Source organism: Salvia splendens, chromosome 21, assembly GCF_004379255.2.
Source record: "Salvia splendens isolate huo1 chromosome 21, SspV2, whole genome shotgun sequence".
Classification (NCBI taxonomy): domain Eukaryota; kingdom Viridiplantae; phylum Streptophyta; class Magnoliopsida; order Lamiales; family Lamiaceae; genus Salvia; species Salvia splendens.
This window is the reverse complement of record NC_056052.1, coordinates 2,361,416-2,432,771: the sequence shown is the minus strand read 5'-3', so window position 1 is coordinate 2,432,771 and position 71,356 is coordinate 2,361,416. Positions and strand designations below refer to the sequence as shown.

Below are 71,356 nucleotides of genomic sequence, written 5' to 3'. Positions count from 1 at the left end.
CCCTAGACGTAACGACCCTCAGCTCATCCCTAACGGTCTTCTGCCAATCACCAGCACCGCTACCACCCGCACCACTACCACTACCACTTGCCATAATAAAAGAAATGTAGAGAGAGAGAAACTCGTTAAAATAAGTAGTGCGAATGAAATGAAGTTTAACGAGCCGTATATATAGAGTTCGTAAAAAACAAAAATAAAAACATAAAAAAATTGCATTGGACATCCGTCAGCATGACACAATGGCGGACGTCCTCCCGCCGTCGCGACGGACGTCCCAGAAACACCACGGATCTCCCGTGTCCGCCTCCCTCACGCGTAATGGCGGACGTCTGCGACGGACGTCGGGCACGTCCGTCCGACGCCCGAAGGGATATCCGCCGTTGGTAATGCTCTAAGGCCATCCACAAGACCATCCACAATAGCGCCCAGCCGACCGCCCAGCCGAGCGCCGGTGCTGGGCGGTTCGCTGGGCGGTCTATTGCAGTCGCCCAGCGGACGAATGGAGAGAGAAACCGCGCAGCGCTGGGCGGTTTCGTGGCGCTGGGCGGTGCGCTGGGAGATCCGCTCGGCGCTATTGCAGCGCCCGGATCGCCCAGCGCACCGCCTAGTGCGAAATTTAAATTTTTTTTTCTGAAACACTATATATACGCGCTTTGCTCGTCATTTTCATTCGCACCACTTGTTTTAACGAGTACTCTCTCTATCTTAATTTCTGTACAAGATCAACAACGAGAAATGGATCTCAACAACGAGCCTAGTTCCGGGAGTAGCGGGTCAAAAACTCCGTCGATCCCCGTGGGAAGTGGATGGGGTCAGATGCCCGGGTACTACAACATGTACCCGTGGCAGCAGATGTTTTCCGGGATGCCAACGGGGGGAGTCCGCCGGGGGGGTTTCCGGCGATACCGGGGTGGGCACCCGGGATGCAGATGATGCCCGGGGGGGTACCGCCGACACAGGGGACTCCGGGGGTCGTACCGGCTACACAGTGGACTTCTGGGGGGTCCCCGGCGACGACGGGGGATGTCTATCGCCCCAGTTTTGATTTTTCGACTGGTTCTTCGCACACATCGACCCAAACGCCCTTGGGGTTTGATAGTTTCTCCTTAGATGACTTGGTGTTTGATACTATCGGAGCTCCGGAAACTCTCGTTCAAGGGGGGGCAGAGCGGGGGCGTGGTGCCCCAAAGAAGAAGGGCAAGAAGAAGGTCGGCGAGTCGTCTCAGCCGGGTGAGGAAGAGGTACGGAGGAGGTGGACGGACGAGGAGAACGTCGCGCTCTGCAAGGCGTGGGTGAGTGTTTGCGACGATCCTCTCGTTTCGAACGAGCAGAGGATCGTCAACATGTGGGGCAAGATAGCAGCAGCCTACAAGAGATTTTGCCCGGAGGGGAGGCCACGCAACGGGGAGGATTGCCGGAAGGCCTGGAACCGAATCAGGGCTGCGGTCTCCTGATTTTCGGGTTTGTACACCAACGCACTCCGCATGATGAGCAGTGGCCAAATGGAGGAGGACTGCAGGAGAATATCGGAGAAAGCCTTCCCACTGAAGGGGGTATACAAGGACTTCACCTACTGGAACTGCTATCTTGTGCTGAACGAGTCCGAGAAGTTCCGAGTAGGTGTCGACTCTGGCTGGCCGAAGAAGCAACGACTGAACTACACCGGTGATTTCAGCGGCAGCAGCGGTGGTTCCCACGACCTCCCCGAGACGACGCATGAGTTCCCCACGCCGCGTTCGGTCGGTGGCCGACCTCGCCCGATTGGGCGCAAGCGCGCTCAGCGGTAGGCGAGGGGGAACGCCGGGGCTTCCCAGGAGGTCCAGTCGGCATCCCCCCTTGGCCAATCCACCGAGGATCTCAAATTCTTCGCTCGCGCCCAAACGCGAGCTCAGTTGATCAAGACGATGGCCGAATGGCTGGTGGCGACGGATCCCGTGGAGAAGACCGTGCTTCAAACCTTGCTCATGAACCTGCAGGACGAGTTGGAGGCGGCACGGAAGGAGACCGGCGGCGGCGGCGGTGGTGGCGACAGCGACGGAGGCGGCGACGACGGAGACGAGGAGTGAATTGGCATTCCTTTTTATTATTGTATTTTTTTAAAATTAATGTATTTTTTAAATTATTGTACTTTTTTAAATTTTAATAGTATTATTAAATTTTTCCCGTATATGTCTCGTAAATTAAATTTCGTATATTGTGTGATTGTTAATTATTTCATTTTGTATATATTTGTTAATAGTGATGTGGATATTATGTGGCTAGGCTATGGCTGAGCTATTGCTGAACTATTTGTTTGTTTTGATGATGTGGTAGGGGGATTTTTAGTGCTGATGATGTGGTAGTGGCTAGGCTATGGCTGGGCTATTGCTGGGCTATTCCTATTGTGGATGGCCCAATATGAATAGCCCAGCAATAGCCTAGCCATAGCCTAGCCACAAACTCTTCCTGCCACATCATCAATACTAAAATTCCTCCTGCCACATCATAAATAGCCCAACCATAGCCTAGCCACTTCATAAATAGCCCAGCCACATCACTAAAATGAAATAATTAACAATCACACAATATACGGAATTTAATTTACGAGACATATACGAGAAACATTTATAACACTATTAAAAATTTTTAAAAGTACAATAATTAAAAAAAAAGTACAATAATTCACTCCTCGTCTCCGTCGTCGTCTCCTCCGTCGCTGTCGCCACCATTGCCTCCGCTTCCATCGCCACCGTCGCCACGGTGAATAGTCACTTCATAACTACTAGTTACAATTTTTTTCACAAAACCTTCATTGCATCTGACTCCATCCACTTCCCACGGGGACCGGGGGAGTTTGAGCTTGAGACCCGCTACTCCCTGAAGTAGGCTCGTTGTTGAGATCCATTTACCGTTGTTGATCTTGTACAGAAATTTAGATAGAGAGAGTACTCGTTAAAACAAGTGGTGCGAATGAAAATGGCGTGCAAGTCGTGTATATATAGTGTTTCAGAAAAAAAAATTTAAAAATTCGCGCTAGGCGGTGCGCTAGGCGATCCGAACGCTGCAATAGCGCCGAGCGGATCGCCCAGCGCACCTCCTAGTTCCACGGAACCGCCGAGCGCTAGGCGGTTTTTTATTCCGGAAATCGCTGGGCGGTTACAATAGACCGCCTAGCACACCGCCTAGCGCCGACGCTCGGCTAGGCAGTGCGCTAGGCGCTATTGTGGATGGCCTAAAAGCTAAAACCATTGAATTGTGAAATTAATTTATAGTAAGATAACAATTTTAAATAATTAAATGAATTAGTCATAGTTTGGGGTTGGTTGACTAGAGCATTATGTCAAAAGTAATTAGGCACAAGGATTCTCAATGATGAGAGGGGCCTAAGAGCATCCGCAATGGGCGGACGATGGCACGTCCGATGGCGCGCATCGTCCGCGCCATCCATCGTCCGCATCCATTGCGGGTGCGCGTCATAGGGCGCGGACGATAGTCGCGCCCTATACTTCGGTCGCGGAGGATAGCGCGGACGATGGCCATCGTCCGCGGCATCGTCCACCCCATTGTGGAGGTCGCGGATGATCGACCGTGGACGATGGCACGCGGTTTCGTCGATCGGGCGTTACTCGATGAGCTGCATCGGAAGTTGAGAATTGGTCCGACTTAGTTTTTTTTTATTAGTTCAATGATGTAACTTTTTTTATTAAAACTTCGCCGTTTATTATTTAGACCGCTTTTTTTTTACTCGATACTTGTTATTTGAAAACAGTTAAATTAATTAAACAAAATAATAAAATGATGATGTGGCGCGCCATAGGGCGCACCTTGGGCGCGCATTACGGCGCCCCATTGCTAATGCTATATGTAGTTAGGAACCGCCTTTAGAATTAATCAGTTATGTAATGCACTCGATTAAATTAATTATAATGAAATTGATAGTCTGCATTAATTTATTTATATAAATTATTATTATCTTTCTCAATCACTTTCTGGCCACTTGGAGTGACAGACCTATATACAATTAACTAGGGCATACTAAGTAAAAAAATTTCCTTCTTTAATTGTATAATCCCATCGAATTTTCAATATGCTTGGTGAATGATTGTGTATAAATCTCCATCCTTCCAAAGAAATTGTAAAATTATGAGTAAATTAATAAATGTAAATTAATCGTCAGCGCTGTCGACTAGGTTATTGAAACTTGATGTCTCATTTCAACACGTGTCCACTTCTGTAGTTCTCAGAAATACCCCTCTAGCAAAGTCAAATTTTATTTCCCCATTTCAATAAATTCGTCACTCCAAATTAAAAACCCTAATCCCCAAATTCCTCCCACCAAATTTCGGCAAAACAAATTGATAAAGAAAATTAGTTCAATCTCCCCCAAAAATATGTCCTCTCTCGGCGAGATTCATCACACGCCGGCCGCCTCCGACCCCCGACTCCCGCTGATGAATCTCTCCGTCGTCCAATCGCGGATGGACAACCTCCACCAATTCCTCTCCGAATCAGTCACCACCAACACTCCGATCGGCCGGCCTCAGATGGAAATGGTGAGCTCGGAGATCACCTCCGCGATCCACCAGATCATCGTCAACGGCGCCGCTCTCCTGTCCTGCGCCGCCGCGCCGTCTGTCAGCTCGAATCAATTAGCTGAGGAGAAGACGGGGAAGATGCTGAATCAGGTGGAATTGGAGCAGAATCCAGACGACGATTACGAGATAATCGAGATCGACGCGGTGGAGCTGCTGGCGGAGCACGTCCACCTGTGCGAGATCTGCGGAAAAGGCTTCAAGCGCGACGCGAATCTGCGGATGCACATGAGAGCACACGGCAACCAATTCAAAACACCGGAGGCTCTGGCGAAGCCTGGCGGCGGAGGAGACGATTTCTCGCGGCGGAAGGCGAGGTTCTCGTGCCCGTACGCCGGATGCAACAGGAACCGGCGGCACGGGAAGTTCAGGGCGCTGAAGAGCGTGGTGTGCGTGAGGAATCACTTCAGGAGGAGCCATTGCCCGAAGATGTACGCGTGCGATCGGTGCAATCGGAAGAGCTTCTCGGTGGTGGCGGATCTGAGGAGCCACATGAAGCATTGTGGGGAGACGAAGTGGAGGTGCTCGTGCGGGACGAGCTTCTCGCGGAAGGATAAGCTGTTCGGTCACATGGCGCTGTTCGAGGGCCACATGCCGGCGGTGGAGGAGGAGGAGGAGGAGGGGAAGGGGAGGATGAAGGCGGAGAGTGATGACGTTTTGTTGGAATTGGATGAGTTTGGACGCATTGAGGATTATTTCTTTGATGATGTGATGAATTCGTCTAATCTTGGCTATTTCAACTTCTAATGAAGATGGGAGAGAAGTTGTTGTTTATGAGTATCTTTCTTTTTCTTTTGTGTGTATATGAATATGTGATGATTCTCAATGGCAAATTGATTTGAAGCTTATTAAGTGTATATTTGTTGGACCATTTGCTTACTTAGAACATCAACAACCGTGGTCTTGACAACGAGTACGGTTGTGGGTCCGGCTCACTTTTTCTGCCTGCTCTTGTGCAAAAACACAACACCCACAAGCGTGCTCTTCCGTAAGGACGAACACAAGAGTCCCACCATTCTATTATTGTAGCTTAAAAACCATTTATTATTCAACCTGTTAATTGGTAAAATTATTCGTTGTGATCTAGTTTGCAAACCGGTTAATTACTTTTAGTATTAGACTCGTTAACGGGTGAAAAGATTCTTTGTAGTCTAGGTTGCAAATCATTAATTAGTAATTACTGTCTATGTTAAAACTCTTGTGAAAAGATTTGTTGTTTTCTAGCTTAAAATTCATTAAATATTATAGATATTCAAATCCAACTTGTGAATTTAGAAATATTGTTAGTATTTCGCTCGTGGGCTTTGTTCAAATTGTTAATTAAAAATCGTTAAACTAAATAAAACTGTAGTTCTGAAATTAATTGCTAATGCGCCTTGTTTTTAAATACTCACCAGTACACTGTAGCTTCTATATATCTACTCCCTCTCATTTTTATTAAACTAAAAAATTTCACAATAAATTTTTTAGAACAAATACAAACTCATGATTTATCTAATTGATTTTCAAGTTATAAAATAAACCAAAATTCAACTAAACTTCACTACTTTTATAGATAATTTACCCTAATATTTTATACAGTTTCTCGTTATGGGCTAATGGCCTTTAATAAACGAAGCATATGGGCTAGCTAGGCTCAAACACTAACAGCCCATACATGAGCCAGGTAGAATATAAATGGCACCTATGACTATTTTGGGCAAATTGTAAGGTTGATCCACAAAGTTAATTTTGTGTGCAATATTTTTAATTGTAATATGCCAGACTTAAATTATATCGTTGATTTGCTAAGAGATCTATTTGAAAAATAGCAACAATATATTCCTCGTAGATGACCTGATTTTCATCATCTTAGGATCATTGTGTACAAATGTTATTGATTTTTAAAGTTACAGTACAATCAAATTTTATAATTTTTCCCACAGTTTGCATACATTCATATAATTATACATTTACAAAATAATAGTACTACTCCAAGAACGACGCAATTATTCGGCTTTTATTAGTACTTCATTTGATCTCGTAATCCAACTACGAGACTACAAATTAACATCATTATTATTCTTTACGACATAATTAAGATATGTTGAAAGAGAGGTTTTAATTTTATTTGTGTTTCCATCCAAATAAATTAAGTTTGATGATTCAAAAGGATGATCTCGATATGGGCTTCATGAGAATGGTGGAGTGGTTCGAAATGTGGAGGCTGAACTGGCCTGCCTTCTCCGCGGTGCCGATTTTGGAGTGGCCCGGGGGAGGAAGCAGCTTGAAATTCTGGACGAGGCGGCCAATGGTAATCCCGAGCATAGGCATGGCGAGAACAATCCCGGGGCAGCTCCTCCAGCCCACCCCGAAGGGGAGGAACCTGTAGTCGTTGCCGTTGACCTCGACTCCAGCTTCCTCCTCTAGGAACCTCTCCGGCCTGAATTCTTCCGGCTTTTTCCAGTGGTCCGGGTTGTTGGCCAGCCACCACGCGTTCACCAACACCTTGCTAACCTGTGTAGGCTATAGTTCTTTCTCCATTGAAATAGTATCTCGTACAGTTAGAAGTTACCAACCTCCCAAATTTTCGTACTTTTATAACTGGTAATAAAGATTGTAGTTGCTCAGAAGGCAGCAGCTAACTGAACGGCATTGCTGTACTCTGAAATGCAATTTTATGCCCCTTCCAAGTTAACTTAGACATACATACATACGAGTGACCTCTGCTTTAGGGTTGACTCTTTATCATAAGTAAAAAAAGTGATATATTCTTGTGAGTTAAAGCTTAGAGCTCTAATTTCTTTTGTTTGATAATCTGACAGACAGAAGCAGTCCATTCAACAAATTGAGGTGCTATTTATATTGATCATTGCTGCTGTCCTTCTAAGCGTCGGCGAAGGATCTAGTAAAGCATCTAGTGCTAAGAACCTTGATGAAATATTATTCTATGGAATTGTTCCTGTGCTGGTGGCTTCTGTACCCTCTGCACTGTGTCAGTGGGCTTCTCAAGTAATCAAATGTCTTTGTGTTTCTAAAGTTCCATATCTTGTTGAATTTGCCTTTCTCATGTCCATCTTTTCTGGTACAGGTTAAGAAACACTCATCTTACTTGATGACTGTGGAGATGTCCATAATTGGGAGCCTTTGCTTACTAGCCAGTGCTTACAAGTCTCCAGATGGTTTGGCTATCAGAGAGCTTGGCTTCTTTCATGGGTGGACTCCATGGACATGGGTAAATATTCTTTATCATTTTAGCTCGATGGTCATCTAATACATCCTTGGTTTTTATATATATCACTAGATGCACAGGCCATGAGTGGTCACCTCAGCTTGTTAAAACTACTTTTTATTTCTCCTTCTGATAATTGAACAGCACTGTAATACATGCTCCATAGAGTGCTGCATATAAGTGCTTTCACATGTTAGAAATGCCCCATTTGTTTGCTAAAATACAATAATGCTTAATGCCTCATCGAATATAGTCATGTTTATTAGGTTAAATTTCAATGGTTTTATGACATTTTTAGCATTTTCGTGCTTTAAAGTTTCAATATATTTTGTTGTTCAGATTCCTGTCATACTCAATGCTGTCGGTGGAATTCTTGTCGGTCTTCTGACAACGTATGCTGGTGGTGTTCGGAAGGTGAGTTAAAGAGAAATTTATGTTTAGCCAAAATTTAGGCCCTAATTTTCCAGCATTCTAAATATTTTATTACTGTAAGATGCATAGTCTCATCTTTAAGCTGATTTGATTATAGTGCATTTTGGATACTGAAGGCCTGGACCATCTCGATATTTTAAAATCTTTTCGGATTCAAAACATTGTTTAGAGCATCTCCAATGGCGGACGTCCGGTCGGACGTGCGCGACGGGCGATCGGGACGTCCTCCATTGTGGCAGGGGATGTCGGATACGGACGTCCCGTGAGGACGTCGGGTGTCCTCGGACGTCCGCCATTGTAGCGTGGGTGGGACGTCCGGGTCGGACGTCCGCTTTTTAAATTTTTTTATTTTTCTTTAAAACTCTATATATACGGCTCGTTGAATTTTATTTCATTCGCACCACTTGTGTTAACAAGTTTCTCTCTCTACATCTCTAATTTCAAGTATATCTAGAATGTCTAGTGACAGTAATAGCGAGAATGAATTGGAGATCGCTGTGGAAGGTGCGATAGATAGGCTGCTACAGCAGAGGGCGCAGCGGCGGCAGCTGGCGGCGTTACCTCGGCCGATCTTTCGTCGAACTACAGTACTCCGTGACCACATTGCTGCACATATTCGGTTGTATGCGGACTACTTCGCTCCGCAACCGCGTTTTGGGGAAGCCTTATTCCGGCGACGCTTTAGGATGCATCGTCCGCTGTTTCTGCACATCGTGGGTGCTTTAGAGAGAACATACCTGTATTTTACGATCAGGGAGGATGCAGCTGGCAAACCCGGACTCACGCCCTTGCAGAAGTGCACTGTCGCAATCAGACAACTGGCGTATGGAGGCGCGGCCGACATGTTCGACGAGTACCTCCACATTGGCGAGTCGACAGCCGTCGAGTGTGTGCATAATTTTTGCGCGGGCGTGAGAGCGATATTCGGGGAGAGCGGTATCTTCGGAGTCCGAACCCCGAAGACTGCCAGATGCTGATAGATATGCATGGGTCGGTGCATGGGTTCTCTAGGATGTTGGGCAGCATAGATTGTATGCATTGGGAGTGGAAGAACTGCCCCGCCGCCTGGAAGGGGATGTACACTACCGGCTTCAAAGCGAAGCATCCCACGATGATCCTTGAAGCTGTAGCTGACTACCGGCTGTGGATTTGACATGCTTATTTTGGAGTCGCCGGGTCCAACAACGACATCAACTTTCTCCAGTCGTCGCCCCTGTTCAACGCTCAGTGCAATGGCGTTGGTCCCGCCATCAGTTTCGTCGCCAACGGCAACCAGCACAGTGTGAGATACTATTTGGCGGATGGGATATACCCAAACTGGCCCGTTTTTGTGAAGACAATCAAGCATCCGCTCGGACAAAAGAAGACATACTTTGCGAGCCGTCAAGAAGCAGAACGCAAGGGTGTGGAACGAGCATTTGGTGTGCTGCAGAGTCGATGGGCGGTAGTGAAGGGTCCTACACGGCAGTGGTATATTCCCAACATCGGCGATGTCATGTACGCATGTATCATAATGCACAACATGATTGTCGAAAATGAAGCTGCGGAACTGACTCAGTGGACCAATGAAGATGATACGGGTGCAGGTCCAAGTCACGGCGTGGCCACCGCGAATGTGAATATGGGGTACCTCATGGAGAGGTCGAGCGGCTGCGTGCATTTGCCGACATGCGGCAAACAGATGCACATGTTCGACTTCAGCAGGATATTATCGAAGAGGTTTGGACTCGGAGGGGTTGACGTGATAATGAAGAGGATTGTTGTGTCACCCGATCGGGCTGTGAAAGCCTCTCACGAACTGCCTGAGGAATGTCCCTCCCATCCTACGACCACTGAAGATAGCCCTCCTGCTATGGCAGGCTGCCACTCTTATCTAGGCAAGGTTGTCAGCCTGTCTCCTCCAGCCAAGCATGGCACTCTGTCTGATCCAGCCTGGGATGGCGGCCTTTCTGACCTGCTTCGGTAGGGTTATGTTCCCCCATCCTATGCTGTGGACGCTGAACAATCTGGCTCTGATCAATCTTTTCTTAGTATAATTGCCTATGTTGTGTTGGGCCCCAATAAGGTCAATCTTATGGATGAACTCTATTTGATTTCTTGTCCGAACCTCTTATCAATGATCAAAATTTGTGTTTTTGGTTACCTTGTGTTATGATTTAACATTGTTTCTATGGTAATGGTTACTCACATTAAAACTTAACAACTATCTCCCTAATCAGCTGACAGCCAAGATGCTCTGATTCCTGTCATATTTTCATCCTCTCCCATACAGGTAGCTTGTTTTGATTCCAATATGGTTATTTATGTCTCTTGCTTGCTGAATTTGTTGGATGAATTTAAAATTAGTTGTCTGGTGATTCCGGTAATAGGCCTAGGAAGAAGGCTAGTGTTGCTCTGTTAGTCTTGTCATTTCTGATGATCCTAAGTTGATTTTTTTATCTGCATTAGGGAATTAGAACAACTATTGACTCATACCAACATTGGACAGCTGTCATTCAAATTGGAAGAAAGGGGTCTTTTATAGCAAAACATAATTGGTGTGACAATTAGTTTTAACTAGTTAATTATAATTATTCAATAAAAATTATTTAGAAATTCAAATAAAAGTAACAATCACTACAAAAGCTAGTAATTTATATAATTAAGTGACTGTCATTAATAAACAGTTTCTTGTAACGGGTCGGGTTGGGCTTATCCTAATCCATAAAGACATGGAAAGAGACTGACATTAATTAATAAAAGTAATATCTTCAAAAATTAAAATAATTAAGCTTATCCTAATCCAAAAATATATGGAAAGAGAAATAAAATCAATTACGTATTATTAAAAAACATGATGAAATGTATCAGTTCGACCGCGACAAATTGAAAATGACCTATACTTTTGAAATCTTCTTTGTTGAGTTGGATTAGAAATAAGTATCTTTACTGAACAAGTTTGTGGTAATTAGTACCAATTACTGATTAGTCTACAAAGAGTTAGTATTACTATTGTATAAAATCATGTCCAAGAGCATTTAAACTGATATATATATCTCTAAGACGAATTCAAAAATGTCTTATCATGCAAAACTAGTTTGTTGAATTGATCTTCAATATAATAATTAAAATTTTGACTGCAACATTCTCAGTAAAAGAAATTAATTAATTATTGGTAAAAATTACTCGATTAAAACTAGCAACATATTAAAAATCTTAAACATGACAAATAGTTTGATTAAAAAGGAAAATTGAATTATTAATTAATACAGTATAATAGAAGCAATTACCGTTCTAATCCTACTTTGAATGGAATCTGTAACCCAACAAATATAATCTTGGGGCGAAAATCTGATTCACAATCAATACACACAATTAACCAATCAGAGAGAAATTCCACAAACTAAGAGAAGATTCTGCAAAAAAAAGTTGATTCAACTTTATGAATATTATAATTTATCGATTTGTTGGAGAAGATCTCGGAGGATCACGAGGAATCCGCTCCAAATTATCGAAGATCACGGAGATATTTAAGATTATACTCTACCAAAGTTAGAAGATATCAATCAATGTAAATTAATTAGTCTTCCTTGTATAGCTTATCCTGGCCCTATATAACAGTACCTAATGTATGATATTCATCAATGAAAACAATTATCACATTCTCAATAAAATTCAATCTATTTTATCATGGTATCAGAGCGGCTCCGACTGTGGGTCATATTTAACTGACCCAGCAGTATATCTGGGTTGAAACCGAAAAAAATGACTGACCCAACAGTATAACTGGGCTGAAAATTTGGGCTAGTGGTCCAACTGATCGAAAAAAAGATTGGGCCGATTGTCCAATCGATCATAAAAAAGTCCAACCCCTCCAAGATTAATCTTGAAGGGTTTGAGGGAGGGTGTTGGCAATTGAAACATAAACATGAATATAATAATATCTCATATCGGTGTACACAAAGAGATTAATCCACTATATAAGTCTCATGAGCCTCTCCTCCTATCACCAATTAATTTTAGGATGGAACCCATTGATTTCTATCAGTATCAAAATTTTGGACCTTTTAAATTCCAGATAAAGTGAAAAAAATTATAAATAATAATAAAGGAAAAATAAAATAATTATACAAACACATTTCAATAACGACGGTAAATCAACCATTATACATTTCTAGTTTTCTTCATCTTGTTTATGTTAAAATTCAATATATGACAAATTTAGTAATTTAGTATGACTAGAATGAAATTATGAAATCAATATATAGGAACACAAATTGATACGTGAATATCTCCAAGAATATCCCCAAAATCTCTCTTATTTAGTTAGTATTGATTTAGCATATCTTTTCATATCTCTTGTCTTGCTTAGAATCCTTATTATAAATAGGGCTATTGTCATTCTTTTTAGTCAATCAAGAAATATCATAATTTTCCTATTTTTATTGTCTTCTTTAATTTTCTGCAAACCTTTTGGAGCTGATCCCGGGGAAAGCCCGTGACGTCCACTTTTATCTCCGTCGTCGACCTCTCGTCATCGTCGGATCCTTGTTAAGGGAGTGCACCCTTAACAATTGGTGCTTTCATTGTAAACCTCATGTCGGATTCTCAATCGTTCGAGGGCGAATGGAGCCCTTGTGTTCTATGCCGGTGGTAACAGACCCGGTTCTTTCACCAGCAGTCGAGTTGCCTGATCTAGACCCAATTAAGGTCATGTTCGAGCATATGTTGGCTGGTATGGCGCGGCTGGAGTCACGCATGGATGACTACGATTGGCGTCCGTCGTCGTCGCGTATTCTAAATCGACCAGAGCCGGAGCCCCCGGATACTCGCGCAAACCACCGTCTGGTGGATGTCAACGCGTCTTACACCACTCCACTCTCGGTGATCAGTGCTGCCGCACCCCCCGTCACAGCCACCGCCCCGGTCCTAGGGTTTCAAGACTGCTTCCGTTCGAACCCTAATGGGCCGTCGGCCTCTTTTCAGAGTGGGCTCACAAATCGCATGCAACAGCCCTAGTCGCGGTCTGCGTGGCCAACTTCCGCGTGGGACCTACAAACAGGGTCGAGGCCAACTCCAGCGTGGGATGTTTGGGGCTCTCGCTTCGGCGATCAAACGAGCCAGGGGGTTAGGTCAGCGTGGGCCCCCCCGAGGCATCGGCACACGGCGTCATTGCCGATCGTAGACACCGCGCGCAACCCGCCGCGGTCGGAGCCCGATCCTCCCTACAGCCGCACGACCGCGCATCAGTTGGAGGTAGCCATTCCCTACATCCCATCGTTCTCGACGGTGGCCGTCGCTACGCCAGCTCTACCGGCGACCGCTCCATTCTTCAATCAGCATGAAGGATTTCGCCCAAAGCCTAATGGGGCGTCGACCTCAATGCATTCACGCGACGCTCAACGCTTAGTCCAGCCGGAGACACATTCGGCGTGGGATCTGCCCCCCACATCGCATGGACCTGCAGCCTGGGATCTGCCCCCCTCGGCGCGCGCACACACCTCTTGGGACCTGCCTCCCACGTCGCGCGCACCCCCGGCATGGGATGCTTGGGGTAATCATTTCAGCGATCACCACGCACATGGAGGATGGTCGTCGTGGGACCCGCTGGGACTACCCTCATCGCAAGGATTCCCGACATATGAGCAGCCATCCCCAACGGGCTGGCCCCCGCAGCCGTTATACTACCAAGCGTCTCCCACGACAGCCACTATCAGCCCGACGGCTACGGACCGCCGGGCCACGTATGAGCGTGAACCATCCCACAAGCCGCATTCGGGGGCTCCTCAGCACCCACCCTATTCGGGTTTGGAGTCTTATGTGGAGTGGTTTTGGGTCCAAGACACTCAGGTGGGGGGAAGAAAACATGGGGGAGAATATGGATTCAAATGGACAACAGGATGTCCAAGACATTGATGACGTGCAAAAGCTGAAGATAAAACAGCTTCGAGAGGCGGCTGCCAAAGGAGAACTTTCTGCTTGTGGCACTGAGAAAGAGCTTCTAGACGTGGTAGTGACAATGATATAGTGAAAGAGGAAGCCAATGGGGAGAAAATTGTCACAACTGTGAAGAAAGATTCTGTTGTTATGAACTACAGTGAGTCAAGAAGTGAACCACCAGCTCAAACAGGATCAACACCTGACGAATCGAATGAGGAACCTCGTATTGTCAATTTTATCTCACTTATTTGCACTGTAAAGCAGCCTCTAGGTGAAGGTCTTGAACGTTGGTGTGGATTTTACCAGAGCGTTCATCATACTCAGAAGGGTCTATCACACATCGATATGTCATCCATGGCAGGCATCGAGCCTCACTCGGTGAATGTTTATGGGAATAATGGAGGAAGTCGTTCAATTATTCGGTGGGCATTTGATCCGGGGGGAGTTATTTCACCAAAGCTGTTGTTTCGGACTCTCTTCATTGTGTCGTGGTCTCCACCTTGAGGACAATGTGGATTTTAACCGCGGGGGAGTTGATACGTGAATATCTCCAAGAATATCCCCCAAATCTCTCTTATTTAGTGAGTATTGATTTAGCATATCTTTTCATATCTCTTGTCTTGCTTAGAATCCTTATAATAAATAGGGCTATTGTCATTCTCTTTAATCAATCAAGAAATATCATAATTTTCCTATTTTTATTGTCTTCTTTAATTTTCTGCAAACCTTTTGGAGCTGATCCCGGGGAAAGCCCGTGCCGTCCACTTTTATCTCCGTCGTCGACCTCTCGTCATCGCCGGATCCTTGTTAAGGGAGTGCACCCTTAACACAAATCCACATTCCACTATATATTATAAATGCTATCACTCAATATTTAATAGTCGTATATGTGTGTTGTGGCAATATACCATTCAATCAACTCATAGGTTTTTTCTCAGATTAATTGCTAAAAAAATGTTTACTTTTACGCAATGACGAACTCAGAAAATAGAATTCGTGGGGTTGAAACTATTAAATAAAAAACATATAATATATAAAATATATAAATAATTATTAGTTTAATATAATATAATATTTAAATTATTTTAAAATATAAAATTACAATGTAAGTAACATTACATTTTGTTGTGCACTATAGTTAATTCTTATTTTCAAATATTTTATTTTAATTTGTGAGACATTATAAGTATAAATCTATGTATTATTACCTTTTTAGTAGTATAATCTTATTTTCTATTCTACAAATATTATTGTTATTATTTGTATTTGTATTTGTTATTATTTGCTCTTCTTCTTCTTGATGTCATTTTTTCAATTTTGTTCAATACTACTTTGTTTCTTCTCTTCCATGGAAACACTATGGTGGGGTCCGAGGCGGCGCTATAGTGGTATCAGCTTCATTCTTCATCTAATTACCTTCTCCTTTTTTTTATCCAAGATGTCATTTTTTCAATTTTGTTCACTACTACTTTGTTTCTTCTCTTCCATGGAAACACTATGGTGGGGTCCGAGGCGGCGCTATAGTGGTATCAGCAGGCCGATTAATAGAGATTCTGATGGCTCTCACGGACCCGCAGTGGGGTCGGCCAACCCCACTTGAGTCGGTCATTGATTGTTAGCCTATTACTGGCCTAAAGCCATTGGAGATGCTCTAACTACCGACAAAAATACTACATACAAGAATGAAAATTTTAATCTTGATAAAATAGATCGAATTCTATGGAGAAGGGATAATTGTTTTCATTGATAAATATCAAACATTAGAGGGCTAGGATAAGCTATACAAGGAAGACTAATTAATTTACATTGATTGATATCTTCTATCTTTGGTAGAGTATAATCTTGAATATCTCCGTGATCTTCGGTTAGGGGTAAGCATTCGGGTTTCGGTTCGGTTTTTTGCTTAAACCGAACTAAAACTGAAAAATCAAATTTAGTTCAAAACCCAAACTGACCCGAACCGAAAAACCGAACTTCAAAAACCGAACAAAACCGAAAACCCGAAATTTTCAAAATAAACCGAAAAACTGAAAAAATATGGAATATACATTAATATATATAATATTTTATTTTATATAAAATAGAACATAATATATAATAGAAAATTAATAGAATATATAATGCATAATATATAATACTCCCTCCGTCCCGCTTTAGGAGTCCCGGTTGAGTCGGACACATGTTTTAAGAAAAAGTGTTTGCGTGTGTAATAAATAAATATTGTAGTGGATATTGGGACCCACTTTTAATTGAGTGTGTAATAAATTAATGTTGTAGTGGATGTTGAGACCTACTTTTAATACTTTTTTATTAGTTGTAGTGGATGTTGAGACCCACTTTTAACACTTTGTAGGCATTTTTATTAATTTATTTCAACCGGGACTCCTAAAGCGGGACGCCCTAAATTGATCAACCGGGACTCCTAAAGCGGGACAGAGGGAGTGTATATTAAAAGAATATATTATATATATATATGATATAATATATTAAATTAATAAAATAAATATATATAATATTATATTTAAAATATAATTCGGTTTTTCGGGTTTTTTTTTCGCCCAAACAGAACCGAACCGAACCGAACCAAAAAACCGAATTTTTTGAATTTTTAAAACGAACCTAACCGAAAAACCGAAAAAACCGAACCGAATTTCAAAATTTCAGTTTGGTTCGGTTCAGATATTCGGTTTTCGGTTTTTTTGCTCACCCCTATCTTCAGTAATTTGGAGCGGATTCCTCGTGATTCTTCGAGATCTTCTCCAACTCTCCCCCTCAAGTTAAGTAACGGGATTTCCGATACTTAACTTGCACAGTACTTCTCGAAATGATTTCGAGTTTACTGCTTTGGTCAATATGTCCGCCAACTGGTCCTCGGATTTAACATACTACATCTCGACTATCTTTGCTTCAATATTATCCTTGATAAAGTGCCTATCAACTTCCACATGTTTAGTACGATCATGTTGGACCGGGTTCTCTGAAATACTTATGGCCGCCTTATTATCGCAGAACAACTTGCATGTTTGAAACGAAAACATCTCTAACTCCTTCATAAGCTTCCGTAGCCACAGTAGTTCGGTCAGTCCACTCTTAATACCTCGAAACTCTGCTTCTATGCTGGACAGTGCAACTACTTTCTGTTTATTGTTTCTCCATGTTACAAGGTTTCCTCCTACAAAAGTAAAGTACCCCGCAGTGGACTTCCTATCATTTGGGTTTCCGGCCCAATCAACATCAGTAAATCCATGTATCTGCAAGTGTCCATGTTTTTCAATTAGAAGCCCGTGTTCGGCAGTCCCTTTCAAGTAACGAACAGTTCGGAGGACTGCCTCCCAGTGCTCTTCTTGGGCTTCGTGCATAAACTGACTTACCACCCCACAATATATGCAATGTCCGATCTTGTATGCGATATGTAAATCAACCTTCCCACCAATCGTTGGTACTTTCCTCGCTAAACAAATTCCTCCTTAGTTCAACCATCTCGTCTGTGTCATCTCCGGTAAGGATCATGTCGTCTACATATATGATTAAGCATGTAATTTTATCTTCCCTCTTCTTGATAAACAGAGTGTTGTCAGAGTTACTCTGCTTATGTCCATACTTTTTCATCACTTCTGTGAGCCTTCCAAACCAAGCCCTTGGGGACTGTTTCAGCCCATATAACGTCCTCTGCAGCTTACACACTTCTCATGTTTGAAATCCATCGGTGAACCCTGGTGGGGGTTCCATAAACACTGGTTTTGACAGTTCTCCATGTAGGAATGCATTCGTCACATCGAACTGATGAAGTGGCCAATCCCTGTTGGAAGCAATCGAGAACAATACCCTTACAGTATTAATTTTCGCCACGGGTGAAAAAGTTTCAGCATAGTCGACGCCGTATGTATGAGTGTACCCTTTTGCCACAAGTCTGGCTTTATACCTCTCTATTGTGCCATCTGGTCTTCTTTTGATTGTGAACACCCAACGGCACCCAATAGTTCTCCCTCCTTCTGGTAGCTTGTCCTTGGTCCAAGCATTGTTCTTCATCAGTGCCTTCATTTCAGTGAGCATAGCCTCTCTCCAGTGCTTATGCTTCATTGCATCCTCGGCCGTCTGTGGAATGTCTTCTTCTTCGTATAGGGCAGCCTCAAATGCCCTTGTCATTTTTGCCAGATTTCCTTGCACGAAATTCACCACTCCGTACTGACTTTTCTTCCCAATCTTTTTGGGTGAATATCTCTTTGGTGGAACTCCTCTTGTGCTTCGGGGAGGAGAATATACTCCCAGTGCCACTGTCAACTGTATTATTTTCCTCTGACGGTTCTGCGCTCATTGGATCAGTAACAACTGGTTCTGGTGGATCCTCAATCGAAGAGTTTAGAAGTGGCACCACCCAATTTAGATAGTCCACTGAACTATCTGGATCACTCTCCCCTGACTACTAAAGTGGGTGTGATAGAAGAACTCGGTTTCCAGGAAGTTACAATTCATGGTGATGGTGATTTTCTTGGTATGAGGGTCAAAACATCGGTATCCCTTCTGGTTCACCCCGTACCCTACAAAAATACATTTGGTAGCACAGGGAGATAGTTTGACTCTTTCGTATTTGGCGATATGAATGTAGACAGTGCAGCCAAAAACTTTAGGTTGAAGGTTCAGGTGTTGGGGAATCTTGGATAAAGAGGATAGAACATCGAGAGGGGTCTTTTTGTTTAGGATTTTAGTGGGTAAACGGTTCATCGGGTAGACAGATGTGGCTATGGCTTCAGGCCAGAAATGCTATGGGACTTTAGATTCAATCATTAGGGCTCATGCAATTTCTAGGATTGTCCTATTTTTCCGTTCAGCTACCCCATTTTGTTCTGGTGTATAAGCACAAGAAGTTTGGTGAATCATTCCATGGTTTTGGAAAAATTAGGTCATAAGGCTATTAATGAATTACATCCCGTTATTAGATCGAATGGTTTTGATTGAAGTATGAAATTGGGTTTGAACCATTTTGACAAACAAAACAAACTTATCCATAACATTAGACTTATGTTTCATAAAATAAATCCAAGTCATTCGTTTGCAATCATCAACAAATATAACAAAGTATCGAAAACCATTTCCGCCGGCAAAATATGCGGGACCCCACACATCAGAGTGAACCAACAAAAAAATAGACTGCATACGAGTGTTCGAAAGTTTAAACGATTGTCGGTGACTTTTTGCCAAAACACAAGTCTCACAAAAGAAATCAGAAGGAATAGAAAGGTTCGGAAAAAGTAGTTTAAAGTAACCAGGGGAAGGATGTCCTAAACTTCGGTGCCATAGCCAAATTTCTTGTCTCGTGGATCCGTGAGCCAGCATCGCACTACCATGTTGAGCTATCTCGCCCACGTAGTAAAGTCTACAGTGCTCAGTGCCACGTCTAAGTATTCTCTTCGTCCGAATATCCTGTAACATGCAGAAGGTCGGATGCATTAGAAATTCCTATAAAATTCCACGTAGTAAAGTCCACAGAGCTCAGTGCCACGCCCAATTCCACATGACTGATTGACATCAAACGCTGAGATAAGGTCGGAACATATAAACAATTTTGGAGACGGAGTGTGGGAGAAATTTCTATGGTCCCCGACCCTTCTACTGTAATCAATTCCCCACTGGTGGTCTTAATGTAGGTTTTAGTGATTTTACTCATGTAATAAAATCATCTCTATTTGAGGTCATAGTACAATGGCCCCACAATAAAAAATCCACCCCTTCATCATATTTGTTCCCTTATGTACATGGAATGCAGTGGGTAATTGTTCTAATGCAGCAAAAGGGTTTTTCGTCACATAATCACATATATTGTTTTTCGAGTTTTTAGTAAGATAGGGGTCGAAATTTGATTTCAAGCAATCTGGGGTCTACCATGCAAAAAAGGGTCTAATTTCTGATTTCTGAAAGTTCATGGAGGGATTATCTAATTTCCGAAAGTTCATGGAGGGACAATCTAATTTAGAAAATATCTAGGGTTTGGTTTAAAACTAAGCCCAATACCTCATTTCCCGATCGGCGCCGTCTCCTCTAGTCCGGCAAAATTGCCGGCTCCCATAATGTTTCCGCCGCCGGTTGAGACTTCTAGATTCACCACCGGTCCATGGCCGGTCGTTCCCCACGACCTCCGTTCTGATTTCGGGGCTGTTCTTCTTCGGTGATTCCGACGGCTATCTTCGCCGCCCTTGTTCGCTGCCTCTCCTCCCACCATTCGGGGTATCCTAGCCGTTTAAAGCACATTTCGTACGTGTGTTTGGATCTCTGGCAGTGAGTACACCACATCTCTTATTTATCCGGGCGGTTTCCCGTTCGACCGGTAGCTACAGCGGGACTCGGCGGTCCTCCACTCCGATATGCCGGTCTTTGACTCTGTGCAGCCAGTCCACTCCTGATTCCATCCCCAGATGATGTATCTCTGGTATTCACGCCGATAGTTTCATGGGTGGGGGAGGACGATACCGATGGCATGATGTGTCATCTTCGATGTTGTCGACGATCCACGAGAATACCACCAGATTGTCTTCTTCCCATTCATCGTACCATTTGCTCCTTGGTTTTGGGGGTTCTTTCCGGATGTGTGAGTATGCTCCTCGGCCACATATCTTGACTTTCATAAGTCTCGGCCATATCGGGTAGTTTTTTCCGTTGAGTTTGAATGCCACAGTGACATTCTTGCTATTCTTCAATTTCGATGGTTCTGGATTCGGTTTTGGTTCTTCCGTACCTGACATTTTCTTGCAGGATTGGTGGATTGGTTATTCTGGTTCTTGGTTTAAAGAGGTCGGAATTGGTATTTTCTTCGGCTATGATGAGATTTCTCTGAGCCGACATATAACCTGCTCTGATACCATGATAGAAATCCATGGGTTCCATCCTAAAACCAATTAGTAATAGGAGGAGAGGCCCATGAGACTTATATAGTGGATTAAGCTCTTTGTGTACACCAATATGGGATATTATTATATTCATGTTTATGTTTCAATTGCCAACAGATACTATAGTCTTGACTCTTGAGAGAGTGCAATAATTTTTGTGGCCATTAAATATCTTTGTAGTTCTCTCATAAATTATCACCATCGGAACATTGCAATCAAACGTGACTCATGATATGTATATGTAAGCATCAACTTTCTAAATAGTATGTCGAATGATTATACTCCCTCTGTCCCGTGTTACTTGCACTATTTTCCTTTCTGGGAGTCCCAAGTTATTTGCACTCTTTCCATTTTTAGTAAAAATTATCACCTACAGCCGCAATTGTTGACTTTGCTATACACTCATTCCTTAATCTCCGTGCCGAAAAGCAAATGTGCGAGTAACCCGGGACAGAGAGAGTATTATGAAATCGAATCCCATTCACTTCTTCTACTTCGAGATATTCATATACTCCTATATGTTCTAGTTTACATCGCAATGGTTATAATAAATTAAAAATAAGAATATATCAAAAGTCACTTCTAAGTTTGGAACCTAGGAGACCTATACCTTGAAAAGTATCGTTAGACTAGGAGACCTATACCTAGAAACTCATCTGAACGACAAAATGGATCGTCATTTTAAATAATTTACCCCACTCGCATTTTAATTCGTTATCTTTCATTCATATATAATAGTTTTAAAGTTGGGGGACATGGACTTTTAGTTGTGTCCATTGTTAAATAAAGAATTATTAGCATCTAAATACATGAACTTGCATCATTTTCTGGTTTTTTCCCAAACTTTATTTTTTGAATATAAATATATAATCTTTAAATTTTTCTGATTTTTTTCCTAAAGTAAAAATTAAAACTGATGTGGCAAAAATAAACAAAATAAAATACCAACTCACCTCTTTCTCTCTCCTGTATATCTCTGTATCTTCAATCATCTTCCCTAACTTCCATCTTCTTTCCACTTTTCATCTTTCAATCACAGAAAAATATGTATGCCAAAATACAACTTTCATTATTGGATTTTCTTGGTTCCTCTACTTCCCATCGCAGTTATCATCTTATCATTTATGTTTAGGCTTGATTTTTACAGTTGTTGTTTGCTAGATTAGTGAACAGTCACACTGCATTCGTTAATGTTATAAACATTGATTTAAACTTGAATGCTTTGGAACATGATAGCCTTTTATAATAGATGAGATATTTATTCTTAGTCTGTGATCCAATTAATATAAATGGCTTGTGCTTAAAATAACAGTGTGCTTTGTATTGTGTACGATAAGATCTGCCTTTAAATTGTGAGTGTGTTTAAAATTTTGAATAAATCTATGAGTAGCCTAAATCCAAGGATGAGAGTTATGTTTTCATGGTATGTTTCGAGCAATTGAAAAAGGAGATAAAAAAAGATGGAGATTTGGGAACTGGAACGAAGGCATTGAGGAAGAAAGAAGATGAGAATAATGAGATTAGTGAGGTGGAATTTCAATTTCTAAAATTTTTAATAATAACATCAAAACTACTCATTTAGATTGCCATGTAAGTTTTAGTTTGCCACATCAGTTTTAATTTTTGCTTTAAGGGAAAAATCAGAAAAATTCAAAGTTTATGTATTTACATTCAAAAAATAAAGTTTGAGGGAAAAACCAAAAAATTATAAAAGTTAATGTATTTACAGGCTAATAATCCTTAAATAAAACTAAAATATACACTTCAAATCAAACTCTTCTTGGAATTAAGCAAATCACGAAGCAAGCGAAATGTGTCTTTGCAACATACGGTCTACTTCCTAGCTAGTATGGGGTTTTTCCGACTCATGCATGTAGAAATCGGTAGAAGGGATGTTTCTTATTCAATATATAGCCTAAGATATTCTATACGTGGTAAACCTAGATTACAATAATTATCTTCTATCACAAACGAAATATTCTCCCATATGAATTCCTGATTTCGTGCAATATCTTCTAACACTCTCCCTCAAGCTATGTAACGGGGTTGCCGATGCTTAGCTTGCCAAGTACTTCCCAAAACGACTTCGAGTTCTCTGCCTTTGTCAAGATGTCTGCCAGTTGATCTTCGGACTTGACATAGGGCATTTCCACCACCATAACTTCCAAGTTCTCCTTTATGAAATGTCGGTTTACTTCCACATGTTTGGTTCTGTCATGTTGCACCGGGTTTTCAGAAATACCAATGGCTGTCTTGTTGTCACAGAATAATCTACAAGGTAAAGTAGAGTGGAGGTTCAACTCCGTCATCAACCTCCATAGCCATAATATCTCCGTCAATCCACTCTTAATCCCTCTGAACTCAGCTTCTGCACTCGAGAGTGCTACTACTTTCTGCTTCTTGCTCCTCAACGTCACAAGATTCCCTCCAACAAAGGCAAAGTATCCTGCAGTTGATTTCCTGTCATTCGGGTTTCCTGTCCAGTCAGCATCAGTGAAACCATGTATCTCCATGTGTCCGTATTTCTCAAACATGAGCCCATGCTCGGTTGTTCCCTTCAAGTATCGGAAGATTCTTAGCACTGCCTCCCAGTGTTATCCTTGTGGTACGTGCATGAACTGACTCACCACTCCTACTGCGTATGCAATGTCTGGTCTTGTATGAGATAGGTAGATCAGCTTCCCAACAAGTCTTTGGTATCTCCCCCTGTCTTCCGGTTCTCCATCTTCCTTAATCTGTAGTCCGTGATTTTACACCATAGGGATATCTGTCGGTTTGCAATCTAGCATCCCAATTTCTGCCAATAGATCAAGTATGTACTTCCTCTGGTTTATGAAGATCCCCTTTTTCGATCTCAGTACTTCAATTCCTAAGAAATACTTGAGGAGACCTAGATCTTTCATCTCAAATTTCTGGAATAAATTCTTTCTGAGTTTTGCCATTTCTTCCTCATCATCTTATGTAATGATCATGTCGTCTACATAGATAATCAGGCACGTAATCTTGTCTCCGTTCTTCTTAAGGAATAGGGTATGATCTGAATTACTCTGTTCATACCCATACTTCTTCATAACCTCTGTGAACCTCCCAAACCATGCCCTCAGAGATTGTTTTAACCCGTACAATGTCTCATTGAGTTGACAAACTTCTCCTACTTGAAACTCCTCGGTGAACCCAGGTGGTGGTTCCATAAACACAGGTTTTTGTAATTCCCCATGTAGGAACGCATTAGTTACATCGAACTGATGAAGCGGCCAGTCTTTGTTTGCTGCGATCGAAAACAACACTCTTACAGTGTTAATCTTGGCAACTGGGGAAAATGTTTCGGCATAGTCAATCCCATAAGTCTGAGTGTACCCCTTTGCCACAAGTCGTGCCTTATACCTCTCAATTGTACTGTCTGGCATTCTCTTTATTGTAAACACCCATCTACACCCAACTGTCTTTACTCCATCAGGTAATTTCCCTTTCACCCATGTATTGCTCTTCATAAGTTCCTTCATCTCACTCAGCATGGCTTCCCTCCATTTCTTATGTTTCATAACTTCTTCGGCTGATTGTGGGATTTCTTCTTCTTCGTAGAGTGCATCCTCAAAAGCTCGTGCCATCTTGGTGAGACTTCCTTGTACGAAATTCGCTACTCCATACCGGCTTTTCTTCCCAATCCTCTCGGGGGAGTATCTTTTCGGTAAGATTCCCCTTGTACTCCGATAGGGAAGTATAAACCTCCCAGTATCTCCATCAACAGTGTTATCCTCCTCGTAAAGTTCTGTATCAACAGGGTCAGAAATAACTGGACTTTCAAGAGCCGGTTCAGGGATTACCTCGGATATCGTCGGAGGATAACCACATGGGGGCGAATGAGATGGCTCTTGTGAAGCGACCCGTTCGGCGGCAGTGACAACCGATTTGGGTGGTTCCTCGATTTGGGAAGTTGGCAGTGGCACAACCGAACTTAAGTAGTCTATAGAACTATCTGGAACATTCTCCCCTGGCTACTAAGGTGGGTGTGGTAAAAGAATTCGGTTTCCAAAATATTGCAGTTCATGGTGGTCGTGATTTTCTTGGTTTGAGGATCAAAACATCTATATCCCTTCTGGTTCACCCCATACCCCACAAACACACATTTGGTTGAACAGGGTGATAATTTGTTTCTCTCATGTTTTGGGATATGAATGTACACGGTACAACTGAACACCTTGGGTAAGAGGTTATGGTCTGGAATTTTGGCTTGTTTGGATAGTGTATCGAGGGGAGTTTTCATGTGGAGGAATTTGGTTGGTAGGCGGTTGAGGAGGTAAATTGATGTGGCAATGGCTTCTGGCCAGAAAAACTTAGGAACTTTTGATTCAATCATAAGGGCCCGAGTCATTTGTAAAATGGTCCTGTTTTTTTCGTTCAGCCACTCCATTTTGTTCAGGTGTATAGGCACAAGAGGTTTGATAGGTCACACCGTTTTCTTTGCAAAATTGGTTCATAGGGCTGTTAACAAATTCTCTCCCATTATCCGACCTAAGGGTTTTGATAGTGGTATGAAATTGTGTTTGTATCAGTTTAAAGAATGTAGCAAATTTATCAAAAACTTCATATTTGTGTTTCATAAAATAAATCCAAGTCATTCTAGTGCAATCATCCACGAAAATCACAAAATATCGAAAGTCATTCCCAATAACATGTGCATGACCCCATATATCGGAATGCACTAAAGAAAACATGGATTTCATACGAGTATTTATAGGTTTAAATGATTGTCTGTGGCTCTTGGCTAAAACACAAGTTTCACAAGAAAAATCAAAAGGAATTGAAAGGTTCGGATAAAACAATTTAAAGTAACCAGGAGAGGGATGTCCTAGTCTTCGGTGCCAAAGCCAAGTTTCCTGCTTCGTGGATCCGTGAGCCAGCATCGCACTACCATGTTGAGCTATCTCGTCCACGTAGTAGAGTCCCTGCTTCTCAGTGCCACTGTCACACCCCAACCAACCCTTTTATCGTATATTCTTATAATTATATTCTTATATAATTTTTAAGCAAATAACCTACATGTAAAATTCGGAAAACAACAATATAAGATAAACTTAGAAATCAACATTTATCGGTTATATATTTCAAAACATTTTGAACCGTATTGAGACTCTCTCATCACTCTATATGTTATACATTGGTCTACATGCAAAATAACGAGGAAGAGAATGTTGCTATAATGCGCCAACCGCCAACCCTGATAACACGTGGAGTTTCTAAAACTCATATCAACCAAAACATCAGCAATATCTTTGCCTGAAAAATATTAGTGGTTTATATGAGCCACAACTCAGGGCATATAAATTTCACATTTATTTTCACTTCATAGAAATATCAAACATATTCTTTAACTATATATATATATATATATATATATATATATAGCTAGAAATAATAAATATCATAAATAATTTCACATCCATATGCATATGCCTTTATGATCCTTTTTAATATTATGTGACTAATCGAGCCTGATATCTGCCTGGGATTTCCATTGTATACGACCCGAAGGTCCCTTTTTATTATTTGACCTTTCAACGAAGGTCCCTCTTTGTTTGACCTTTCCACGAAGGCCCCTCTTTGCATTTTGACCTTTCCACGAAGGCCCCTCTTAGAACATATGGTCATTTATGTTGACCGTTAGTTTTTAACAGAACAGTTAGTCCAGGACCAAAATGATTGAATTTTCATATGTTCAGGACCAAAAACATAAAATGACCATATGTTCAGGACCAATTTTACCATTACTCCTCAAGTTATTATTCTTATATTTGATACGGTCATCAAACCAACTCTTATTTATATTAAATAATAGTATAGTTTTTGACGTGGACTTCATAAGTTAATTCCACCATTTAACTAATCTATTTGGCTTGTTTATGTATCTACACGTGTGGTTCCGAAATAAATCCTTACCCCTAATGTTATAGTCATGCATAAATATATATAAATATTATATATATGTAGTTACGTGTACATTATATCACATGCACACACTTAACTATTTATTTACCAAAAATATTCAAGAATATAGATCTTAAATAATTTAATATGTATTGATTTTAGTTTATTAATCTATATGGTATCCAATTAATATGTCTATTATGCAAATATTGATATAATATATAAAATAATGCATATACTGTTACATTCTTTTCCTGATCAATTTTTATTCACATTATTTGTATGTTCTTCTTCAATAGGATATTTGTGACATCGAACTTACTCGGAATACCTTTAGTTTAGGAAGTATTCCCTCCGTCCACGAATAAGAGTCTCGTTTTTCATTTTAGTCCGTCCGCGAATAAGAGTCTCGTTCACTTTTACCATAAATGGTAATAGAGTTCCACCTTCCACTAACTAATATATACAAGTGAGACTCATATTCCACTAACCTTTTTCCACCCACTTTTCTTAACATTTCTTAAAACTCGTGCCGCCCATGAATGAGACTCCACTTTTCTTAACATTTCTTAAAACCCGTGCCACCCATGAATGAGACTCCTAATAGTGAACGGAGGGAGTATTGTTTATTGGTTTAATTACCTATAAAAGTAGGCAGTTTGATCAAATTTTTGTTTATTCTATATTTTGCAAAATTTGAACTATAAATCACAAAGTTTCAAATCAGAACGGTTCCATTTGACTAAATTTATTTTGTTTATGTTTTTACTATGTTTTAGTTTCTTAGGTTTAAAATTTTGATCAAATTTTGTGATTTTATAAGCAACTGTAGAGCAATAAATAAGAATAACAAATAAATTACATTTTCAAAAGCCAATTATTTTCTTAGGGTAAAAATAGATTAAAGGCCAATTATTTTAAGATTAAATATGTTAAATTCACGTGTATTACCTTCACCAAACAACACCCATGTAGTAGAGTATTTAAACGACAAAAATGGCCCATGATTATCAACCTTGCATGTGTATTCCTAATCATAAAAGTAAAAAATCAACTCTGTAATAATCTAATACGACGTCTTCCCACCAAAAAAATAGGACAAACCAAAAACAAAAAAAAAGATGATGCAACTCACTATATCCCTTTCATGTGAGAATTGCAGACAAGAATGCGAGCATATTTGCGGTTTCCCAACTTTGTCTTAGCACGACTACAAAATTCGCTTTCTCTCTCGGCATTCATTGATGCGATATAGACTGACTAGCAAGTTGAACCCAAGCGAATTCCTCTTGGTAACTCGCACCACCTTCACACGAAGCCTCACATGTGTACACGGCGATGGTGGCCCAGTCGAGAGAATCTCTGTTGTCTTCCACATGGAAGAAGGAGAGTATCTGGGGTAAAACCTACAAGAGTCCAACAAAAGAAGAATCAGTATAGGAATTAAATGTGGTTGCTGTCGAAAGCCGGTAGAGCAACGACATAATCTTAAAGAAAACCAACTCATTCCACTTTATTGGACGAAATGTGAATGGTAGAACCACTAACCTGAAATTCAAAGGCACGTGTGCCGCCACAATGGTTGCACCTAAGAATATCGGCTCTTGACGGCCGGCCACTAGAAGCGGGCCATAATGGATTTGCTTGAGAGGAGCTAGAGTATCTGCTCATCAAAGAAAGAGATGTGAAGTTAAGAAAGCAACCGATGATCTAGCAATTCGTTTCAAAGATTTCGCTAGACATAATGCAATGTCTATGAAAATGGAGATTGGAGACACAGTTCGTTATATTCAATTCCGACTGATCACCTTAAGACTTGTTCGGGAGCTGAAGATATTCTCTCTTGGAAAGATGCCCAACTACTATTGTCATCAGATGCCTACGCAATAATTAAGAAAATTAGATTTTAACTATTTATTTAAGTATTAAGCCCAGAAATAAGAGATTACAGAGATGAGAAAAAATCACCTGGAAATAATTCATAAGATTTCCATCAGAATCCTCTGTACGGCTTCTAGAAACCAATGCATTACCAGATCCATTATCACTGGATATTGGCTCATCAAATTCACTCTCATCCTCGCATGTGATCTCATACTCGGGCCAAAGGGAGTTGCTTGCAGCTGTTTGGCAATAAAAATCATGAAGCCACGTTGCTTCAGAATGAATGATTTAATTCTTATCATTGGACACTGAAGTAAATAGTTAAGAAACTTCCACAATCCAACAATGTTTCACTCCAGTACCAAGGATACACTCCCCCTTTGACATGGAAGATACGTACTAACAATATTCTATTGTAATCAGCATATGAGTGGAATATGCATATTTAAAGTTCAGCGCATATAGAGGAATCTTTACTTCTTCAAATTAAGCATACGAGCATGGGTCAACACAAGCCACATACTATAATCATTGGTGTTGTCTAGAACTATTACCCGATTCAGACTCATTGCCAGATGGCTCCAACTGTTGGCATATGACTCTATGACTAGAGCTACTGGATCGCAAGTGAGCAACCTGCAAGTATTCCATTTGTTATCTGAAGCTCAAAACCATATGTCATGCCATGCTGAGCTAAAATTACCTGGTGATTCCCAGAACAATAGCGCACTCTTCTACAGCTACTACAAATTCTATCTCCTTTCCATGACCGACACCAATCACATAGCATTGCTGGAACATTCTATTAATCATCAGTGTATATTCATAGTAATATGTTATATAAAATCATAACACGCAGCCCTCTAGAACTACAAAAAAAGACCTATACAGAAGATAAGATAAAAATTACGAGTACCTCAGTAGAAACATTCTGGGAAACACACTGAAGGAACAAGGATAATGAAACGAATCCTTACTCCTGCATAGCCTCTATACCAAATTGACTAAACAGTACTTATACATCTACCATAATGTCCTTCTATCTAAATAGAAGCCATTTACCAATCTTCAGCCGAGGAAGGGTCCAATACATATTGTGTTCTGCACAATTCCCACCACATTAATATAAATTTCTTCCTATCCAAAGCTTTGCACCCCAAAATTTAACCATTAAAGCTATCGCCATTGCAATAGTTGAGTACTCGACAAGAATTTTCAACCAAACCAACAACCTATAAACAGGAGATGTACATAAAAATTACCAAAACATTACCTCCAGCTGTCAATGGCTGCTGACTCCCATCTTCAGCAGGCGCCTCACTAGAGTAGAAGGGGTTCACCCGTGGCAATTGACACCGAAAAACCTTGATACTGTTAAAGGCATTTTGTTATCGGAAACATGACATAGCAAGTAATAAATCAATTGATCATTTCAACTTCATATGTATTGTAACAATTTTAGAGATAACGAACGAGAAAACACTTACCTTCTGGACTGGACTTCTGGAGACCGCCTCCACTGCTCAAGCTGATCACGAAGAAGACAGGACATTGACGAACACATGAAAATGAACAGTGTTCGGTGAAAAGTTGATTCCTCAGGTAAAGGCGCGTAAACCTACTCAAACAAAAATAATGAGAAAGAGAAATTAGACAAGTTTACAGTTTATACTCCTTCCGTCCACAAAATATAGTCTTGTTTCTTCAATTTTTTTCTGTCAACCAAAATTAATCTATATGTTTCATTGATAAATTTCGCTCTATAATGAGGTGAGTCTAATTTCCCGTAACAATCTATTTCATTACTACACCTGAATCAGAAACTGCAAAGGCTCATGGCAAAAATCACAAAGACTGGAGCTTCCAGAAGGCAAATTAACGGGATCCAACCATGCCTAAATCACAAAAAAAATCATAATCAGATTTCGAAATATTCATAATAATCCTTGAAACAATAATAAATTAATGCATATGCTCTCCATAACATTCACATCACCAGGAAACAAACACATGAGTATAATTACACAAGTGATATAGCTCGAAATCCAATCTGAAAGTGAAATCACAAAATTTAACAATGGAAGCCAATTTAAATTACCGGTGAACCGCCAGCTTTACTCGGGAAGTATTGGCGGCACGATGACCAAGGATTTTGAGGCGTCTTCGCAAACCCTAAAGTCATAGGAATCTGATCCTCTTCATCGTCAATTTCATCACTGTCTGCATCCTCTACGTCGTCGCCTTCATCCTCCTCACCGAGAGATGATATCTGCAAAGATCTGAGGTTCTCCTCTTCGAAATCAATGTCCATCTCTGTCAAAAAACTTCCTTTCAGAACTTCAATCGGATTTTGGAACAAAATCGACCCGGGTTTTAGTTTTTCAGAGGTTTACGCAATGTTTTAAAAACCGGACCGGCAAGCGAACCGGCGTCGTACTGGTTCACTGGTTCAACCGGTTCATTGGTCGAACCATTGGTTGAACCGGAATACTGTTTATACATATATTTATTTATTTATATATTATTAAATATATATATATATATAATAAAAACTGTGAATAATAAATAAAAAATAGTATTATCAAAATATAAAGCAACGCAAAATTAAACTTCGAAATCTATCTAGGAAATTATGCTGCAATAAGCAAATAAAATCATGGACATAACATGAACTGAACTTAGCAGATGTGTGCACCAAAGAAATTCAAAATTTATCTACAGAAGTCAGTAGTAATAATTTCACTATTTCAGTAACTTTTTTTACTATTTCGCAGGAACTAATAATAACATAGAACATCAGAGAAGAACAGAGCACAGACATGGTAGTTTTGAGAGCCCAGTAACCAATTCTGATATTTTAAACAGCAAAAAAAACAAAAATAAATACGATTGCAGTATTTAAATTCCTCTTCTTTCTTTTGGATAAAGTTCAGCTTTTTGAGGCCTTACCTAATTTGTTTGCAATTCAATTACTAGGAAAACTATAGATGTGGACTTTGAGGAGAAAGAGCCAAAACAAATCACCTCTACCACGACGGCGGGAGGAAGTGGGGGTGGGAGGCTTTCGATCTCGCGGTTGTCCGACGACGGCGTGGGGCTTTCGATCTCGCGGTTGGGCGACGACGGATTCACAGTGGGGAGGTTCGTCGAGGGGGTGAAGAGTCGTGTTAATAGAAATTCAATGACCAAACCCTAACAAAATATCATTTAAAAATTTATTTTCTACTGGGCCGGATTTATAGGTGTTGGGCCGGATTTCATTGTTTTCTGCTGGGCCTCTTAATGAAAATTATGAGCTAAGATTTTAATTAGTGAAATGAGCTGTCTGTTAATAGAAATTAATTATGAATCGAAAATATTAGTAGATGACTTTAATTGTTTGATAAATAGAAAGGTGTCAATCGGACTAGAACAATTACGTACATATGTATTAAAATACAATCAACAACATGAAAGAAAATGAAGAGTTCACAAATAAATCTAAGTTGATTAGATAAAATTTTCAAATCGACCAATATTTTTTCTATAGCGTTGGGTTTTAATTTTTCATTGTTTGTTGCATCAACAACAAAGTAATAAATTTAATTATTTGTAGAAGCTGAAGAATCCGAAATTAAAAGCAATGCTTCTCGATGAAGAAAATCTATCGAAATCCCAATTGGATGGAATGATGAATTTATTTCTGGAAGATGTGAAAAATGGGACATGGAAAATCAATGGATGGCCTCAAATTTGGACTGATTATGCAGTTTCAAAATTGGCTCTTAATTCATACTCCAAAATTTTGGTTTGATTTGTTACAGCTTTGAAAATTAATCATGAAGCTTGGATTTATTCTCAATTATTCTTATGGCAATTAAGCTTGGCAAAAAATCAAACGTGAATGTCATCACCGATGAGTTAAACAATATTGTTTACTGCTAAAGAAATAGCTTGGTTGAAAAATAAATACTAGAAGAAAGCATCAATAGAGTTAAAAGGGTCAAAGTGATTTTTCTTGCTTTACGATTACAATATATAACACGTACTATAGAGTAATGAGAACAAATTCAAATAGTAGGAGTATGATTTTTCTAATCAATTTTCTAAATTGCATGCAAACCAGACTTTGATGAAAATTTATGATTTTTCTGATAGTTTTCCATTTTTGTTAATATTTGTAGGATAGCCAGAAGATTTAAGGTTGTCAGTGCACTTTCGGTTTGTAGATTGTACGTACATGATTTTTGTTGTTTTCGGTTTGTAGATTGTAGCTTCACTTTTATATTTGGCACGTTTTTTTCTTTTATGAGTTGGTTATATTCTTCATTAACAATAAATACTTCAATTATTTTTCCTATTACTTTAACAATTTCTCATTAAAACTCTGCTCAATAAAATCTCTAATATTATGAAAGGGGAAATAATATGTATGTAGTAATTCAAAACTTTTCTCAATAAAATCTCTAATATTTAATCACAAAAGTTGGAAATGTTGTAATACTCTCTCGGTCCACAAAAGATAATCTCATTTTTTAACGACACGTGTTTTAATAAGAAAATTGGTAAAGTAAGAGAGAATGAGAAAAAGTAGGTAAATTAAGAGAGATAGGGAGAAAAAGTAGGTTAGGTACAGTACGAGAGGAAGGAGACTAAGTGGGTAAAGTATGAGAGCAACATTCCATTTTTAAAAATCATGAAACTATTTTCTATTATACCAAAATGACAAAATAAAATTAATTTTTATGGACGGATGGAACTAGGGTTTAGGGACGTACGCATTGCCTTGCATCATAATATTCATACGCGGCGAACAAACATAGATAGTCAATTAATTTGCAAGCAAAAATACAAGTCAAAGTTGGTAATTTCTCAACATGTTCCAGCTATTTGAGTTCAGATTGAATTCAGAGTATGAGTGTAAATTATTAATAATAAATTATTAATAATAAACCAAAATATCATCTCATAGCTTATGCGACTCAAACAAAAACACACATGATTTTTCTGAATTACGTTCTTGTTCAAATTAATAATATATGATGAAATACATTCGTTGAATATAGCATAAAAATGTGGAAGTTCATTGCATGCCTACTTAAAATTCTTCTAACACTCGTGATCTCTTACACGTGAGGTAAGAATATGACAAATAAATAAAATCTCTTAACATATATATCGTCACAAACTTCATTTAAAATATGCAATGTATTGCATCATCATCTTGCGAGTCAAGCAATCAAACATAGAAATCTAAGCCAAAGTTCACGAGAATGTTGATTTTTGCTAATAAAATTGAACTTTTGTAATATATTTGAATTATCAACATGCACATGTTCACACATACATTCACTCCTATAAATGAGGCAATATTGTTGTACTACTTCGATATACAAACTCACTCACAAACAATTTTGTCGACTTTTGTGAAAAAAGAAAAGAGTTCTCGATGACAATATCTTTAGAAGCCCTAGCCATGTCCGGGGCCGACTTTCATGAAGTTGGCCTTGATGTTATAGAGTGGGAGCGAATAGACTCAAAGGTACCTTCATATCTATTAGCTGAAGAAGTACGCGAAGATGAAAATTCAAACAATGAAAAAAGAATGAAATGCCACGATGGACTCATTCAATCGACATCGTATGACGATGACGACGACGATGATGATAGTAGTGACTCGGGCTGCATTACATCTCTCGATGAAAGTAGTTTGAGTTTTGTGGGCGAGAAGAATGAGGGTGTGCCCTTGAATTTTGGAAATATGATTGTTTGGGCAATAATAGTTGTTATTTTATTTGATGCAGTACAGATGCTCGAGTCATGAAAATGGCGATCAGAATAAAGTTCAGGGTTTAGGGTTTGTAATTGTAGAAACGTTAGAAGATCATAAATGTTCTTTCTCACTTTGAAGTTGAGATAATTTGTAGGATGTGTAGGTAATAAGAATTTTTTTTATTTTTCTATTTTTTTTATATTTCCATCATTTGTTAAATAAAACAATTCTTTTCTCACTTACGATAATTCATTTAATTATTTTAACGAACTAGCTATTTGAGGTATTGTTTGGAAGTTGTACTATGTCGAGCTATGGACTTGGGTTATTCGACTTCAGGTTTGGGTTAATCTTAGCAGATTTTTAGCTATTCAACTACAAGCCATTCGTGTTAAAGATTTCAGGGTAAAACTTTCAACCATAATTTTGGAGTTTAAGGCTTTCACTTCATGTCAATTGATACGAACGTATATGGTAGGATCTCCCAATTATTTAGTTATCTTTTGATTCATCAAATCTCTCGATAAGTTAGGATAGTAGTATTCTAGTATTATAAATATGATAGATTATTATCATTTTATTCATTCAATCAATTAATAAGAAGTATTTTTCCCATCATATTTTCAAGTCTAGTATTATAAATATGATAGATTGTTATCATTTTATTCATTCAATCAATTAATAAGAAGTATTTTTCCCATCATATTTTCAAGCTCTACAAACGGTAGCCATGTTTCTGTCTGACGGGAATCCCCCACACGCAGAGCTCTACCCAATCTCTGCCGACCCTGAATCAGGGCGTCGGAACCCCTCTCACCATTGAGCAGCCGGCGCTCGTTAAGGAACCCATCCTTAACATCAATAAGCTCAAAACGTTAAGATTTTATAATCAATATCTTGATAATTATATGGTGGTAACTAAGAAAGAAACAAATTTATAAATGAATGTCATATCAACTCAATTACTAAGATTCTTAGAGTACGAACAAACATTTTTCTTAAACGATTATTGCATTTTTCTTATTTGAAACTAAATGTTTTACATCAAATGATTCAATAAAATATGAAAAAGCGAAATGTATAAACTTTCAAAAATATTAAATCAAAATGTACTTTAAATAACCGGAATGCAATTCTACCTTTTTTCCATAACAAAATTCCGAGTCAAAAAGTGTTCCAAATTTTCCCATCTCTCGTGATTCTTCAAAAAGTGAGTTTCTTCACGGGAAATTTATGTTTAAAAAATATAAGTAAGTAAATTACTAAATAAAACTAAGGGTTTAGCTTAATATTTATAGCTTAGATTAATATCTATAATTGATCAATCTCTATCCAAATGATTATTAGCAGAAAATTAATCCAGTAATAAACCTGATCATCATCTCATCTTCCCCCAGACAGCTCAATATCCTCCTGGAGGTTGATTGAATGCACTCCCCAGTTGAATCTCCTCTGCAGCCTCTCGTTTTCGAGCCTCCGCATCTTCTCAAAGTTCCGCCACACCTCCCATCTCTCCGCGAGCCCTTCTTCCTCCAGCATCCGCACAACCTCAGGGGTAGATTGGGTGCAGAGTAGGGCTATCTGAACCATAATCTCGACTTGATCGATGTCATAGTTCCTCGCTAGATTGCAGTCCACAATGTCTTCTAGTTTACTCTCCTGCTGAAGCTTCTTCACCTTCAAATGTTGACTTCAAAATCATTATCATACAAAATAATAAGCACGAGCTGTTTCGTTGAGGGGGAGATGGCGGGGACTTACATGGTCGAGAAGCAAAACGTCATCTTCCTCTTCTATGCGCGAAAAATCTATGGCTCGCTGGCCAGTTACGAGCTCCAGAAGCATGATTCCATAGCCAAAAACGTCGGTCTTCTCTGAGGATTTCCCGGCTGATAAGTGTAGTGAGAGGTGTCCATGGAAATATTTAAACTATGAGGGACTACATATGCAATACTGGAAAAGGAGAATAAATTGGAGAATAAATTGGTTGTAACGCTCATTGCTAACGTTTAGTAACTGATTTGGAGAGCTAACGGTTTAGCTCAAGGAGATGATACAAAATAAGAGAGTGAGGAGTTCACTTGGAGGGGGTCATCAGGAAGAGTTTTCTTCGTGAGTTTAGAGAGATTAAAGAAGCCAAGTGTGTGGTGTTCTTTGTGTTGCTCTCTGTATAATTCTATATTGTATCTCCTACATACTATCTCGGAATAAAATCATTCAAACCGTTTATGCCCGTGGATGTAGACCTTTGTGTCGAACCACGTAATTCTTTGTGTATTGTTCTTCGTTTCATATTAGATTCTTTACAATTGGCGCCGCCTGTGGGAAACGAAGATTGTTGATGGCTATGGCGCGGTTTGAAGCTGAGAAATTCACCGGCAAAAATGATTTTGGGTTATGGCGCTTGAAGATGAAGGCGCTCCTCATTCAGCATGGATTGGCTGATGCTCTGACACAGGGTGAAGATGGAGCGGAAAATCCCTCGAAAGAAAAGGCACACAGCGCGATCATTCTGAGTCTTGATGACAAGGTGTTGTCCGAGGTCTCGAAAGAGACTACGACAGCAGGGATCTGGAATAAATTGGAAGAGCTCTACATGGTGAAATCTTTAGCCAATCGCTTGTACTTGAAACAGAGGTTGTACGCGTATAAGTTCAGCGAGGATCGGTCGATTGGATAGCAATTGGATCAGTTTAACAAGTATATTGACGATTTGGAAAACATCGACGTGGAGCTCGATGATGAGGACAAAGCGATCATCCTACTCGCCGCTTTGCCAAGATCTTTTGAGCAACTGAAGGAAGCCATGTTGTATGGCAGAGAGAAGATCATTACCTTCGTGGAGGTGCAATCAGCGCTCAAAACCAAAGAATTCCAGAAATCAAATGGTGGCCAAGAAGTTGCAACGGAAGTTTTGAACGTCAAAAAGTTCAAGCAACCGGGTACGAAAGGGAAGAATGTATTTCCCAAGCCTCAACCTCATAAAGGGAAGGAGAAATTCGAGGGTAAAGAGACCCGATCTTGCCACTATTGCAAGAAATCCGGACATATTAAGAAAAATTGTTTTGCTTGGAAAAGAAAACAAAAGGAGGAGGGTATGAATCTAGGGATTTCTGATGTGATCCAAGAGGCTGATCCAACTGAGATATTGAATGTTGGTGAGAGAGATATAGAAGAAGAATGGATCCTTGATTCAGGGTGTAACTTCCACATCAGCTCTCATAAGGGATGGTTCGAACAACTAGAGCCTGCTCGAGGATCAGTCCTGCTGGGAAATAACCAGGTATGCACTATTCATGGCATTGGTAATATTAGAATGAAATTGCATGATGGGAGTATTAGAGTACTGGCAGAAGTTCGATTTATACCTGAGGTTAAAAGAAATCTTATCTCGTTGGGTATGTTGGAGCGTAGAGGATTTGGTTTTATGTCCGAACAGGGAATTCTCAAAGTGTATAAGGAGTCACAAATGGTGATGAGTGCAGTCAGGAAAGGCAGCTTGTATTACTTGAATGGAGAAGTGATTGTAGGCGGTTCAAATGCAGTGCAACATATTGATCTTGATGCATGGCATAGGAGACTGGGACATATTGGTCAGAAGGGTTTGTAGCAGCTACTAGGAAAGGGATTGATCCGAAGTACAGGTGATGCAAAAGAGATCAAGAAATGCGAAGAGTGTATTATGGGGAAGGGAAAGAAACTTCCATTCCCTAAGGGCAAGCACACCTCCACCGCAGTCTTGGACTATGCCCATAGCGATTTGTGGGGTCCTTGTAATCCGGCCACTGTCAGCGGAGGAAGATATTTCATGACAATAATCGATGATTATTCCATTGGGTGAAAATTCTCAAGGAAAACTCAGAGGCCTTTAGTTTCTTTAAGGAGTGGCAGTTGCAGGTAGAGAGGGAGAAGGGAGTCAGCCTGAAGTGCTTAAGAACTGACAACGGATTGGAGTTTCTATCTGCAGAATTTGAAGGATTTTGCAAGATGAAAGGAATAAAGAGACACAAGACTGCTCCTAGAAACCCCCAACAAAACGGAGTGGCGGAGAGAATGAATAGGTCCATTCTTGAAAGAGTTAGGTGCATGCTGCTGTATTCTGGAATGCCTAAATGTTTTTGGGGAGAAGCTGTTCTTACTGCGTCAAAATTGATAAATAAGTCACCATCCTCGGCTATTGATAATCAGACACCAGATTCAAGATGGTATGGGAGGGAGTCAGATTATTCCACTTTGAGGCCCTTCGGCTGCAGAGCTTATGCTCATGTTAAACAGGGCAAGCTGGATAGTAGGGCCATAAAATGTGTCTTCCTTGGGTATCAAGACGGAGTGAAGGGATTCAGACTTTGGTGTCCTACAGCTGAAGGTCAGAAATTGATCATTAGCAGGGATGTGTATTTTGATGAGACACAAATGTCTTTTCTGAGCAAGGAGAAGGATGGTACAAGATTTGAGGTGGAGCCTCATGTTGAGCAGAATGACTCAAGTATCAGAACTCAAAGTGATGAAGAAGAGGTTGATGATAGAGAAGAGAGAGTCACTGAAATTCCAAGTCAGGAAGCACAACAACATGATGATCAGAATAGGCCAACTTTGGAGAGACCTAGAAGGGAGAGGAGACTTCCAAACAAATTTAGTGATTATGAGATGGTATTCTATGCTCTTTGTGCAGCTGAAAACATAGAGTATTATGAGCCTAGCAGCTACCAAGAAGCCATGAGATCAAAGGAATGGAGGCAATGGCTGACAGCAATGAAGGAAGAAATTGATTCCTTGCTTAAAAATGGAACTTGGATCTTGGTGGATGCATTGCATATCAGCAAGCCATAGGGTCCAAGTGGATATTCAAGAAAAAGATAGAAATGACTCAAGCAAATAAAATCAGATTCAAAGCCAGGTTGGTGGCTAAGGGCTATAATCAGAAGGAGGGGATTGATTTTAATGAAGTATTCTCAGCCGTGGTTAAGCATAGCTCCATACGAATTTTGTTGGCTATTGTTGTTCACAGAGGATGGGAATTACACCAAATGGATGTAAAGACAGCATTTTTGCATGGAGAACTTGAAGAAACAATTGTAATGGTTCAACCTGAAGGCTTTGAAGTGAAGGGGTCAGAGGATAAAGTGTGTCTACTTAAAAGAAGTATCTACGGCCTGAAACAAAGTAGTCGACAATGGTATAGAAAATTTGATGCTCACATGTCAGATATTGGGTTCAAAAAATCTGCATATGATGGATGTGTGTACATCAAATATAACAGTGAGGGTGTTGGCATTGCATACTTGGTCCTGTACGTCGATGACATGCTTGTAGCAGCTGAGAATTTAGAGGAAATTCAGATTGTGAAAGAGCAGTTAAAAAAGGAATTTGAGATGAAGGACTTGGGCGAAGCAAAAAGAATTCTTGGCATGGAAATTCAGCGAGACATAGCTAAAGGATTGTTGTGGCTGAATCAATCTGAGTATATTAGCAAGATCATATCCAAGTTCAAAATGCAAGATTCCAGAGATGTCTCTACTCTTCTAGCACAGCATTTCAAGCTGTCACTGGACCAGGCTCCAAAGACAAAAGAAGAAAGAGATGAAATGTCAAAGATACCATATGCCAACATAGTTGGAAGTATTATGTACAGTATGATTTGTACACGGTCTGATTTAGCACACGCGATAAGTGTTGCTAGTAGATACATGCAGGATCATAGGAAGGAGCATTGGTCTGCACTGAAGTGGATCTTGAGATACATGAAGGGCTCCAGAAATGTTGGATTACTGTATAAGCAGAAGATGGAAAAGGGGACTGAAGTATTAGTAGGGTATTGTGATTCAGACTTCACCTCTAATATGGATAATAGAAAATCTCAGACCGGGTATATCATTAACTTGTATGGGACAGCAGTGAGCTGGAAATCTATCCTTCAATCCGTGGTAGCACTAAGTCCTACAGAAGTTGAGTACATAGCCTTGACCGAGGCAGTAAAGGAAGGAATCTGGCTGAAAGGTATGCTGCAAAACTTTGGAGTTGTGCAGGAGGCTGTCATTATCTTTTGTGACAATAATAGTGCCATTTGCTTGGCGAAGCACCAAGTCTTTCACGAGAGAAGTAAGCATATTGACGTGAGACTTCACTTTATAAGAGATGAAGTTGAGAAAGGAGACATCAAGATGACTAAAGTAAAGACAGAGGAAAATGTTGCAGATTTTTTTACCAAAGCCTTACCAATTTCAAAATTCAAGCATTGCTTGAAATTGGTGGGTGTGACTGACGAGTAAGGTAGAGGTGTTATGGCATGAAGGCTTGAGTTTTTCCATGTCCAAGGTGGATATTGTAGTGAGAGGTATCCATGGAAATATTTAAACTATGAGGGACTACATATGCAATACTGGAAAATGAGAATAAATTGGAGAATAAATTGGAGAATAAATTGGTTGTAACGTTCATTGCTAACGTTTAGTAACTGATTTGGAGAGCTAACGGTTTAGCTCAAGGAGATGATACAAAAGAAGAGAGTGAGGAGTTCACTTGGAGGGGGTCATCTGGAAGAGTTTTCTTCGTGAGTTTAGAGAGATTAGAGAAGCCAAGTGTGTGATGTTCTTTGTGTTGGTCTCTGTATAATTCTATATTGTATCTCCTACATATTATCTCGGAATAAAATCATTCAAGCCGTTTATGCCCGTGGATGTAGTAGACCTTAGTGTCGAACCACGTAATTCTTTGTGTATTGTTCTTCGTTTCATATTAGATTCTTTACAATAAGTACTCAGGAGCTATGTGGCCCATCGTTCCACGCACTTGTGTCGTGATGTTGGTTTTCCTGACATCGACCAGCTTGGCCAAGCTGAAATCACCAACAACGGCCTGCAAATTGGAATCTAGCATCACGTTTGCAGCTTTAACATCACGGTGAATGATCTTGGGATTATAGTGCTCGTGGAGGTACTCTAGTGCGCGTGTTGTACCTAATGCCACCGATTATCTCGTGATCCAGTCCAATACAGGGTGTCCCGGTTCTGTTCGGATAGAAAGAATAAATATTCCACTCGATTTTCGCAAAACATGCCAATGTTCAAGCCATAAGTTTATGATGAAAACGTACCTCGCAAACGAGAGGCAACACTCAAGTTTTGCATAAAAGGGTAAACCAGAAGGCGTTCGGTTGGAGTGGTGCAGAATCCAATCAGACGCAAAAGGTTTCTCTGAACAGCCACGCTTATCATCTCGACTTCGCACTGAAACGTTGTATCGCTCCCGGGCGTATCAAAATCCATTATGCGTTTAACAGCAATTTTCGTCTTATCACCAAGAATCCCTTTATAAACCTTTCCGGAGCCCCCTTGCCCGAGGACATTCTTTTCACTAAAACCATCTGTAGCCACCTGCAGTTCTCTCCAAGAAAACCTCTTCAACTGACCAAATTCAATTTTCTGGTCCACATTGCCTGAGCACACGAGTTATAGATTAATAAAAATTACTAGGTGTGATCTGACATAAAACTACAGAGAGTATCCAATACATTCTTGAAAAAGTAGTATACATCCTAAATTTTCTTACACTGATATGACATCGTTGTTAATATTGCATGTAATTTTGGACCAAGTGCAAGGGTTAACTTGATCGCTATTCCAATCTACGAGCTGATTTTCTGAAGCGTTTAGTGACTTCCTCAAAGCATCCCCTGAAAGACACCGATGAGTTATCTACTCAAACAACAGTAAGTAGAAAACGACCATTCTGTTTTAACTTTGACAGCTGAGATTAAACAAAAAATTGAATAAAGGCTGTCATATGCAAGACAATGTGATTTACAACAAAGTTGAATAGAAGGCAGTTGAGAAAAAAAAGTACTATTATTACTCCATGACGACAAAATTTATATACATCTTATAGAAAGAACAGAAAAAGGGATTCAATATTCTGTTAGTCTTTTCACTCTCAAATGACGGCGCCAGTAATGCTCGCTGTATGATTTATTACATATGAGTGCATCATGTGATCCAACATGGCAACATATATAACTCCAATAGCATTAGCATATCATATACTCATATGACTCTGTTCAAATTCTCAATCTCTTCAGTCTAAATCTAAGAGAACCTCGAATAATCAATTTGAAGCAGTTTCAAAAATCAACTTTTTTTCCTTCATTTCTTTGCATAAGTAATGCACATGACTTTATATAAACAGCTCATGGCCTGTGGTCACATCAATAGAGGAGAGAAGGAAAAAGAGTCATTTGAAGCATACAATGAAGAAACAACAATCAACCATATACGAGCATTTAGAAAAGTGCTCTTATTTAAGAGCAGCACGGTGCCACGTAGGGCTGCTCAGCGGCACGGCCGACGACATGCCGCTGCAGATGCTCTTAGTATTTAAAAATGAAAATAATAAAACAATTTTATTTGTTAAGAAAGTACTAATAAATATTTATCACCTTATGCTAGTCACAGGTATACTTAAACGATACAATAAAACCAAGGACAAAATGCATATCGGATGTGGCGTCGGTGCAGAAAAACTCGTTTCGAATCCAACGCCCCGACTTTGTGTGTCACATTTGAATATCTTTTTGTTTTCTATTTTGGGCGGCGCAAACGCGTGAGTCGGGTCGGGCTGGGTCGGTGTTAAGGTCCTGATTCCTTAACGTCGATCGGCGGCTTATTCGCTTGGCGATCGAAGGTAAATCCGGCGTCCTAATCTTGGATTGTAAGTGATCTAGTTCGCGGCTGTGCGCGGAGCTCCCCCGTCGGGCAGCGGTGTGACTAGGGTTTAGAGAATAATTCACGTGGAGTCGTGGGCAAAATACTATTTCATTCATTCATTGAATGAATAAAAAGATAACAACCTATCCCTATTTATAATACTAGAATACTATCTTATGGAACAAGAAACAAATATATGAAAAGATATGCAAAACCCTAACATATCTAAACTAATTACATGAAGGCTCATATCAACTCCCCCACGGTTAAAATCCACCTTGTCCTCAAGGTGGAATCCACGAAGCAACATAGAGAGTCGAAAGTAAAAGCCTTGGCGAGGCATCTCCTCCTCGAAGAATGCCCAAACATGATGTTTCATTGCGCGGAGGAATCAACCTAGCATCGGTGTCGAGCGATGTTGGTCGATGATTCATACTTGTAACATCACTGACATTCAAATCCATATGGACATAAGCAATTATATGCAAACCCACATAAGAACCACCTCCTTTTTTCCCCAATTGTTTAGACTTTAATCTCAGCTCATCTTCAAACAAGCTTCTCCTCACCTCCATTTTTACTTTAAGGTCCGATTTTTTTGTCTCTCTGGCAGTCTTGTACTCAACTATAATATTCTCAATCTTCATTCGCTCTTCTCCTTCTTGTATATTCGTTTCCCACTCTTTCTTCATGGAACTTGGGATAGCAGCTTCTAGACGCAAAGTAGAGGCCGCAAATGGTGTCGTCACAGGCGGCGGGTGCAAGAGCTGGAAAGGTTCCTGAGCGGAGTCGGACAACAGCTCCAAGGGCGGTGCTGGACTCGGCTGCTGCGGTTGGCGATCTGATCGAGGCAGCGGCGGTGGTGGCTGGTAGGGTTGGTGGACCTGATCTACAGTAGAGGTTGCCATTAGAGGTGGTTCCCAACACGAAGGCTGAAGCGCTGGGGTTTGATCGGATTTGGTGCGGTGGCCTGGTGGAGTCGTTGATTCATTGGGGACTAAACGTGAAGGCCCAAAAGAAGCCTCATTATTTCTTGAAGGAGGATATGCCATCTTTCGGAGTGGCGTAGAAACATTGGGCTGATCAAGATCGGGCTCGGGCAGCGGTGACGATCGGAATTTGCTAAACCGGTGATTTGTGGTATCGAACCAAGTTTCTATCTTGTCACATGCTTCCAATTAGCGGTCTAACTTGGCGTTAATCGGGTCCCCTCCGCTTTGGTGGCTGGACGAGGGTGATATTGAGGCTGCCACGGGCGATATCTGGCGTAGGAGTTTCGCGGCTCGACGTATGAATCTGGGACCATATCTGGATCACGATACAGTGGTGGATAACAGTTATCGGTTCGTTGTCGGGGCGGATCCCAACAAGTGGGGTGGCGCGTCTGGACAGACCCTATTCGGTGAGGTTGTGGCGGACCGTAGGGTTCGCGCCTATACCTGGGTGGTGGCTGATCATAGGACAAGCGTTGATAACGGTGATCATATTGATAACGGTGATAGCCGGCATAGTCGTATGACATGTTGACGGACTGAAGATAGGATGTTTTCTACGAAGGTAGGGGGAAGCTTCTGATTTGGTGGGTTTCTTTCCTTTTGGGTGGTGAGGTACGGGTTATGGATAACGGTCTGACTTCAACGCGGCACGCAGGAATCCTTCCCGTCGGGCTTTGCAGATACCCGTGTGTTTTACAAACCCTGGATCTTGTGTTGCCCGACGGAAAAGACTTCCGCGCACAACCAAATCTTGCCTCCGCCAATCCTACGATTGGATGCCGGAGAGAATATCGATCGCCGAAGGTAGTCGTCGATCACAGTTAAGGGAAAAGCCTTTAACAGTCGGGTTGGGTGAGATATACTCAAATTTAATGAGATTTTGGTTGAATCCGTACGCAACCCTTTTTCTTATGTAATACATCATCTTGTTATTTCGTGCGGAACGTAATAATGCATCTTCTTTTTTGTTCATAAGAATCTCGTCGATACTTTTAGTATATATAATAAATATAAAAATAGTGAATTATACTAAAAAACAGATTGGATTTATAAAAATTTGCTCTTTATAGATCCAGTATTATTTACTTTGTGATAATTTTCGTTATGCCACAATAATCTCCATTTTGGTATGTACTAGTATAAATCACGTGAATAATCAAGCACGACAAATTCGAATTTATAGAAAATTACTCTTTATAGATAAAATAATGACGTTTGTTTTGTTTTACATTACAATAATATCATAAGAGCCAATAGTTTATATTATAAAAATAGTGTAGAAAACTATTTCTAATCAGCAATGAGAAAAAAATTGTACCCGTATAAGTGGAAGAAATAAATTATTTAATGAATTATTCAAGTCAACCTAAATTTCACCATGAACTTTTCCAAGAAAAGAAAATTTAATGCAAAATCCATCAACACGGGCACGACGAAGCATTTTGTTTGCTGATTTTGAGTGTGGATTTCGGATCCATTAATTAAGAGATGATTAAACATTAATTATCTTATCTGTAATTAGACTATCAGTTAAGTAATTAATTTATTTAGCATTAATACAAACTATCGAAAAGGTGAATATGTAACAAAATTAACCTCAGTTAAAAAGTCTTCAAATTTATCAAAATGAGAATTAAAAAAATAGTAAAATGAGAATAAAAAATAGTAAAGTCTTCAAATTTATCAAAATGAAACAACAAAATTAACCTCTGTTAAAAAGTCTTCAAATTTATCAAAATGAGAATTAAAAAAATAGTAAAATGAGAATAAAAAATAGTAAAGTCTTCAAATTTATCAAAATGAAACAATTCCGTTGCCGGGATTCGACGAAACTGGGTCTCTTGGGTGAGAGCCGAGTATCCTAACCAACTAGACTACAACGGATTAATGTTTAAATTGTAGTATATTGTTATAATAGCCTATCAAGCAAAACAACAATATTAGGTTGTGTTATTTCATTAAATAAATTAACTAAATAGAAAATACTATTATCTTAGAGTTAGAAAAAGGGTGAGACATAAATGAAGATCAAGTGTTATTGTTGTGATTTTGTTATTGTTGTTGAAAGGAGGGTGGTCTTGTTTTATTGTTTGCTTTGGTACGTTGTTTCGTATGTTTTATCCTTATTTTTTTACGTATCTCAACGATTTTGTATTCTTTGATATATTTACATGACTTAGACTCAGTTTGATTATAAATATATATATATATATGCTTGTAAAACACAACATAAATGAATAAGCAAAACATAATGTGAATGTAGAGATTTTTATATATAAAAGCAGCTCAAACATACTTGATAGTATATAAACCCTAACAGTATCACTCTACAATTCTTTGTCATCCACGCAGCCAAAAGATTCAAGAAATGTTGTTTTCGTCGTCATCAGTAAAAAACTCTAAGTTGTCCAAATCATCTTCCTCATCGTCGTCAAAGAGTTAGTTTTACAACCTTCAAAATACCATACAAATATCATGAACCCCAGTAAATAAACAAAAGGTACACAAGTAATTCATGTAGTTTAAGATATGTAAATTGGCACACTTTGCAATTACTGAGATAGGTAGATGAATTGGTGGGAGCAGGGGTAATGTTTCTACACATTTTTTGTAGCTAATTTTGGGGGTGTGATTCAATCCAAACGATATATAGACACCTTCTGAAGTAAGATCTTTTGTGTGTTTTAAAGAAATGATGTCATAAGCATTTCAAAGGTAGTATCTACAAATGCAAAGCAGTTAATTTTTATGAGCGTAACGAAATAATAAAATTTGTAAAAAGAAAGTAATAAAAAAAATTATCACAATGAGAATTACATCCAAAAGATGTACATATTGGATTCGGGCATAGACGAGAATGTCTAATCAGTACTTATGGTATTGTAAATCAAACTCAAAAAATCAAGTACGATAAATTCAATTTTATATGAATTAGTTCTTTATAGATTTAATAATAATAATAATAATAATAATAATAATACTAATAATTTTGTGGTAATATCCGTTACATTGCAATACTATTATTCATTTGATTCATATAATATAAAATTCAGTAAATCATATACTTGACAATCAAGTACGATGAATTCAAATATATAGAAACTTGTTATTTGTAGATACCATAATACTCATTTGGTCATAATATCAATTACTTTGAAATAAAATCGGAACAACAAAGAATTTATAAAGAAATACAGTGTATACGATTGTTTCTAATCCGCAACGAGAACAAAATTTATGTGTATATGGAACAATTTTTTTTTTAAGTATGTATTAGTCAACTCAACCCAAATTTCACCATAAGCCTTTTTATTTCACCAAGCAAAGATAATTTAATGTAACAGCCCATCACCCATCCAGAGATTTCGGAATATAGGTCTCAATTCGCTGGTCATTCGAGATTTGAGATTAAATTGGCTGACATTTCAGAATATAAGATCGAGACATGCGAATTTTTCAGAATGGATTTTTTTTACATATTCAGAAATCAAGGAATTTAATACAAAATCTCGAAAGGTCGGTGAATTAAGACTCATATTCCGAATCTCTCTCATCCATCAACACGCGCGCAACGAAGTATTTGTTTGCTAATTTTGAGTGTGGATTTCGGATCCATTAATTAAGATATGATTAAACATTAATTATCTTATGTGCAATTAGGCTGTCAGTTATGTAATTAATTTATTTAGCATTATTACAAACTATCAAAAAGGTGAATATGTGACTAAATTAAAATCTTCAATAAATATTAAAACAAACCATCAAAATGAGAATTTTAAAAAAATATAGAAGAAATATTTGTATAGAAATTTCGTTTTCGTGACTTGAACGTCCCGGGTCTCTCGGGTGAGAGCCGAGTATCCTAACCAACTAGACTACAACAGATTGACGTAGTGTTAGTTTTTCACCATTTGATTTTATGTAGTGTTAGTTTTGTGGTTAAAAAAAGAGAGCATAAACTATAAAATAATTATATTTCCATTTTAACAAACTTGTCACTTTTTTTCATATTTAATGAGACAGTGAAAATATTATTCAGTACTTATAACATCAAATTTTTATTTAACAAATGAATGGAAATATAAACAATTACAAAATTAAAATATTCCTAATACCCATCATACAAACAATCACCACTAATCATCTCAACATCAAAGTGAGTAAGAACATTAGACGACATAGCTTTTCTATATTTAATAGTAACAACTATTATTGCCCAAATGATCATAATTCCAAAAGTTAAAGGCACACTCTCCTTCTCCTCACCCACAAAACTCCGACTACTTTCAATGAGAGACGATGATGGAATTGGCCCATCGTGTCGTTTCAATTTCTGTCCATCATCGTCACGATCTTCGTCTTCTTCGTCTGCTAGTAGATACGAAGGCACCTCGGAGTCTATCAACTCCCACTCTGTGACATCATGGCTAGGGCTTCTAATGAAATTGTCATCCTTAGGTAGAAATTGTTTTTTTCTCACGAGATAAGATTATTTGTGGGTGTGATTGTATATGTTGAAGAAGTAGAAAATTGCCTAATATATATAGGAGTGTGTGTGTGTGTGTGAACATGTGCATATTCATAATTCGAACGGACTTCAAATATATGAATCAAATTGAATTATATTAGTAACAGATTAATTAACATTCCCGTGACTTTGGCTTGACTTTCCATGTTTGATTTTTTTTTTGACGCGTCAGATTATGATGTAAGAGATTGCATAATATAATTATGACATCACTTGGAAATTAAATTTGTGATGATATACACCCCCTTCGTCCATAAATAAATATCTCGCCTTGACTCAATATTTTTTTTAAATATAAAACAAATGGATTATTACAAGTTAGTGAAAACTATTCGAATACAAAACATTCGAACTTTATAAAATCAAACGTGGGGTATTTAGTGCTCCCTCCGTCCCACAAAAGATGTCACACTTGTGGGACGGCACGGGATTTTAGGAGGTTTTGTTTTATGTGTTAGATGGAGAGAGAAAATATAATTTTTATATTAATGTGAGAGGAAACTTTTTCCAAAAATAGAAATGTGATATCTTTTGCTGAACAAACTAAAAAGGAAAGTGTGACATATATTATAGGACGGATGTAGTATGATTTTGCATACTGCTCTTCCCAACTATGCTAGGTGGTACACCTAATATAAACTTTAATGTTAAAAAATACTATAAACTTTAATACATCGAGGACAAATAAAATATCAAATATATTATACATTCCTAATATGAAATTGCTATGGTATATAATAAAAGTATCTCACTCAAACCTATCAAACCTTATCTCATATCGCGGTACCAAAAAAGGCCCCAATTATCACATGTATTATACATTCAACCAAACATAATATTAATATATTTTAATATAACAAAAGCATCTCACTAAGTAGTAAAATTTATCTCATTAATGACGTACCAAACAAGCCCTAAATGTATAAACATAAATGAAATTACTTTGTGCGTAAAATCGTTGTTTTTTACTATTATAAGATAAGATTTGTAGGCAAATAATTGATCGTGTAGACAGCATTTATCCACGTTTGTTTCTTTCAGGATTTTTTGTTGAACATAATTCTAACCTTCCAAGTAAAATAAACTTCTTTGTTAATTTATAGACTGGGAGCTAAAATGTAGTACTACGAAAATTAAGTTTTAAGGAAATGGGAAAATCGAATAGAAAAAAGCAAATAATTATGAGAGGATTAAAAAATAAAAAATGGGAGAATCAAAGAGGAAAAAAAAGCAAATACTCCCTCCGTCCCCTGAAAGTTTGTCCCATTTTTCTATTTTCGTCCGTCCCATAAAAATTTGTCTCATTTCACTTTTTACCTTTTCTGATAGTGGGTCTCATATTCCACTAACTCATTCCTACTCACATTTTATTATTAAACTAATATATAAAAGTAGGACTCACATTCCACTAACTTTTTCTAACTTACTTTTCATTACATTTCTTAAAACTCATGCCGGGTCAAAGTGGGAGAATATTTGGGGAACGGAGAGAGTATTAAAAAATGAGAGGATTAAAACAAATATAAAAATGGGAGAATAGTTGCAGAAAATAAAAATGCTGGGTCAAAGTGGGACAATATTTGGGGAACGGAGGGAGTATTAAAAGATGAGAGGATTAAAACAAATATAAAAATTGGAGAATAGTTGCAGAAAATAAAAAATGGGGTGAGAGAGGCTCGAACTCTCGACCTCAGGATTACTCAGAAGCTATGAGACCTACGCGCTAGCCAACTGCGCCACCACCCCTTGTTGAGAAAATTTATTCATAATATTTATTATACTATACATGATCAGAAATCATGTATTAATCAACTGACAGCACCGTTAGCTTTTGGTCAAAATGTGTTAATAATTGCAGTCTTAATTTAGTTTTCTCTCTTCCCAAAATCCTCCAAACAAAAATTGAGTGGTATATATATATATACACAGATATACTTATATTAGTATTAGATAGTGTGTATTTGTGTGTGAAAATGAATGAGTTGTGAATTTTGGTAGTACTTTTCAGGTGTCTTTTTAGAAACTTGTTTTCAAAACTTTAATGCTCTCAATTATGGCTTTGGGTCAAATACTACTACAAATAATAATGGCATTCAAGTTTCTGGCCTTAAAGATGTGTGTTTTAATTTGAATGTAACATCTTGTATATCTGTCTTGCTAAATCTATCACTTTTGACTGTGTTATGGCAATGGCATTAAAGATTAGCTCACTTCTTTTTCTTTGCTCACTTTCAATAATTCCCACTTTCAGGTGTAATTCATACATACATACATATGTAGTTATGATACAAATTTGTAACACAATGCATTCACATGATCTTACATCATGTGTTCAACTATGATGTAAAGGCATCCAATTAGGATTCGGACTCAAATGCCTAAGGCAGTAAAGAACGTTTATTTTTTGTGTATAATGTCTTTACGATAACAAAAATCTTCACACGTCGAGAGAGACGCCGGCCAGGTAATGACAATGAAGCATGGCCTAATCATATTTACATTGAGTGCATTAATCTTGGGGAATATATTATAAGTGCTACAAAACCTACTTGACAATGATTGCTCAAGACTGGGGCAAAGGTACCCCTACATGCTTTGCTTGTCGTTTTATTTATGTGTTTGCCCTATCATCATCATCATATGTATAAATATATATTGGTAGGAGTTATTGTCATCTAACATCCAATGTATTTAATTTCCTATTTTACTTTTTATTTGAAGTAATATCATACTCTTTTTATCTCGCTTTAACAGATACATTTCTTGTTCGACAGAAAAGAGACAAAGAGAGTTTATATAAATTTCCGCATTAGAGAATGAGGGATTTGATCTCATACTCAAATCTATTATCCATGTAAACGAGAAAGTTGTCGTTAAATTCATTTTTGTGAGATTATAAAAAAAATTTAGATAACCGTGTAACTTATAGAATTGAGAATCCAATATAAAAATTGTTCCGTTCCATTTAAATATAGTCCATATAATATACAAATTTGGTAGTACTTTGTATTTATAAATGAGTAAATTGTTAAAGTCAAATTCTAATTTGTCGAAAGTTGGCTAAAAAACCGTTAAGTTTGGATTTGTTCTCCGTCAATCACATGGTGAGAAACTATGATTATATGCATGTAATATATTGTTCACACTTTTTAATCAAACTACATCGTTTTCTTTACGAATATAACATCATTTAACTCGACGTCCTAGTATAACATTTTCAGCTATCACATCATATACAATTTCATCAAAAAATTCGAATATGAGATAATTGAATAAATCTTAACTCCATAGTTTACCATCCAATATTTAAAAAACTAAAATATGACCAAATTTCAAGATATTTTTTTGTGTGTAAATTATACCTTCAATTGGGGCACGTTAAGACTATACCCTATTGAGTAAAAAGCTACAACGAACCTAAGTAGGTTGCAGAGATCGAAAAAGAGAATTTATTGCCATCAGTAATAAAAGCAACAACCCCAGTCAGTCTGAATATAATCAGAAATTATTTCTGTACAATCTGTACTAAATGCCAGGGACCCATAACCAATAATATATATATATATATATATATATATATATATATATATATATATATATATATATATATATATTCCACCTAATTAAAATTATCGGTTAAATAAATAAACAAGCAACACAAAATATACACTTACATTATTGATCAAAAATCAAATTAGGATAATTAGGAATATCGCTTGTGATTAATAATTAATTAATTAATTAATTAATTAGGGGTTATAGAAATGGCCTTGGCATCTGCACTTCCATCCGAGCGGCTTGTAATTGGAGTACCTGTTTTCATCGGTGAGCGATTCGCCGCCGATTCGACTCGGAAAGACTCGGCCGCGGCTCGGCGTCGTCGGCACCTGCACCGCCATGCACGGGTGGCACAAATTGCACCTGTTTTGGCAGCTCGGCGGCGTCGATCCCAATCGAGCCTTCTCCTCCACCACAAAGTTGCCCTAGAAATTAAATCAGCAAAATTGAATCGATTAAAATGCGTATTTGCAGAGAGAGAGAGAGAGAGAAATAAGGAGAGATTAGGAGAGATTGAGACCGAAGAAGAGGAAGGATTGATGAGGAGGAAGAAGGCGACAGTGAAGGCGAAGGAAATTAATGAAGAATTGGAGGAGGAGGCGATGATGACCATGCTTGCATTGTTTTCAAATAGCAGAGTATTTGAGCAATTAAAGCGCTATGAAAGAGGGGAAAATGATCAATCGCAGTCTACCTACTCGATCGATATAAATAGGCTTGGGGGAATTTTTGCACATTGGTCCTTTTACTTGAGAGTTTTTCCAATTTCGGTACGGGTCGGATCGAGCCACGGAAATTAAACTGAATTGGATATCGGTATTGTTTCAATGAGCTTTTTTTTCGAAATATGATCGATAGTGGTTCTTCATTTAGTTGTTCGAGTTGACACTCAAAAACATGATTTCGAGTCTTCGACCAGAAGCTGATGTGTCACATCTACTTCAATTCCCGTATAGAAGAAGAATCAGTTAAACTCTGCTAAATATTTATTCTTAACCTCATAATTTATCGATAGAATAAATATTTTAGAAAGTCGTAATCAATTTATTTGAATTAAGTAGCTTGAGAGGTTAGACTGACCTATAGTTTCTTGGAACCCAAACTAGCTTATTGAGATATTTCTTATACACATAAACGTGCTTTCCTTGTTTTTTCTTTATTCCTAAATTCTTGGCAGATTATTATCCACGCGATAAGCAAAAATGATATGTGAGTAATTTACGATGATTTACTACATGTGAAGATGAGTAAGTTATCATCGAATCTTTTGAGATTCAGCTATGTTTTGTTCCATATATAATAACCTAATAAATGTGTAATATGTATAGAATTTAATTGATGTGCATGCAAATGAAATGTGTTCTACTTTAGGAATAATTGTTGAATGCATGTAAAATAAATTTCAAGTAATTAATTAACTACCACATATTAAAAACAAATATTTACTCTAGACGATTTTTTAATATTGGAATTCACTGTGGGCCTAACAGCCCATTTTTCGAAGGCTAAAATTGGGTTGTTCGTTTGTAGATATATAAGCCCACTCCAGCTTGGATTAGCATTTTACTTTGGAGTTTTAAGATCATTGAAGACATTTTTTTAACTTCATATCCCAACAATTGAATCTTTAACTACCAACTTATGTTATGACTTTATGTCTTTCATAAGCATGCTCATTTTGCTATTTTAGTACGTTCTTCCAAAAGTGTGCGTTTCTCACTTTTGGAAACTACCTACCATTAATTCCTTATATTTTATCATCATGTGTACACACTTTTGGAAACTACCTACCATTAATTCCTTATATTTTATCATCATGTGTACACATACACGAAGAATGACCCACACATTTATATATACCTAATATGCAAACTACAAAAAGGGTAATTCAAATAAATTATTAGTCAAAATCAAACACAATCGAGTTTAAACTTTTATACTTTATTTTAACTATATTCTCACTTTTTTTATGTCCATATAGAATTTTCACATATTGAAGATAATCTCCAATAAAATAGTACTCCCTCCGTCCCATAGTAAATGCCACACTAGGGAGATGATACGAGATTTTAGGAGATGTTATTTTGTGTGTTAAGTGGTGAGAGAAAATATAATTTTATAATTGATTTGAGAGTGAATTTTTTCCAAAAGAAGAAATGTGACATCTTTTGTGGGACAAACTAAAAAGAAAAGTATGACATCTATTATTTGACGGAGTGAGCAATATATTCAAACTTATTTAATATGATTACTTAATACTAACCAAACTAGAGTATAATGCACGATTACGAACTTCCAACAAGTACTAGTATTATCAATCACATACAACTTCGAAATGTAATACTACTCCTCGCTCCCGTCCCTTAAAAATAAAATTTTTTTAAATAACACGAGTTTTTATATATAATTGATAAAATAAGAGAAAATAGAAAAAAAGTGATTGACGTACTATTAGTAGAGAATGAGTCATATCTCATTAGAGAAAAAAGTTTCATAAAATAGAAATTGTATAATTTTAAGGGATGAACTCAAATAGAAATATTTTTAAAGAGTGAATGGAGTAGCATTTATTGTGATCAATATCTTTGATCGTAACAGGATTTTGTTAGACGTGAAACTAATCGCATACTATTTTTATGTGGATATTTATTTAATTTAATGTTATAGGTAAACGGGTCAACTCATTTACACACTATCGGACATGGTCGGATTTAGTTATTTTACGTCTATCGCTATACATAATTTCTTACTTTTTCGATATGAAACGACATTTAAATCTTTGAATTGGTGGGCCAAGTAATAGCTAGTATCGTACAAAGTAACCAATTGTAACAAATAAGCATCCTGACTACGTACAACAGTATAAAGAAATAATAAAGAACTAAACAAGACCACAACGACTCAACTGAAAAAAGGGCCGAAAGCAAACCTAAAGTACACCGACAAAAATAGGCACGACAAACAAACCAAAACGACAAATAGCAGATAAACCAACAACATGCAATATATTATATCATCACAATAAATTTTCGGGTATTATTTATGATTGGATCCACGTCTTTAATTAGTATACATTTAATCCAATATATGCAAACAAAGCTGCAATTTCCTTAAATAAGAAAACAAAAGAAGGATTTGATAACCATAAATGACAAGGAAAAAGAAAAGCAAGACAACAGACAAAAAACTAAAAGACTAAATTGCACATACCGACTGTTTTATAAGTAGTATGACTTATGATGCGCCAATTGGTAATAGCTACAAATTTTAAAGCGAAGAGAATTTAACCAATTTATCGTAACAATGCCTAAGATAAAAAAAAAATAAAAATTACTCCATCCGTCTCAAGGTAGATGTCACACTTTCCTTTTTAGTTTGTCCCACAAAAGATGTCACATTTCTTCTTTTGGAAAAAGTTCACTCTCACATCAATTATAAAATTATATTTTCTCTCATCACTTAACACATAAAATAACATCTCTTAAAATCTTGTGTCATCTCTCAAGTGTGACATCTACCTTGAGACGGAGGGAGTATATTTTAAAGTGGTCCATATAATATTATTGAATAATACTACTTGAAAACTATCATAATACATAGATCATTATAACAATACATTAGAAAAAAGTAAGGATAATTTAGTAATGAAATAAGTGGTTAAGAGACTATAAATAATTCCAAAATAAGTGGTTAAGCAACAATATAATATAAATATTTTTCTTCAAAACACACTTACTCGGTTTGTAACAGACACAAATTTACTACAATTTCCCATTCTACACCATTTTCCTGACTCATCCAAATATAAAGTAACGTCTGATTTCGTCTATATAAATTGGTGTACTATATTTACTAATAATCACTTATAATTTGTAATTCAACTAAAAATATAATTCTTCATATGAATACATTACTGTACTTTTCATTGAAGTAACACTATCATCTCTCTCTAAAATAAATAGAAAAGAGGAATTATGAGTAAATAATTATAAAAAATGCTTGAGCATGAAATAAAACCATTAATTTTTATTCTTCTACTTATTAAAGTTGACTAAAGTAATATTTCATGTCTACTTATATTTACGAGTATTATACACTTTTCATCAAAGTCAAATTGCCATTTTTCAAAATAATTATCAACTGATTATTAGTACTACTTTTATTTATTGCAATTCACAAAAAGATCTGAAAATTTAAGGAGGAGATTTCTAGAGAGCGAAAAAGAGTAACTTAGTTATTACTTATTTATTGAAATTTCTTATTTTTCGATACACACTGACATTTAAGTATTGAATTGGTGAGACAAGTAAGTACCATACAAATCTAACAAAATCTAACTAATAATCATCCTAATTAGAGAAAATAATAAACAATATAAAGAAATAAATAACCACATCTCCTCAATCAACGCGAATGCTGAAAGCAGATCAAAAGTACATCGACAAAACTAGTCACGACAAATAACGCATAAACCAACAACATACAAAATCTCTTATCACTACAATAAAGTTTCGAATTTCATTTATTGTTACTGGATCCACGTCTTCAGTTAGTATAAACCAAAAACGACAAATAACACATAAACGAATAACATACAAAATCTCTTATAATCGCAATAAATTTTCGGGTTTTATTTATTGCCGGACGTCTTCAATTAGCATACATTTAATTCTAACGTATCCAAACAACGCCACAATTTTCATGATTAACCCATTTACCATAGATATAATTAATAATATTACTTTCAACACTATCATAATACATAGTTGATCATTTAAAAAATATATTAGAAAAACAAAACTAAGTGGTTCCATATCCATCATTTGAAATATGATGGACTAGTAAGGATGATTTACTAATGAAATTAGTGGTTCAGCGACTTTCAATAATTCCAAAATAGTATAAATAATTTTCTTTAAAATATGAATATGTATTACTGTACATTTCATTGAAGTAACACTATCATCACTCTCTAAAATAAATAGAAAAGAGGAATTATGTAAATATATCATCCCTCTTCCGAGTAAATAAATAATAAAAATGCTTGAGCATGAAAAATAAAACCATTAATTTTTATTCTTCTACTTATTAAAGTTGACTAAAGTAATATTTCATGTCTACTTATATATATGAGTATTATACACTTTTTCAACAAAGTCAAATTGCCATTTTTCAAAATAAGTATCAACTGATTATTACTACTTTTATTTATTGCAATTCACAAAATATCCGAAAATTTAAGAAAGAGATTTCTAGAGAGCGAAAAAGAGTAACTTCGTTTTTACTTATTTATTGAAATTTCTTATTTTTCGATACACAATGACATTTAATTCTTTGAATTTGTAAGCCAGTAAGGAGAAAAAATTCAATGGACTAGGCATACCACCATGAAAAACTGACGTGGTATGCCCTACCAATAAAATTTTGACAACTAGATATATATATGGCCCACATCTCCGGCTATAAACACACGTGGCTCCACAGATATAGAAAAATTTTCGTGTCCCATACATAACACATATTTATATATACTCACATTAATTCCGCAATATTTAATACACTTAAATCTTTCACATTAAATAAAGATTGCGGATAAAAATTAACATACGTATATAGTTATCACCAATTTACATGGTGGAAAGTTATATTTTATTGCTAGCATTGCATATAGTATAATATTTAATGGGATTGTTTTTTTTTGTCTTAGTGCTGTGCATAATAAATTATCTATATGAATAATAATATAGTACTAATTATTATTTTATTTTTCCATGGCACGTTAATTTGATAATATTTATATTCTATGCTAAAATATAAAATTAGTAGTTAACAAAATTAAGTTGAACCAAAAAAATATTTTTAATATATTAAAATTTTGTCAATATACCATAAAAACACTATAAACAAAATAGAGTGAACGATTGTTATACTAGTAAATAGGAATCAAATATATAATATAAATAAATAAAACTAATATACTCAAATTGATCACCAACCATAAAGTTTAATCATATAAAAATTATTTGATAGTTAGTACATAAAACATTTTCCGAAACAAAATAGTTTCAAGAGTTATTTGATGACTTTAAATTTGAACTATTATTTAAATATTTTATTTATGAAACTGTTTTATGTTAGTAATAAAAATTACTTCCCACCATATAAATTGGTGATGTATATATACATGTGTAATTTTTTTCCCACAATCTTATTTGATGTGAAAGATTTAAATGCATTCAATATAGGTAATTAATGCATGTAAGTATAGATATTTGAGTTATATATGGAACACCAAAATTTCCGTATACTTATAGGTGGAGTTGTGAGCTATGTATATATTTAGTTGTCAAAATCTTATTGGTAGGACATACCACATTAGCATTCCATGGTGGTATGTCAGGTCTACTGAATTTTTTCTAGCCAAGTAAGTGTACAAATCTAATCAAATCTAACTAAATAATCACCCTAACTAGAGAAAATAATAAAAACAAAATAAAGAATTAAACAACCACACCGGCTCAATCAATGCAAATGCTGAAAGTAGATCAAAAGTACATCGACAAAACTAGGCATGACAAATAACGCATAAACCAACAACAAATAAAATCTCTCGTCATCACAATAAATTTTCGGGTTTTATGTATTGTAATTAGATCCACGTCTTCAGTTAGTATAAACAAAAAACGACAAATAACGCATTAACGAACAACATACAAAATCTCAATAAATTTTCTTATTGTCGTTGTATCCATGTCCTCAGTTAGTATACATTTAATTCTAACATATCCAAATAACGCCCCAATTTTAACGAATAATGCAATCAAAGAAAATATCTGATAATCACAAACGACAAAAAACAGAAAACTACATATTAAAACAGAGACTATTTAACCCATTTACCATAGATATAATTAATAATATTACTTTCAACACTATCATAATACATAGTTGATCATTTTAACAATATATTAGAAAAACAAAACTAAGTGATTCCATATCCGTCATTTGAAAGATGGATGGACTAGTAAGGATGATTCACTAATGAAATTAGTGGATAAGCAACTTTCAATAATTCCAAAATATATACTAGTATACTATATATAAAAAAATTTCTTTAAAACACTCTTACTCGGTTTGTAACAAACACTAATTTACTCCAATTTCCCATTCTACACCATTTTCCTAATTCATCCAATTCTAAATAAGAAGTAACATCTGATTTCGTCTATAAAAATTGATATACCCTTTTACTACTAGTAACTCATAATTTATAATTCAATTATTTCTTTTTATGAATATTATTCTTTTCATTGAAGTAAATCCATCTCTAAAATAAATAAAAAAGAGGAATAATGTAAATATATCATTCCTCTTCAGAATAAATAAATAAATAATAGTAATAAAGTAAAAATTCTTGAGCATGAAATAAAAGTATAAAACCATAGTTTTTTATTCTTCTAGAATTCTACTTTATCAAATTTAACCAAAGTACTTATTTTATCTCATGTCATCTCCTTTTACGAGGATTATACTTTTCATTAAATACAAATTGCCATTTTTCAAAAGAAGCAAACTTATTATTCCTATTTATTAGTCACAAATTTACGTCACAAATATCCAAAATTAAGAGAGAGATTTCTAGAGAGAGAAGCTTAGTTATACCAATATCGAATCTGCTTTTGTTTGTATTCACTTGTTTTAGCTGTGTTGCTTTCCTTCTCCCTCCCCCCCTCTCTCCTCTCCTCTCCTCTCCTCTCCTCTTCTCCAATTTCGTGGATAAACCAAACAGCATGCTTTCATAGATCCAGATTGTGCTCAATCGCTTCCAATTACAAGGTAAATTAATAATCTTTCTCTGTCTAATTAAACGTGATTGATACAAGGCTGCCAAGATTTGAGCTTTCCCATCCGCGCTGCAAATTAAGGCCATTTATTTATGTGGGAAATTATAAATTTCTGATTTTGGATTTTCGATCCATTTCTGGAAAATTGTTGAGGCCATCTTATGATGTGGGGGCAGCTACTTTTCTTCCCTAATTTGATGTGTGCTGTTTTGATTCATATTGGGATTTATCAGTTTTGTTTTTGCTTGCAAATCTGGGAGCTGGATTTGGACTCTGACGTCCTTGTATTGTTCATCGCATCTGTTCCGTTTTCCGTTTAAATCTGGGGCTTTGCATTTATTGTGTATTTATTATTCCTTACCTGCTGCTGCACCATTCAGTAGAGCTGGTCCCTTCATCTAGTGGTCTTTATCATTGCTTCCATGAATTCAATTGGAAAATTCTGGTACAAGATTTTCATCTTGCTGCTTGATTTGATATGTTGGTGAACCTCTCCTTGAAAATAATGAAGGGAAAGAGTATCAGTGTTGTGGTTATTTAATAATGCTTCTTCATCAATTAAGTGTCTTGTTTCACAACATTTCTCATTGCATTTCTTTATGTTGTCACTGTTAGGAACATTTCCTTTGAATTGATCTAGATTATATTGCAAAGTCTTGATTTTAAGCAGTTTGTTTAGAGGGTTGAGATAGAATGGACGAGGCGTGTGATTTTCCGAAATGGGACGAATTGATACCGGATGCACTTGGGCTGATATTCAAAAAACTGTCTCTTGTTGAGCTGCTAACTGTGGTGCCAAGAGTCTGCAAGTCTTGGGGAAAAGCGGTGTCTGGGCCGTATTGTTGGCAAGAGATAGACATTGTTGAGTGGAGCAGGACTCATGAGACTGAACTCGTTGAACGGATGCTTCAGTTGCTCGTTTCAAGAAGCTGTGGCTCGCTCAGGAAGCTCAGTGTTTCTGGTGTTTCCAGTGACCAAAACATTTTCTTCATAGTTAATCAGTAAGTATTAGTTGTGCTTTCTTCGTATCTTTTTTTTTTGTTTGAGTAATGTATAACTTGCTCGTAATAAGGTGAAAATGCAGTGAGAATAAGTGGATGATGCCAAATTTGTGCATTGACCTTCAAATGATTCAAATGGACTTGTGATTTGATTTGGTGTTTGTTCGTGTCATCCATTAAAGTTTGGCATTTTGCATAGATTGCAGCTCTTGCATTGTTATTAGATGTATTAAGAGGGGGATATGCTTAAGTAGAATAATTCTAATACCATAAGCGCTCCTTTGCTAGGCGGTATGTGATGTTTGATTAGGATGTCTTTTAGTACATATGGTATCAATATCATGTTGCATAATGTGTCCACTGTTGTCTTGTCACATTATTTGTCATATTATACCTTTTCAAAATTGTCTTATATGATTCACCTTGGTTTCAAGTGCTCAATCTCTAAAAACGTTGCACCTGCCCGGAAGCCACATGAACAATTCAGTAATGGAGAGGGCTGCCCCAAAGCTATCATGTCTGACTTCCCTCGATTTGAGTTACTGCGGCAACATAGGAGCTCAAGCCCTCGAAGCAGCTGGGAAGCACTGTAAATCCCTCACCACTTTGCGAAGGGTAATGCATCCGCTGGAGGTGATCGACAAGCTTTCCCAAGACGACGAAGCCCTAGCCATCGCTGCCACAATGCCAAAACTGAAGCATCTAGAGATTGCCTACTTGCTCGTAGAAACACCAAGCGTAGTCAAGATTATCGAAAACTGCAAAGAGCTCGAGTTGCTGGATATACGAGGATGCTGGCAGGTGAAGCTGGATGAAAAGTTGGTGAAGAGATTCCCTAATCTGAAGGTTGTTGGACCCCTTGTTGTGGATTTCTATGATATGAATGGCTGGGATAATTGTTCAGATAACTCGAGTTCTTCCGGGTACCTGCCTTGGGACTTTGCAGACGACGTGGATGATGAGTACAACGAGATGCTGGAGAACGATTTCTGGGAAGACGAACTCCCTGTAGAGGACGTTGGGATGTGGTTTTACTATGACATAAACGTTGCGGATACTGGTTATGATTGGCCCCAGTCTCCCTAAGTTGGTATCTGCATCTTCTGCTTTGTGATACATGTCATGTTAGTCTGGCAGCTTTGAATGTGTGCGCTTTGTAATACATCCAAGTGTGTGAGCTTTGCAAGGTATAAATGTGTAAGGAACTATTTGGCCTAATGAAATAAGAATCAGTTGCTTATTCCTACTTTTCTGCAATAATCAAATCAATAATATTGACTACTATGAAAATTTGATGCTGCATTTCATTTATATTTTGATGAAATGTTACAACAAACATACTAAACATAGGGCTATTAGCTCCCTATGTCCAGTTACAACAACATGATCTCATCAATTTTCTTTCGACTATCAAAAAACAAAACCATAGATTCAGACGAGGCTCTGTGCTTATTGGCTCGCGTTTGCAACATCCAGATTCTCGAGTTTGTTGCTTATTTCTGTGTTTTGTTCGCCGGCCATTGATGATGAGTTTGAAGCCTCTGGTTTGTTCGGGTCGATAGTTTGTGTAGGTTTGCTATTCAACAGATTCCTAGCTTTTCCAGTAGCAAGGATGAGGTTCAGCACTTTCTCTTGTTGTTCCTACATGAAATTCAGGATTGAAAGGAAAATGAATAGTGACAAGTTTCAAGATATCGATGTAGCACAAGCGGAGATGGTAAATATTGATTTGCAGTACCTGCATAGCTAGCAGAACAGTGTGAATCTCCCCGAGTTCCTTCTCCAAAACGTCTTCACGTGCTGCCAATGCTCGGGTGACCTCAGAGTTCTTCCGTGCCAACGCTGCAGTCTGAGATTGAAAATGGAAAAAGAAAAAAAAAACAGAAGTTAGAAACTTCCAGAGTCCATCAAAGCACAAGCAATGCTGCTAAACCACTCCACACGATCCAGAAAATGGTGTACGTTATGAGCAGTTGAGCACCTCATATAAATATGAAACGGAAAGTTGCTGGGGCTTTTCAATAAAGGTGAAAGGCATCACAAAACATGTTCTAATCAACCCATCTTAAATAGTTTAGGATCCTATAGTGCTTTTCATACTCTCAGGCTGATTGAACAAAGTCATTGTAAGCTTCTTATTCCGACACAAACTTCATAACACTAAATTAGACATTTCCTGTCAGTAATCCGACTCCCAAAATGACCAAGAACCAATAAGATTTGTTCAACAACCAGCACCTACTCCAACATTCGCTTCCCTACCGTTCGATCCCTAACAAGAAACAGCAGTGGCCTGTATCAATTTTGCAATTTTGAATGATGAATATATGAAGCACTCATGTCAAACTTGAAAGCAAGTCCTACAACCTCAAGGCTGTATCCTTCTTGATTCTTTTCAAGCAAATTCGCAATTCTCCTTTACATATAAAGAGAAGAAAGAGCATGCTAGGTTATGGCATTGAGAAACCATTGAGCAAACCTTCTCCTCCTAAAAAAAACTAGGCATACGCCAGACCTATTCGCCATCAACTAGACGAAAAAACTCCAACGAGCAACATGCCTTTGTGTATCCTCAATCCTCATCCTAAACACACCAAAACTGATTCATTCATTTTCCTTTTTTTCCAATCCTTATATCATCCAATCTCATACAGTCATATATACATACAGCAACTAAACAATACCCAATTCAATAAAAGATAACTAATCATTTCACAAAATGCAAGCTATTAAGAAACGAAAACTTCACCATATCTATAAATAAACACATAATTCTCATCCAAATTCTCCTAAAACAAAATGTCCACAAGAAACACACAACCAACATCACCTCAAAGATCGGTTCTTTCAGAGATTTCCGGGCGGCCCGAACCCGAACACCGAGCTTCTCAAGCTGCCTCGACAGAGCCCGAATGAGGGACGCCGAGCTGCGCAAATCCTCCTCCAATTTCTCCACTCTCCTCAACAAATTAGCCCCCTTCGAGAACCCGGGCCCGCACGCCCTCCGCCACTGCCGCCGCCGTATCACCGCCCCAACCACGACGCTCGCCACCAACACCACACACTGCCACACAAAAACCTTGCTCCTAAACCACCAAAGAACCGCCCCCTTTTGCAAGCCGTAGCTCACTGCTGCATACAACGAAACCGCAGCCGAGATAGTTAGGCTCAAGAATTCAAGATTGGAAAGAAGATCGTCGAAATTGAAAGAGGCGGTGGCCTTTCTGAGGGGGGAAACGGGGGATTGGCATGTCAAGAACGCGTAATTGGGGAGATGGGGTCGTGAATTTAGGGGTGGAAATGGCGAAATTGGGGGTTTTGGGAAATGGGTCGGTGAGAAAGGGATTAGGGAAGAGATGGGATTCTTGTTTGTGAAGATGGATCGAAAAGAGACTGCCATTTTTTTCTCTCTGTTTGCGATTAGGGATTAATCATCCATGCTTCTCAAAAATTGGGAATTGTTGCTTAATTGAACAGTAAATTATTTATTATGTAGAAAAGCAAACTGCTTAAATCTTGGTGAGGGACAGCGTGGAGAAGACGAGAAGAGAAGAAGAGGCATTTGAGTAATTTCACATGAAACTAATAAATTACTACTAAAATTGCATTCGTTCATTACATAATAATCAAGTTATTTTCATACTAATAATTAGAACTTCATACAATTAAAACTTCAAATATCCACTATCCAAGTGGCGTATCAAGGATTTTGAATTCAATTGTACCAAAAAACATCCAAACAATCTTTTTTATTGTCTTAAATACAAATGTCTTGTATAGACACAAATATAAGGAGAGATAAATCTTTTGGACATAAAATATTTGAATAAAGTTTTAATCACTTTTTATAAGATAAGTACTAGTTTTAAGAAGTGAACTTTGTGAACATAAATAATTCAAGCAAAATGTCTATTATTTTAGAAAATAAAAAAATATAGATATTTTATTAGTTATAAATGTTTCATATAGATATGAATATAATTTCTACACAATTGATAAAATAGTTTATAAGTAATTTTTTTATTATTTGAGAATTTGATTAAGAAGTGTATAAACTTATTATTTCGATTGTTTTAGCAAAAAAAATACATCTATTCTTTCATTTGTTTAAATAAAACTAAACAAAAAAGGTAAATCAATTATTTTAAAGAAGTAAAAGGCTATAAAACTTTTAATTGTTTGAATAAAATAAAACATGAATAAAAGTAAACAAATTGTATTAACAAAACAAAACAGAAAAAGATTTGAAATAAGTAAAATGATATAGTAACTTTAATTGTTAGAATAAAAGAATTGAAAAAAAGATATAGAAATCAAAACATAAAAGAATTGAGAAAAAAAGGTATAGAGATCAAAGAACGAAGAAAAAAAAGATGTGGAAATCAAAATAAAATAAATGAGTTAAGCAACTATGAGGATATGAACTGAACTTAGAGCCTAGGCTTTGAAAATTGGGAGCATAACCACTTGACCAAAGAAGCCTTTTAATAAAAGTACATCAGTACAAGGTATTAGTATTCTAATTTGGGGTACATTTGTACCCCTTGTTCTAAGATGGATACACCACTGTCCACAATATATTTTCGTTAATCCTTCTCCATCATCCCAGGCCATCATGGTCGTTCCAGTGCATCTTCATGCATGAAAGAGATTAATTCAAATTAATTAAAAATTCACGGAAGAAAGGGAATGATGAAATTCTTACCTTCAGAACATGCTCAATGTAAGACACTATTTTGACCATCAACTCACATGTATTTCCGCTGTTTTCCCGGTGTTTGATTCTTTCTTTCGCCCATGAATCCACGAATGGCGACGCAACACCGATGATGGTTTGCACCACCATGCTCAGCACAATCTCCATGGTGGCTTTACCCACTCTGATCTCTGGGTTGAGTACAAGTACAAGAAGCAACAGGGCAGTGATGAATCCCACGAGCATCCCCTCTTGACTACCCCATCTCACCTGTTTATAAAACATTGCACCCTTCTTCAACTCCGACAGCGCTTGGGAAGCCAGATTACTTGCTTTGGCGACTTTCTCCATCAGATGAGTTGTAAGATTGCCGGAAAGGACTCCCTCCCGGATGCTCGGAAGAACACTCGTAACAGCTACTACGGCACGTGTATACATCGGCAAGTCGTTGACGTTGTCGTTGCGCTTCTGATCCTCCAGGAGGCTCTCTCCTTTGGACACCATGGTGCATAACAGCTTGCATTTGTTTTATAAATTCAAAATCGAAGTCATTGATGGACAATAGATTTTGGTCATTTGACATTGTTTAGAAGGCGAAAAATACAATTTAGGGGACACACGATATGAAGAGGGACCACAAGAATGAAGGCAACCAAATGACTTATTCAATAATAATTCAGAAAATCAGTGTAAGTTCACAAAAGAAACATAAATTCCACATGACTTCTACAACAGAAACAAACATATTTTGAGTAGGTGAGCAGGTTGTTATAATTTTTTTATCTGGGCTTTTTCGGCGGATTCACATTCAAAATCTAGGACAGGAGACTGTGAGATGCCATCCTCTTCTTCCTTAACCTCTCCGAAACAATGAAGGCCAGCTCCAGCGACTGCGACGCGTTCAGTCTCGGGTCGCAGTGGGTGTGGTAGCGCGAGCTCAGATCGTCGAATGTCACAGTCCGTGATCCTCCAATGCACTCCGTCACATTCTGTCCAGTCATCTCCAAATGGATTCCACCGGCGTGGCTGCCTTCTTGCTCGTGAACGTCGAAGAATGCCCTCACCTCGGCCTGCATTTAGTGAAGCTCGATAAGTAATTTGAACTCGAGTGATAATTTATTACAGTGCAGATCTAGATAGGAAGACGATGAGACACCCGGGGTTAAAATATTCAACGACGAGAATATTCTTAGCATAAGCAACTTGTCAAGGATGGCCTACTTAGATTTAAATAATTCATGTGGCAAAATGAAGAAAGCAACAGCTCAAATAATGGCACGCACCTAATTATATAGTTCAACTACCTCAACTCAACTACGCGCTTAAAAGACGTAGTAGCTCAAGATATTTTAAGTAAACACTAATTTTTTTAACGATTCAACCATTCTATCAATTGACATAGTCTAAATTGGTAGAATCCTTGAAAAGAAACCTTACACGCTTTCTTCAAGGCACTATTGACTAATGTTGATGTCAACAAAATATTATGGTATTTGCATAAGACGACGAGGAAAGAAAGCGAACATACCAAGATTGCATCAAAAGGACGGGTTTTGAGTCCGCAAGGTGCCTTGATGGTGTTTCCATGCATAGGGTCGCATACCCAGGTTACAATTTGGCCGGCTCCACGGACTGCCCTCACCAAATGAGGAAGCTTGACTCTCATATTCTCAGCGCCCATTCTGACAATGACAGTAATTCTTCCAGGCTTGTTGGTTGGGTTCAAGATGTCGATGAGTTTAGTAAGTTCCTTCGGGTCCATCTTCTGGCTCACCTGCAAAATGGATTCAGTAGATATCTAAGCTTGTTGCCTAAATTGATTGAGAATTGGTAACTCAGAATTACTTCTATAACTGTGTGTTAAAGATTGCTACCTTGATACCGAGAGGGTTAGAGACTCCTCTCAAGAATTCAACGTGTGCACCGTCGAGCTGCCTGGTACGTTCACCGACCCAGAGCATGTGGGCTGAGCAGCCGTAGTAGAGACCAGAGGTTGAGTCTTTACGGGTGAGCGCCTGTTCATAAGGAAGCAGCAGACACTCATGGGAAGTCCAGAACTCAGTTGTTGACATCACAGGGTGGTCGATTGTGAGTCCAGCAGCCTCCATGAACCCCAGGGCTTCATCAACCCGGTGAGCCAGTTCTTGATACCTATTGAACAATTCAAACATGGACTTTTAGCAACTTGAAAGGACAAAATAGTGTATCATTTAAAAAATTACAAGACGAGATCAAACTATAGAACTCTGATCGTTTCAATGCCACACACCTGTCGCCCTGTTCGCTGTTCTCGACAAAATCAAGATTCCACTGAGTAACTCTCTGCATTGCAGCGTAACCTCCGGTGGCAAATGCCCTGAGAAGGTTAAGGGTCGACGCAGACTGGCAGTAGGCCCTGATCATCCTGTTAGGATCCGGGATTCTTGATTTCTCAGTGAAGGCATCACCGTTGATGTTATCACCCTTGTAGCTAGGCAGCTTCACTCCATCCTTTTCCTCCATAGGGTCCGATCTTGGTTTGGCAAACTGCCCAGCCATCCTCCCAACCTATTGAAAACCATAAACAAAATTGTCAGTCACTGTTGATTAAGCAGAATCTGGAAATTTGAATCCTCAATAACTTTAACTCCTAAAACAAGAAGGCATGGAATGACAAAATCTATATATTAATGGCTTGTTATACTCAGTTAAAGCAAATGAACGTCAAACCAATAATGAATTATACCAAATCCCCAAACAGAATGGGCTCTACTAGCAACCTAAATCACCGATTCTGTTTCAGACTTTTATTCGAATAGAATGTTTGCATGAAAACACTGAAATCCCCAAATTGCTAGCTTATGTGCATTGAATCAATAAAAAATCGGCCTTAAAATCTGGAGAATACACTCATTTTTTTACGATCATCGCTTCGCTAGCTACTGATGTAACTACTTCAGATCTAAACACAATTATTCGAAATCGAATCGTCAATCATAGATTCCATTAAAAAAATCGACTCAATTAACAGATTCATACCTTGATAACCGGCAATTGACCTCCGAAGGAGAGGACGACGCTCATCTGGAGAAGAATCCTGAAGGTATCACGAATGTTGTTAGCACTGAATTCCTTGAAGCTCTCAGCGCAGTCTCCGCCCTGGAGCAGGAAGGCCTTTCCAACAGCCGCCTCGGCGAGACGCTCCTCGAGGCTCCGCACCTCTCCGGCGAACACCAGCGGCGGGTACGCCGCCATGGTGTCGAGCACCGACTCCAGCTCCGCCGTATCGGGGTACTCGGGGAGCTGCAGAGCGTTCTTCGTCTTCCAGGTCTCCGGTGTCCACTTGGCGGAGGAGGAAGTCGCCGCCGCCGCCTTCGCCGCCACCACGGGGGCCTTCGCCGGCTCCGCCGCATGCACGGCGGAGATGTGGCGGCGGGCGGCGGTGGAGGACGGGGCGCAGGAGAATGAGGGGGAATGGGAGACGCCGGGGAGGAGAGCTTGGGATTGGATGGCGGATTTGGAGGAGAAGGCAGCGGTGTTCGGCAAAGCAGACATTGTTAAATCTTTTTTTGATCGGAGATTTTTTGCTCTCGCTCTGTTAGTGTGTGTTTTGGGGGAAATGTGTGAGAGCGAGTGAGGAAGAGAGAGAGAGATGTCTGCAAAATGCTGAAATGTAGAATGGCTTTTTATAGAAGGAGAGTTTGGTAGGTGAAAATCTTTCTTTTCCCTTTTTATTTTTTAGTTGTATTTATTTATTTATTTATTTATTTATGTTTATTTAATTTGGTTGGTGAAATCTAAAACGGAGTTGTCAAACAAGTTTTTCAGAAGGTTAGGTGTCGGCTTCTTCAACAAAGAAGGTTGTTGGAATTTGGAACTATTTTTTTAAAATTGAAATGATCACAACAATTTTATGTGAACTCGCCTTTTAAAATGATACAAATAAATTGAGATTAGTCAAAATGAAATTTGGCCAGGGTTAAATTAGTTATAGGGGTAAATATGATATAGATAATTACTAGATACATAGTACAATTTATATTAATTAGGTGGAGAGGTAATGGACGGAGCTTTAAAAAAAATCAAATAGTGAATATACCTTTGGTCGCAAGTAAATATATAACTGAACAGTCTCCCTTACACCGTGTATAAACTACGAGATCAATGTCAGGATATTACATTGACTCATCTAATTATCAAAATCAACAAGTTTAATTATTCTCTAGTCTCATAATATAGTTGAGACATTTCGATACGAGATTGAAGAAAATTATGATTCTGTGAATTTAGTGAAGTATGAAGTATAATACTCCCTCCGTCCCGGACTACTTGCACTTATTTCCTTTTTGGGCGTCCCAAGTTATTTGCACTCTTTCCATTTTTAGTAAAAATTTTCACCTACAGCCGTAATATTTGACTTTGCTATACACTCATTCCTTAATCTCCATGCCGAAAAGGAAACGTGCGAGTAGTGCGGGACGGAGGGAGTACAAAATAAAGTAAATAAAAAAATAAAGTAAAAGAAATTAAAAGTATCAAAAGTATTTTATATATAAAATGAAATAATTCAAATATAATGGGATAACTACAAAATAATAATATTGTAAATCAGTTAAAAAGGTATTAGATGAAGTATACTATCATCATTAGTCTTTTCCTCAATTAGAAAAGGTCTCCAAATGAAAACAAGGTTCTTCAAGTAGAGATAAAAAGTTGTATCGATATAGATAAGATCTAGCAACAAAAATTTAATGCTTTTTCCTCTAGTTGTTTTTTGGGCATCCTTTTGCAGTTAGAAGTTTACATAAAAACAAAAGAAAATAAAGGGGAAAAATGATTCTTTCGATTTATTTTGGGCGAAATATCTATGCAATAACACTTGTACGTAAATTAATTTTATTGCATTGAGGTTTTTGTTTTATTTTTAGACATCTAATTGTTGATTTTTAAACAAGGAATATAATTTGAATGACTTAAAAGGCAAAAAAACATTAATATATCATAGACATAAATTAGGGCATCAGCAGTGGGGCGCCCTAAGGCGCGCCCTATGGCGCACCACGTCATCAGTTTTATCCTCCTACCTTCCCACCTGCAGTGGGGCGCCCTAAGGCGCGCCCTATGGCGCGCCACATCATCATTTTTTTAATATTTACAAAATCCATACGAATTTAAAAAAACTTAATAAATTAAAATACGAATTTCAAAAACTTCATTTCATTTAATAAAAATTAATACATTACAATGCGAATTAAAAAAAATGCAAATTCAGCGACGGCGGTTACGAGCCCACACTTCTTCAATCATGTCGTTCATGAGCTGTGCATGATCCTGTTGGTTGCGCATTGAGGCCTGTCTAGATAGAACCTCATTGAAGCCTAACGGTAACCCTCTATCGGGTATCTCGGTCGACGTGCTGGACGAGCTAGATGCACGGTCATCTTCATTCCAATCAGTGATGCTTCCGCCTTCATTCTCGAC

At 38.0% G+C, this 71,356-nt stretch overlaps 7 protein-coding genes, 1 long non-coding RNA gene, 1 other non-coding gene and 1 pseudogene across 13 annotated transcripts; 2 read left to right on the top strand and 8 right to left on the bottom strand.

Moving 5' to 3' along the window:
- Positions 1-4,252: 4,252 nt before the first annotated feature.
- On the top strand, positions 4,253-5,419 carry LOC121783314 (protein SENSITIVE TO PROTON RHIZOTOXICITY 1-like). Its single transcript, XM_042181346.1, has one exon. It carries the CDS (start codon positions 4,371-4,373, stop codon positions 5,316-5,318), a length of 948 nt encoding a protein of 315 aa, XP_042037280.1. The 5' UTR covers positions 4,253-4,370; the 3' UTR covers positions 5,319-5,419.
- A 1,297-nt stretch (positions 5,420-6,716) lies between these two features.
- On the bottom strand, positions 6,717-7,627 carry LOC121785303 (trans-cinnamate 4-monooxygenase-like). Its single transcript, XM_042183689.1, has 2 exons — positions 7,613-7,627; positions 6,717-7,067 (listed from the first exon to the last, which is right to left on the bottom strand). The coding sequence occupies exons 1-2, from the start codon at positions 7,625-7,627 to the stop codon at positions 6,717-6,719; spliced, it is 366 nt and encodes a 121-aa protein (XP_042039623.1).
- A 20,319-nt stretch (positions 7,628-27,946) lies between these two features.
- On the bottom strand, positions 27,947-32,001 carry LOC121785298 (programmed cell death protein 2-like; the record flags this gene model as incomplete). The annotated part of the gene is made up of 11 exons (XM_042183685.1): positions 27,947-28,345; positions 28,488-28,602; positions 28,748-28,818; positions 28,908-29,062; positions 29,378-29,459; positions 29,527-29,615; positions 30,097-30,194; positions 30,311-30,441; positions 30,635-30,718; positions 30,922-31,136; positions 31,848-32,001. Coding segments are annotated over 11 exons (1,362 nt in total), but the record flags the coding sequence as incomplete, so codon positions are not given.
- A 3,957-nt stretch (positions 32,002-35,958) lies between these two features.
- Positions 35,959-44,326, bottom strand: LOC121785297 (annotated as a pseudogene).
- Positions 44,327-50,458: 6,132 nt separating this feature from the next.
- Positions 50,459-50,543, bottom strand: TRNAM-CAU. Its single transcript is given in 2 exon segments — positions 50,459-50,494; positions 50,506-50,543. It is a non-coding gene; the product is annotated as a tRNA-Met (tRNA).
- A 1,857-nt stretch (positions 50,544-52,400) lies between these two features.
- Positions 52,401-53,018, bottom strand: LOC121784037. The gene is made up of 2 exons (XR_006046698.1): positions 52,876-53,018; positions 52,401-52,780 (listed from the first exon to the last, which is right to left on the bottom strand). It is a non-coding gene; the product is annotated as an uncharacterized LOC121784037 (long non-coding RNA).
- Positions 53,019-59,988: 6,970 nt separating this feature from the next.
- LOC121784931 (F-box protein FBW2-like) lies at positions 59,989-62,446 on the top strand. 4 transcript variants are annotated; one of them, XM_042183207.1, is made up of 3 exons: positions 59,989-60,191; positions 60,879-61,200; positions 61,635-62,446. In XM_042183207.1, the coding sequence occupies exons 2-3, from the start codon at positions 60,893-60,895 to the stop codon at positions 62,284-62,286; spliced, it is 960 nt and encodes a 319-aa protein (XP_042039141.1). In that variant the 5' UTR covers positions 59,989-60,191; positions 60,879-60,892; the 3' UTR covers positions 62,287-62,446. The 4 variants fall into 4 exon arrangements, with proteins under 4 accessions (XP_042039141.1, XP_042039140.1, XP_042039142.1 ...); XM_042183206.1 differs by having other exon boundaries at positions 60,870-61,200; XM_042183208.1 differs by having other exon boundaries at positions 60,854-61,200.
- A 28-nt stretch (positions 62,447-62,474) lies between these two features.
- Positions 62,475-64,730, bottom strand: LOC121784932. The gene is made up of 3 exons (XM_042183210.1): positions 64,031-64,730; positions 62,939-63,049; positions 62,475-62,841 (listed from the first exon to the last, which is right to left on the bottom strand). The coding sequence occupies exons 1-3, from the start codon at positions 64,598-64,600 to the stop codon at positions 62,650-62,652; spliced, it is 873 nt and encodes a 290-aa protein (XP_042039144.1). The 5' UTR covers positions 64,601-64,730; the 3' UTR covers positions 62,475-62,649.
- A 937-nt stretch (positions 64,731-65,667) lies between these two features.
- LOC121785116 lies at positions 65,668-66,400 on the bottom strand. Of its 2 annotated transcripts, none has more exons than XM_042183477.1 (2): positions 65,906-66,400; positions 65,668-65,833 (listed from the first exon to the last, which is right to left on the bottom strand). In XM_042183477.1, the coding sequence occupies exons 1-2, from the start codon at positions 66,398-66,400 to the stop codon at positions 65,801-65,803; spliced, it is 528 nt and encodes a 175-aa protein (XP_042039411.1). In that variant the 3' UTR covers positions 65,668-65,800. The 2 variants fall into 2 exon arrangements, with proteins under 2 accessions (XP_042039411.1, XP_042039412.1); XM_042183478.1 differs by having other exon boundaries at positions 65,953-66,400.
- A 139-nt stretch (positions 66,401-66,539) lies between these two features.
- LOC121785114 (phospho-2-dehydro-3-deoxyheptonate aldolase 2, chloroplastic-like) lies at positions 66,540-69,546 on the bottom strand. The gene is made up of 5 exons (XM_042183476.1): positions 68,915-69,546; positions 68,166-68,443; positions 67,771-68,047; positions 67,425-67,670; positions 66,540-66,966 (listed from the first exon to the last, which is right to left on the bottom strand). The coding sequence occupies exons 1-5, from the start codon at positions 69,428-69,430 to the stop codon at positions 66,712-66,714; spliced, it is 1,572 nt and encodes a 523-aa protein (XP_042039410.1). The 5' UTR covers positions 69,431-69,546; the 3' UTR covers positions 66,540-66,711.
- Between the last annotated feature and the right edge of the window lie 1,810 nt (positions 69,547-71,356).

Bases quoted from the DNA above. Each gene is read 5' to 3' on its own strand.
- LOC121783314 (XM_042181346.1), top strand. From the start codon at position 4,371: ATGTCCTCTCTCGGCGAGATTCATCACACGCCGGCCGCCTCCGACCCC.
- LOC121784931 (XM_042183207.1), top strand. From the start codon at position 60,893: ATGGACGAGGCGTGTGATTTTCCGAAATGGGACGAATTGATACCGGAT. The intron at 61,201-61,634 runs GTAAGTATTAGT...CTTGGTTTCAAG, and splicing joins ATTTTCTTCATAGTTAATCA to TGCTCAATCTCTAAAAACGT.
- LOC121784932 (XM_042183210.1), bottom strand. From the start codon at position 64,600: ATGGCAGTCTCTTTTCGATCCATCTTCACAAACAAGAATCCCATCTCT. The intron at 63,050-64,030 runs GTGATGTTGGTT...TTTCAATCTCAG, and splicing joins TGAAAGAACCGATCTTTGAG to ACTGCAGCGTTGGCACGGAA. The intron at 62,842-62,938 runs GTACTGCAAATC...AATTTCATGTAG, and splicing joins CTGTTCTGCTAGCTATGCAG to GAACAACAAGAGAAAGTGCT.
- LOC121785116 (XM_042183477.1), bottom strand. From the start codon at position 66,400: ATGGTGTCCAAAGGAGAGAGCCTCCTGGAGGATCAGAAGCGCAACGAC. The intron at 65,834-65,905 runs GTAAGAATTTCA...TCATGCATGAAG, and splicing joins ACATTGAGCATGTTCTGAAG to ATGCACTGGAACGACCATGA.
- LOC121785114 (XM_042183476.1), bottom strand. From the start codon at position 69,430: ATGTCTGCTTTGCCGAACACCGCTGCCTTCTCCTCCAAATCCGCCATC. The intron at 68,444-68,914 runs GTATGAATCTGT...GGTTTTCAATAG, and splicing joins GTCAATTGCCGGTTATCAAG to GTTGGGAGGATGGCTGGGCA. The intron at 68,048-68,165 runs GTGTGTGGCATT...ATTGTTCAATAG, and splicing joins AACAGCGAACAGGGCGACAG to GTATCAAGAACTGGCTCACC.